The sequence below is a fragment of the Nymphaea colorata genome, chromosome 4 (assembly GCF_008831285.2).
Source record: "Nymphaea colorata isolate Beijing-Zhang1983 chromosome 4, ASM883128v2, whole genome shotgun sequence".
In the NCBI taxonomy this organism is placed as follows: domain Eukaryota; kingdom Viridiplantae; phylum Streptophyta; class Magnoliopsida; order Nymphaeales; family Nymphaeaceae; genus Nymphaea; species Nymphaea colorata.
In genome coordinates this window covers 11,667,235-11,737,426 of record NC_045141.1, presented here as the reverse complement: position 1 = coordinate 11,737,426, position 70,192 = coordinate 11,667,235, and the positions used below count along the sequence as shown (strand labels likewise).

At 36.7% G+C, this 70,192-nt stretch overlaps 7 protein-coding genes across 15 annotated transcripts in view; 5 read left to right on the top strand and 2 right to left on the bottom strand.

Annotated features, from left to right (window-relative positions):
* Positions 1-1,177, bottom strand: part of LOC116252679 (probable phospholipid hydroperoxide glutathione peroxidase) — a 4,192-nt gene extending 3,015 nt beyond the window's left edge. For all 3 annotated transcript variants that reach the window (XR_004172266.2, XR_004172267.2, XM_031627112.2), the window contains exons 1-4: positions 732-1,177; positions 527-603; positions 361-422; positions 1-61 (exon numbers count right to left, since the gene is read on the bottom strand). The exon at positions 1-61 is cut by the window's left edge and continues 58 nt beyond it. Coding sequence is in view for 1 of the 3 variants with exons in the window: in XM_031627112.2 (XP_031482972.1) it covers positions 1-61; positions 361-422; positions 527-603; positions 732-995 (464 nt within the window). In the remaining 2 variants the exon portion in view is untranslated. The remainder of the gene's footprint in view (positions 62-360; positions 423-526; positions 604-731) is intronic.
* A 2,524-nt stretch (positions 1,178-3,701) lies between these two features.
* LOC116252680 (uncharacterized) lies at positions 3,702-6,883 on the top strand. The gene is made up of 4 exons (XM_031627114.2): positions 3,702-3,961; positions 4,096-4,210; positions 4,361-4,423; positions 6,655-6,883. Exons 1-4 carry the CDS (start codon positions 3,877-3,879, stop codon positions 6,755-6,757), a joined length of 366 nt encoding a protein of 121 aa, XP_031482974.1. The 5' UTR covers positions 3,702-3,876; the 3' UTR covers positions 6,758-6,883.
* Positions 6,884-9,822: 2,939 nt separating this feature from the next.
* Positions 9,823-14,909, top strand: LOC116253495 (chorismate mutase 2). The gene is made up of 5 exons (XM_031628326.2): positions 9,823-10,237; positions 13,487-13,573; positions 13,645-13,788; positions 13,902-13,994; positions 14,412-14,909. The coding sequence occupies exons 1-5, from the start codon at positions 10,049-10,051 to the stop codon at positions 14,640-14,642; spliced, it is 744 nt and encodes a 247-aa protein (XP_031484186.1). The 5' UTR covers positions 9,823-10,048; the 3' UTR covers positions 14,643-14,909.
* Positions 14,910-16,685: 1,776 nt separating this feature from the next.
* On the bottom strand, positions 16,686-22,774 carry LOC116252359 (probable purine permease 5). Of its 3 annotated transcripts, none has more exons than XM_031626562.2 (2): positions 22,626-22,774; positions 16,686-18,048 (listed from the first exon to the last, which is right to left on the bottom strand). In XM_031626562.2, the coding sequence occupies exon 2, from the start codon at positions 18,023-18,025 to the stop codon at positions 16,937-16,939; it is 1,089 nt and encodes a 362-aa protein (XP_031482422.1). In that variant the 5' UTR covers positions 18,026-18,048; positions 22,626-22,774; the 3' UTR covers positions 16,686-16,936. The 3 variants fall into 3 exon arrangements, with proteins under 3 accessions (XP_031482422.1, XP_031482421.1, XP_031482420.1); XM_031626561.2 differs by lacking the exon at positions 22,626-22,774 and adding an exon at positions 18,143-18,401 and having other exon boundaries at positions 16,690-18,048; XM_031626560.2 differs by having other exon boundaries at positions 16,691-18,048; positions 22,607-22,774.
* A 22,167-nt stretch (positions 22,775-44,941) lies between these two features.
* LOC116252420 (squalene monooxygenase SE1-like) lies at positions 44,942-52,641 on the top strand. 2 transcript variants are annotated; one of them, XM_031626666.1, is made up of 9 exons: positions 44,942-45,328; positions 45,465-45,548; positions 47,295-47,406; positions 47,575-47,749; positions 49,070-49,238; positions 49,713-49,931; positions 50,167-50,442; positions 50,709-50,987; positions 52,291-52,641. In XM_031626666.1, the coding sequence occupies exons 1-9, from the start codon at positions 44,957-44,959 to the stop codon at positions 52,393-52,395; spliced, it is 1,791 nt and encodes a 596-aa protein (XP_031482526.1). In that variant the 5' UTR covers positions 44,942-44,956; the 3' UTR covers positions 52,396-52,641. The 2 variants fall into 2 exon arrangements, with proteins under 2 accessions (XP_031482526.1, XP_031482525.1); XM_031626665.2 differs by having other exon boundaries at positions 44,981-45,548.
* A 6,505-nt stretch (positions 52,642-59,146) lies between these two features.
* LOC116252469 (uncharacterized) lies at positions 59,147-62,459 on the top strand. Of its 3 annotated transcripts, XR_004172216.2 has the most exons (4): positions 59,147-59,798; positions 60,078-60,131; positions 60,319-60,367; positions 61,950-62,459. XR_004172216.2 is itself a non-coding variant. In XM_031626748.2 (2 exons), exon 1 carries the CDS (start codon positions 59,280-59,282, stop codon positions 59,787-59,789), a length of 510 nt encoding a protein of 169 aa, XP_031482608.1. In that variant the 5' UTR covers positions 59,147-59,279; the 3' UTR covers positions 59,790-59,798; positions 61,950-62,459. The 3 variants fall into 3 exon arrangements, 1 of the variants encoding a protein (XP_031482608.1); XR_004172215.2 differs by lacking the exon at positions 60,319-60,367 and having other exon boundaries at positions 59,148-59,798; XM_031626748.2 differs by lacking the exons at positions 60,078-60,131; positions 60,319-60,367.
* Positions 62,460-64,996: 2,537 nt separating this feature from the next.
* Positions 64,997-69,270, top strand: LOC116252468 (probable CCR4-associated factor 1 homolog 7). 2 transcript variants are annotated; one of them, XM_050077347.1, is made up of 3 exons: positions 64,997-66,357; positions 67,551-67,858; positions 67,980-69,270. In XM_050077347.1, the coding sequence occupies exon 1, from the start codon at positions 65,470-65,472 to the stop codon at positions 66,283-66,285; it is 816 nt and encodes a 271-aa protein (XP_049933304.1). In that variant the 5' UTR covers positions 64,997-65,469; the 3' UTR covers positions 66,286-66,357; positions 67,551-67,858; positions 67,980-69,270. The 2 variants fall into 2 exon arrangements, with proteins under 2 accessions (XP_049933304.1, XP_031482607.1); XM_031626747.2 differs by lacking the exons at positions 67,551-67,858; positions 67,980-69,270 and adding an exon at positions 66,910-67,475.
* The last annotated feature ends 922 nt before the right edge of the window (positions 69,271-70,192 follow it).

The window sequence follows — 70,192 nt, the reverse complement described above, 5'->3', positions numbered from 1 at the left end:
GGATTTGTGCCAGGTTCTTGCCCACCAAACTGGTTGCAAGGGAAGGCTAGAATTTCAAAACCTGTAAAAAGAATGCATGAGTTGTTATCAGTGACAGCAGATATCCATCATGTTCGCATCCAGTGGAAGATAATGGACCAATCTGCACTGGAAGTTGATTAATTTCTTGATTATTTTCCAAGTAAATAATGAAATACCAGTAGCAAGCGTTAGTAAAATATTTATCCTGGTCATCTCGCATAATCAGTTAATGTCCTTTCATAGTGTAACTCCACTGGGCATATTTCTTTTCCCTGCTGACCATAAGGCTTAACGCTTAAAAAAGAAGTTGGCATGACAGACAATAAATAGGGGACTCACCTTGGGACTTATACTTCTCATAGAGGTGACTAAGCTCTGTGTAATTGGCATTAGTTAAACCACTGAAAAGGAGGAGAAAAAAAGAAGACGCCGACAAGTCAATATCCAATATCACGAAAGGAGAAGAGATAAGAAACAGAATCCAACAATGAGAGCGGATTGGTACCATCGAGAAGCAACATTAACTACCAAAAGCACCTTTCCCTTGAACTTGCTCAATGACATGTCCTTCCCATCGATATCCTGAACTTCAGACAACAGAAACCGACAAATGTTTGAGAAAAGAACAGCCAAGAAACGCACAGAACAAAGCCAAATTGGGAAATGAAAAGAAATTTCACCAATCGCAAAGAAAAGGGAGAAATGAAGACCTTCACGGCGAAATCGTGGATGCTTTTCCCTGAGACAGAAGCGGCGGAGTAAGCCACGCCAGGAGACAGTTTCCCACGCCTTCCCCGGCGGCGCACACTAAGAGAAGCGGCAGTGGGGATGTTAAAGAGGAGGGAGCTGCTCCTCCTCCAGGACGGAGCAAATGGGAAGTTGGGGAGGTGAGCAGAATAAGCAGCAGTGGCGGTCGTGGTGGTCTTGTTGAAAGAGAAGAGAGAAGAAGGAGAGAACACGGCACGCATCGCCATCGAATTCGGCTGGTTTGTCCAGCAGAAGAAGAATCTGGGCGGCCGGAGAGTCTCCGAGTCGAGGTGTCTGGCAGCGGTGGAGCAAGATCCGAACAACAGACGAGTCGTCTTGTCAAAAGAAGCTACAGTACAGCGTCACTCTCACATGTAAGATGGACTGATGGAGTCGAGTCGTGCTCTGGATTTAAAGCGCCATCTGCAGATTTAGGTGGACATGAAAACGTCATGTTCCTTGAATGGTTACTCGCCACGTATAACCTTTTGGAACGCAAAGCAAAGTCCAGAAAAAAGAAAAATGAACAAGGAAAAAAAGCTCAACCATCAAACGGGCCTACCATTTTAAAATTTGCATTTATCTTTGTCGTGGTGATTGGGTCGGCCCGACGGACTCAAGTTCTGAACTTAGATCTAAGTTCAGTTCGGTTAAAATAAAAAAATAATATAAAAAAAACAATAATTTAACATAAAGTATATTTTTAATAATAAAATATATATCATTATTTTAACCCCATGCCCAACCCTAAAACTATCAGACCCAAGAACCATTATGGCCCAAAGTTGAGATTTGATTCCTAATAATTGGCGGTGAGCCTGGTTTTGTGATCCAAAACGGGGTAAAGAGAGAGTTCCTTCATGAATTCTTACCCAAAAATTCGAATAAGTGACTGCATTTAAATTTGGTGTTACTAATGAATTTTGAAAATAAATACTTTGATGTTAGATTAACAACTTTAATTATAAAAATTGTTCTTGTAAGCTTGTTAAGCTATAGTAAAAAATATACATATTAATATAAAGTTCTCAGCTTTGGTTCTTTGAAATGCACTATTTGGCAACACCCATTAAATAGACTAGTTCAGCTGCAACTACTGAGGCCTAGCCTAGCTATGGACGAATTCATCAAATGAATCACGTTGGACTAAAGGGTCATTGAATCAAATGTAAATTTAGTTTTTTTTTTTTTTTAAATTCCCTGATGGTCATAGCTTAGTTGGTTACGCTGGTGAGAGTCTGGTCTTCAATTTGATTTTTATGGATACTACAAAAGGTATTAATGTAACACTCTAGTTGATGAGTGTACTAAGGGTCCACCTAGGTCGCTAAGCTTGATGAGTGTACTAAGGGTCCACCTAGGTCGCTAAGCAACCTTGAACCCTGAGGTAGAAGAGGACTTTGGCCCCTCTTTAGGCAGCTTCCACTCACCTGATTATACGTAAATATTTGGGGTTATGTTCCATTCCTTTTGAAGGAATCCATCAAATGTGTCATTTGTAGGTCCACAAACAGCATGATATTGTTGACATGAATGGCAGCTGCAAGAATTCATGGTCATGAAGTTCTTACAACAAGGAAGGATATGGGCGCACCTTCTGTATGCAAGTGTAGTGCTTCAACCCCAATCTATGTTATTTGCTTCTTTAATTCCGATCTTAGTTGGCTGCCAAGTCACATTTTTGGAACACTATGGCACACAAATATAAAATACAAGTACAATGTCAAGTGCTATTATTGATAATTTGTCTTTTACTTTCTCGTTTAATAATGTGAAAAGTAATTCTTGTTATACATAAACTTGCTTTTGTGTGAACAATGTGATGTACATGCTTAACATGTGTGGACTTAATGTAGACTTTACATGTATAGACTTAATATACGTGGACAAGTTTTTTTCTATTCAAATCAAGTGTTAGATTAAGGCCTAAGTAGTTAGAGACACTAACACTGTTTGGATGGATGGGAAGAAATGAATTGTAAACGATGTAATAAAAAGGAAAAAAGGGATAGAAAATGATGAGGGAAAGGAAAAAAAAATAAAGAGAATGAACAGTTTGGAGAGAAAGGAAAAAATATGAAAGGATTTGAGTTAGTTTATAATAATGCGTATATCAGTAGTCCTAATATATATATATATATCTTTGGATTTTCAAAGTTACCCAACCATCTAATCAGACCATCTACCTCTCTCTCACACACACACACATCATGAATATATATACATATATATATATATATATATATATATATATATATATATATATATATTTTTGCCCTAGTCAATTTTCAACTAAAATTTGATTTAGTAGCTCTTTTTACCAAATTATTTTCCTTATTAATTGCAATAATTTGATTGTATAGTTTTCTCAAATAATTTGATGAACATCTTTCTATGACAAATTTGCGGTTTTAAACTAGAATTAATTTTACAACTCTCTCTTTCTTTCCTGAATAATCTTCTTTATGAACTGTCATAAACAAATTTTGTTGTTTCATTTTCAGCAAAACAAGCAGCCGAATTGTCACTGTAGTTATTAGAAGAAAGATTTTGATTTTGGAGAAGCACGTTTCAAAAACCAAGCTCGGTTGTTGCTTCCAAAAGGATGAAAACTTGGAGGAAACTCGTTTCTCCTTTGAGGGTAACTCAAGTGTTTTCACACGAGAAGTTTGTTTTCCAAACAATTTATTTTCCTTACTTAGTTGTTTTCTTTGATAATGTTCCATCATTTTCTCTTGTTTTTGTCTATGCATTTTCGTGCTTTCTTTGTAAGACAATTATATTGTTCATTATAAATATAAGCTCATTTACGTAAGCAACCCTTTATCCTTTTTCTTCTTTGTTGTCAATTGTATATTTCTAAATTTGTTAAACAATTTACATTCCACGCGCAATCGGTGATCAGAATGTTGTGAGCAGTGGGGATTGCTCGGTTATGGTTTCCGACTACAAAAATCGGGCTCAACAATACCTGGATCTGAAACTGAATCCGACCCGTCAACTTGCTTTTGGTCTGCTTCACCTGATTGCCGTAGTTAGGGTTTCTCCCTCTTCTTCTTCTTCCTCTTCCTGGTAGATAGATCGACGCTTGGTCACGAGAAGCAGAAGATGGGAGGAAAGTGTCCTCACAGGAAGGTGAAGACGCGGAGATTTTCTCACAAATCCGCTCGTCGTTCGAAGTTCCTCCTGAAAGATATCCTTTTCGCTCCTTGCATTTTTGCTCTCTTTATTGGTCTCATTTAGTTCCCCTTTCTCTCTTTTCCCTTTTTTTATTTTATTTTATTGTGTATGCGTTTATCTTCTGCTTGACTTAACCTTCGATTGCACGCGACGATGCGGTGTATGAAGAGCTCCAGAAGGTGAGTGAAAAGGGTATGGAGGCGCCTCGTCCACAGGACGAGGACCTTCCCGGAATGGGCCAATTCTACTGTTTGCATTGCGAGTGAGTGCGGTGGCTTATCCTTTTCTCCTATTCTGTTGTTTGTGGCTTTTGTTATTTTTTTTCTTGCTCCATGTCTACAAAGGATTAATTCGGGTTCCTCGTTCGCTTATCCCTTTGGTTTTGTTTTTTATTGATTGCAACGAAAATCAGCCGGTATTTTGCTAATTCAAGTGTGAGGGACGAGCACTTTCGAACCAAACGTCACAAGAAACGGTAGGCGCTTCTTTTGCTTCCTTTGAAATTTTGATGCAATTGGCAGTTGTTTGGTTTACCTGTGAATTAGCGGAACCACCGCAAGTGTTTGTTCCTTAGTATCCTTACTGGTATTGGATTTTTTCCTGTGTTACTCTTTATTCTTGGAAAGGATCAAGCAAGTCTTTGAACATCATTCCGCACATTTGACGGTAGGTGTCATTTAGTTAAGCCTTCTATATATTTATTCGAGCTTTTTCGTAGTTTTCAGCACAAGATCTTTACCCAAATTATTCCGTTGGTAGTGGTTTTCGATTCCTTGTTTTTGGTGGTAAAGTAAAAAACAAAAATGCTTTCCTGTTGGCGAGCAATAGTCAACCGAGAAACTAGCAATCCTTATGTGGGTTCCCGATTTTCTGGTCTGAAAGAGCTAAATTTGTGTGCTATTTTGCTTGATGGAGGCGGGGGCGGTGCAAATGAAGAACAGTAATTTAAGATTTCTTGGTTACGGTTTGGTATAATGAATTCAATCGAAGGATTGGGGCTAAATTTTCATTTAGTGTTTGCATCACCTGTCATATTGTATCATTGGTTCGATATCATGCATTAGAATAGGATGAGATATGTGACTATATCAACAAATGTTTCCTTTATTATAGATATACAGTCATCTTATCATATAACATAAGAGATAACAACAAGGCATTTGATGTATACCTTGCACTTTTTCAATGAAGTGATTTATTTGTTCTTTGATTTTCATAGTGGAGAACATCCATATGTGTAGTTAGTAGTTTATACTTTATATCATATAACATAAGAGATAACAACAATGCATTAGATGTACACCTTGCACTTTTTCAATGAATTGAATTTTTTGTTCTTTAATTTTCATAATGGAGAACATCCATGTGTAGTTAGGAATTTAATCCATGTAAAATAATAAGAGCACTTGGAAACATATGAGAACCAGCTCTCTAAAAGGACCGGACAAGCATGGAAAAAAAAAAGATGTTCATGCTAATTAGGAAAAAGTTCCCCAATAGATGGTGTACGTATGAGGGCCTGGTAATGCATGCTTTTCTACCTTATAGCTGTAAGTACCTCTCATGGGATATTGTTCCTTAGAAAGTGTATCTTCAATGACTGTTTTCTTATTGCAAGACATTTATTAAGAGATTACTTCAGAATGAACATTGCTCCATTTTCATACAAGGGCATTTGTTTGTTTGCCATTTTTCTGGAAAGGACTTTGTCCATTGAGCAACTGACAGGGTTAATGAAGCTTCAACATGCAATCATGTTAGAAGTCGTCAAATGCACCTAATATTTTACTAACCACTTGCAGAAAAATCAGTTTGTCCTGTAGCAATTTTTATGTGGCCTCCTTGTGAATCCTTATGAAGTCTCTAACAATGATGTATGGTATATCTTTGTTGTTCTTCAATGCCACGATTTCCTATTTTTCTTATTTCCATTGTAGTCTGAGATCTCTTATAATTCTCCATGCTTATATGCAAAACCTGGTTATTGACTCCAAAAGTTGTTTAAATTGATGTTTGTGAAAAGCTAATTATTTATGTTTGGAACTTTGGACTTTGGAGATTGAAGAGCATTTTCTTATTTCCATTTTAGTCTCGGATATCTCATAGTTCTCCACATTTATATGCAACAACTGGTCATTGTCTCCAAATGATGCTGAAATTGATACCAATAGAAGCTTATGATGTCTATTTGGAGATTGAAGACTGACTATTCATTAGTACCATTTTATCCCTACGTACCAAGTAGTTTTTTTCTTTATTCGGATGTATTTGTCATGCTTTGTCATCCTTGTAGGTAAGTTATCGATGATGAAGAAAAAATGAAATGTAGTAATATTCTCGGTTTTGATTGTTCAATTCTGCTGCATGATATGTGTATTTTTTATGGCACTTCAAAATTGGCATCAAAGTTAGTATGCTTTTTGTCACTAGCTTAGAAACTTGAATAGTCTAATGCCTCGGGCTGCTATTTGCATGGTTGTACACATGGACAATCTTTTGCCTGTAGACTTTCCATTTCATACTTGCAAATAGATTTTGCTTGTTTGCTGTTTAATCATTCCATAGTCTTTTGAATGTTGTTAATATCTGTGATTCTGTATGACAAGATACGAATGCCTGGTCAATCTGTGCAGCTGTGCATGCAGCATCGGTTAATCAATTGCAATGCCTTGTCTAAAATGTGTGGAACTTATTTGCTCATGGCAGGTTGAAGCAAATGGCGGGCCCTGCACCACATACCCAACTGGATGCAGAGTTAGCCGCTGGTATGGGCATGCCTGACAATGGTCCAAAGCTCATGTCCATGTGATTGAATTGAGTTTTGCTATGAAAAGTGTGAATTAATGTAGTCAATTTTGGATTGGCATTTCTAGAATTTGTTGGACAATTGATAGCTAATATAAATAGGAAACGTGAAATGGGCTTTTGGTATTTAGATGTATACTAGCTAAGAGGACATCCAGATAAATATGGTAGGGGAAAGAGTGAAGTGCTGTGGAGACTTTTTCCTTTCGAAGTAGTGGAAGGATGTCAGGTGCATGTTGTGAGGAAATGATATGGCGGATCCTTTACGAAGTGCTTCAACTGTGGGCTTCTGATGATTACGAAGGCAATCCTGCATTGCTTTTCTTCCGGTAGCTCAATTCTCATCTTGTTGCTTTCGAGTGAGCGAGAGGATCATCCCACCACCGCTCGAAGTGAGGCCCGAAGACCCCCTTATTCCCGCTGCCTTTGAGGTCCTGAACTGCGTTGGTGTCAGTGAATTCTCATCTTGTTGTTACAAATTTTAAATCAATAGCAAATTTATCAGTGAAATACATAACTGTAAGGTTAACTGTAAGGTTATGAAAAGGCAGACCCATTTATCATCGATCTACAAAGAAAGGACTCCGCAGGCTAATGGAGAGAGTGGAGAGCAATGCAATTTTGCCGAGTCAGGACCCAACTTTGCTGTCAAAACGATTACCAGATCACATTTCTCTCTCTTGAGCACCTTCCCCAGGCAGAAATGTATGATTTTCCTGGCAGAAGTTACGGTTTTCGTAGGAAACAAGGTGAAATAAGTACTGCTTAAGGAATTTTCACTTGGTTGGGGGCTGGATTTGAGCTAGCTTGAGTATGCAAACTCTGATGTTAAGCAAAATGACAGAAAATAGCCTAAATGCCCTTCTATTATTTTGAAGTTTAAGCATGAGCATATGGATGATATTGGAAGGCATAACATGATTTAACTTGATACTCTTTAACAAGTTCAGGCAAAGTTAGAAATCCATAATTTAAACAATAAAGTGACGCCAACAACTGAGGTTGTGGTAAAAAATGGCTGCTTCTAGAAATGAATTTCTCACTGGAATCAGTGCTGGTAGGCAGCTGGTCGCTGTGTGTCAAATGGAACATCTTATTCAGTACCGCTTCTAATTCATGGTTAGAATATGGTTAGAAGGGAACAGTTTGAAACAAAGTGGCTCTTGTATTGGCAGGATGGATTAAATTGTAAACAAAAAAGATAGAATAGGGATTGCCCGTAATTATAAAAAACGAACTGTCTTTTGTAATGTAATTTTTCTAATATGGCTGCACTTTGCATAGAAACTGTCAAACGAGGGTTTGAGATGAAGTTCCGTTAACTTTCAAAAACGTTTACTGAATTTTTTTTTTCAATATGACCTACTTGAAAAGTAGGAAAACACAAATTTCGTGTTTTTTGATGTTTTCTTCTATAAATAGATTATATTCTTGTTCTTTTAGCACATTTTCTACTTTTCAAGTATGGTCTTCGTTAGGAAACATTAAAAGGCAATCCTTTCTTTCTGCAACGATGGGCAAAACGTAAGCTTAAAGTAGAAGATCTCTCGAAGAACTAGTAGAGAAAATTGTATAATCAGTCATCCACCTTTTGGTTAGTTTATAAATACCCCCTTAACATGTGGACATCTATATTTTCACTGCTTGATAAAATATTTCTCTATGTACTGCTTTGCTAGGGCAGCACATGAGCTGAGTCAAGCTGAGTTGGGCCAGCTCAAGCTTAACTCAACTCAGAAAACTCGAGTTTGAACTCGATTTGGACTCGAGTCGAGCTCGATAGAACAAGCCCGAAATCAAAATTTTATTGTTGAGAACACTATTGCGAGGAATGTGGTGGAAGTTGTGAGATGACATGTTGAAATGGTGATAAAATAACAGAGAGAGGGTGAGCTTGCTTACCAAGTTAAATTCTCGTGTCTTTTTATTCTTTTTGAAGTTTTGAACAGATGATGAGAGGCTGCATTAGTTTTTCTTTTTGTTTCTTCCCCATTTGCTGTTTCAAAGATTTTGAACATGAGATAGTTTCATACATCGAGAGATGAAGAGTAGAGATTCAAACCTTGCGGTGAAAGTATATCATTTTTCTTATTCCTATGTGCAATATGTATTTTCTTTAAAGAAGATAAGGAGAAAGAACAGAGTGAATGAATGTTGTTAGCAGAAACCAGACCACTTAGGTAAGAGACAAAAACCAGACCTATTAAAATTAATTCTTAAAAAATATATATATTTTACACTCTAACCTTATAAAGCTGACCTTTCTGAGTAGCTGCAGATCTATCTTTCACATGTTTATTGTTGATCATAAGTTTGCTGATAGAAACTGCATTAGCTTCATAAAGCCAGTTCTAATTCTAGTCGGCAACATGTTCACAAAGAAGTAAAAAACGTGATCAGAACTACAACAAAAGGGAGAATTGCAGGAACAAGCACCGGAATTTCAACCTTTTGTTGGTAGTTGCAAGTGCAGAAATTTTTATGAGCATCGGATTGTCACTCTGTTATTTCATAACACGGTAGATACCCGAGTCTTCAGAACTCTGTTATTTCAATAGCAGAATGCCTTTATTCTCAAGTAAACTTGGAACTGGGTATTGCAGAAATTAGCTAGATTGAACTGTAAGACAAACTTTTCCCATCCCTCTTTCTTTTCAACCCTCCATAAAAAACGAAGAAAAACTTTTTCATAAACCAGTACAAATCTTATCAGCTCGTACTCGTACTGCATGCAGAGAGAGAGAGAGAGAGAGAGAGAGAGAGAGAGAGAGAGAGAGAGAAAAATGAAAATATATAACAAAATGTGAAGACAAGAGGTCTAAACAAGAGAGAGAAATCTATCCGTCTATGTAGACGAGTGCCAACAACGATGATTTTGCGTTTCTGTCGCTAACCCATTACAATTGACCAACAGAAGTTAATAAAAGCCGTTACTTATGAATTACTTTGCAAGAATGGCCGGTCGAAGTAAAGTTTTATTATTTGACAATGTTTTTGTATTATGGACAATTGTTAGTTGTAAATTGATTATGCACCCCAATTTAGGCTCCGACCTAGGCTGAGATGGCATCTATGGCGGCTTCACCTATCACGAAGTCACGGCATCGTCTTTCCTGTGTCGTAGAAGAGAGGTGTGTCTGCTACGTCACCCATCGCCCAAATTATTTTGGGTGCTTTTACCGCTCCACGCCACCTTGACAGCCTCAATTCTGCAACAACCTTCCAATCATACCGCACCGGGGGAGGGAGGAGAGAGGGAGAGAGAGAGAGAGTGAAACTTCTGATCGGCACTGCAATGGCGGCCGGAGCGTTGAGCCTGGAGAGCGTAAGGGAGTCTCTGGTTCGTCAGGAAGACACGATTGTGTTCAGCCTCATAGAGAGGGCACAGCATCCCCTCAACTCCCCAGCCTACGATGCCACCCCTGGTCTCGATGGCTCTCTTGTCGAAGTCCTCGTCAAGGAAACAGAGGTTCTTCATGCCAAGGTGAAACACCACCACCACAATTGCCACCACCTAATTGTTTCCCAAATGGCTGGAGATCCATTTTCCTCTCTCCCTCCCTCTATCTCTCTCTGTCTCTCGAAACTCGAAAGCATGCAAGGTGATGCCTATTTATCTTTCATAGTCTGCTTCACTTGTTAGGCGTCCTTAACTTTCTTTTCCATGGGATTAGTTCAGAGTGGATTTTGTTGGTCGATTGAACTTTCATAGCTAAGTATCCTTGATTTGTTCGACATGAATTTTCCTGTGATTTGACTGGCTTCCGTGCTCTTATATTCATGGTAGTGCGAAAATGGGGCGGCTTTTATTTGATAGCTCATACCAATGAGCACATTTTCCGTGTCCATTGCGTCAGTTAGCTCGCACGCAAATGCAGCAACGAGTCTATCTGCCACAAATATTTTTCTCTTTGGCCGTAAACGCAGAAATTGATCCTATTTTACCGGCTACTGCACAAACATTAGCCTTTGGTGGTTCTCTTCTAATTTTCACTTCCATTAGTTTCTTATAATGCAGGATCAATCGTTTCCTGTGAGCAGCTTTCAGACATTTACTTTCGCTAATCCTGACATTTAGAAATTTGCTCCACCTATCACTAACTAGACTAACATTAACCTTGGAATAAGTAACAAGGACTGTGTCCAAGTGAAGGCTGGTGCCAGTAGAACCAAGGCACAATGCTGGTCATTCACGAAATGGACTTCAAAGCAAACAGTTGTTAACTTCAACCAAGAGAAAGTATGTAGAGCTATGGTGCCCTAACTCTTGGGAATCAAAGATTGAAATATATAAGATGCATCTGTCAAGACGGTTTATCTCTTAGTTTTGAAATTCTGTAAATGGTTTTAGAGTTGTCCAATGTATTGAGCTAATCAAGGAGCACTCCATGATAATAGTCAAGGTTATAAGGTAGATCAGCATCCCAATGATGTCAAAGACAATGTTGATGTGATTAAGATTTCCATCTTCATGCCTCTCAAGTGTTTTTCATGGAAATTGTGATCTGAACTTCAAAGCTTTAGTAAATTATCGTAGAAAAAGACAGGGTCTGTTATGTTCTGGTTGTTAAATAACAACGTCTGTAAGTAGAAGAAATAAGCGTCTACGGTTATGCACTACTTTGCAGTAAATTTTTTCTTTTTCTTCGAAGGATTTTGCAATAAATTTTGCAAGCAAGAAATTTCAGTTCTCTTGAAGCACCACTTATGCTAGACTTATACAGACATGTAGGCCGGATACACAAGTCTGGAGAGAAGCCAGTTTTGTACATAACATGGCATATCAGATGATAGATTCTGATGCGTAACTTTTAAGAAAGCCATGCACAACAGCTCTGTTTTTCGGTATAACTTGTCATATGCTTCAGCATCTTACATCATGGTAAACACAGGTTGTATCCTACGTTAGACCTTCAAATTACTTATGATAAAAGTTCCATTTTCTATCTTAAAGTTGCATAAATTCCTTAAGGCTGACTATTAAATTATCAAGAAAGACCTTCTTATACATTTAAGGTTAAAAAGGACTGATTTCAACCAACAAAATTAAAGGTTTCATGGTTTTTCATATAAGAGCTTATACCTATCGTCCAAAATAAAAGAATGCCATTTTTGTGGCCATTAAGTTGTTTCAAGACATAAAGGAGTAAATCATGAGCAATAAATCTTATTTATTTGGTAGCATTTTAAGTATGGAGATGATTTAAGTGGTCAATTTTAAATTTAATTATTTCTAATGGAAAATGTGCATGTTGTAGGTAGCATATACTTGTCATTATGTGATGCGTATGCATTTCATGTTTTTTATAAAGAGCACTTTTCCTATTTTTTGTATTTGTCCTGATTTTTTAATTCTTTTGTGTGTTTTAGGTAAAAAAGAAATAAATTTGTGGTATTAAAGTTACTTTACATATCTGAGTTCAGGCCAGGTGATACAGGTCAAATTATGTGTTCTACAATGAGAGAAATAGAGTGAGCAAAGAAAAAACTAGTGGCATTTTCTGGTGAAACAGAGGATCTATATTACCAAGTTTTTTCCAGCAAATGGTCATGCCTGTGGCCTCAAGGCGCATAGCATAGCTGGTCAGGCTAGGGCTTTGTAAAGAGGCAGGTCTCTAGTTCAATTCTTGTGGGTGCTATGTTTTTATCTCTTAAGTGATGGGGCATGGTACCAAAATTGAAGGTGCACCGTGGCCATTGGTAACACCGACACAGCCACGACCCCAGAGGCAGGGGGAATGAGGGGACCTTTGGGCCTCTTTTCTAGGTGATGGGTTGTTAACCTCTCACTCACCCAAAAATGGTCATTATTGTGTTGTATAGTCCATCTCGTTATTACTCTTGGCTTCTATGGCTGTCTATACATAAAGGCTCCTTCTCTACCCTTGCCTTATGTCACCTAACAGTGTCGACCTTTCCCTATTCGATTCATGTGGGTAAGACAAACCTCTTTCTATCCTCTCTTTACAAAAGGTTAAAAATGACACCAAGAGAAAGTTCTTCGTAACCCATGACAGGTGCATTAAGGTTTTCATATTCATTGTCAAGTCCACATTACAGGCTAACGAGAGAACTTATGTAGATTTGTTTATTTTTTGTCTGAGTTACAGAAATTTTCTTGATTTACTGTGCCTTTTCTCCCACCAACCATTCTATCCAGCTTATCATACTTTCTTGTTGCCCTGATAATAATGAGAATCTCCATGGTTTAGTATAAATTGTTGAAAATGGCTGGTATCACATGTTATAAGCTTCAAATTTGACGCTGCTATGAGGTGTATTCAGCTGTTTCTGTGTTGGCTAAATATCTTATGGGTGAAAACAAGAGGGTAGCATCTCTCTTATCAGTTGTGATACAGTTTTAAGAGGGTTGTGTCAACCCTGCTTCAGACCGGCTAAAGAGTTCATGAAACTGATCTCTGTTTCTCATGCAACTTTCTATAGTAGATTGTTGTTTAAGGAAGCTCTCTCTCTCTCTCTCCCTCTCTCCCCCCTCACTCACACTGTCAGACACATATACAGACACATGCACACACACCCAGCCACCCACCCAGCCATACACACATACAGACGTGTTCACATGCATACTGACCCACAAGCACAAAAACAAACACATATACTCTGGTTTTAGATTTGAATGCCTGATGTTGGTGAGATTACTGAAAATAACTATGACTATGTTACATTGATTTGGAAATGGACATGATCTAAGAGGTTTAACATCCCTTGGCAGCTTGGAAGATACAAATATGAGGAGGAAAATGCCTTCTTCCCTGATGACATGCCACAGCCATTAATAACTTATAACAACCATCCACAGGTTAACTATTTCATTGAATTTGTTCTTCACATTAGGTTCATGAGTTGAAATAGGTCTTGTATCAATTGCAGGTGCTACATCCTGCAGCTGCCAAGATAAACATAAATAACACTATATGGAAGATATATTTTGATAAACTACTTCCACTCATTACAGCGAATGGTGATGATGGCAATGTTGTATCCACCTGCTCATGTGATCTCTCTTGTTTACAGGTGAATATTCAATAACAACTGTCCATGATTTCATCTGCATCTAGCTTTTTTTAGACACCTTCTTTTCAGCTGCAGGGATTAAGGCACTCTTAAGTTCTTAACCATGTCTGCAGGCATTGTCTAAAAGGATTCATTATGGAAAGTTTGTGGCAGAGGTTAAATACCAGGATGCACCACAGGACTATGAGCCTGCTATTCGTGCCCAGGTATAAATTTTCATTTCAAACTCTTAACTAAGTTGAGAAAAATGATTTTTCTCGAAATTTTTGACCTCTTTGAATGCTCTGCCCATTTTAGATTGCTGTAGCAAATGTTGAAAATTTTAAAAATATTTAAAATGTCTACATTTTATTGGCTGATTTTAAAGTTCTAATATTTGTTTATACTTGTCAATATCATGGTGAATATGAACTACAGTTCATTTGTATATAAGACAGATGGTTTTGCAATAGCCTTATGTATCACAGCATTTCTACTATTTGTTTAGTGAATATGTTGCCACAAAAATATGAGAGACATAGAAAGTTTTAATTTCTTGCGAAATAATTGCTTTCATTATCTTGCCATGTGAAGCATATCACTATGTGTCACGGCATAGGGTTACACTTCTTGCTTTCTTTCAGGATAGAGATGCTTTGATGAGATTGTTGACTTTTGAGAAAGTGGAAGAGATGGTAAAAAAAAGGGTGGCAAACAAGGCGAAGGTGTTTGGACAGGAAATCATCAGTGACTCTACAGAGGGAACTGGTAAGCAAAAGATTGATCCATCTGTGGCGTCTCTGATATACGAAGAATGGGTGATGCCTTTGACCAAACTTGTTGAAGTGGAGTACCTCCTTCGACGCCTTGACTGAAGCAACAGTTTCTTATTTTCAATCCAATTGACAAGTAGTTCTTGTTATAAATATGGGTATTAATAGAGAGGATACTTTATCTTAATAACCATGTGACATCCACCAATAATGTCTTCATCAGATTGTATCATCTCTCTCTCTCTCCCTCTCTCTCTCGTTGTCAGCTACATGCATGTTGGTTTCTGTCCTTTGTTGTTGGGATGGCTAAATCAATTTATATATGTGCTGCTGGAAAAGCTTAATAAATATCAACTTTTCATCTGCCAATCAGCATGAACGTATTAAGCCCTCATGTACCCAGGCCAAAGCATCTCTAGCCATGCATTTGGTTCTTTTGAATGTTGTAAAGTACACAAGTAACATGTATTGATCAGACAAATGGTTAGATACGTAAAGTGATAGTGTAGAACATTGTAAAATTATTATTTAAAAAATTTAAAATATGAAAAACAGAAAAAATATAAAATCACAAAGAATAAGAAATACCATTAACTATAAAAAAATTTTGAGAAAATTTCATTCATAAGCATAACAAAGTAACAAACAGCCATTACTTTCACACCATGATCTCCTCATTTAATTTAAAGTTTCAAACATCAACAAATAAACTTGTTCAGTACAAAATATGAATGTGAAATTATCATTCATCACCATCATCATGTTCAATTTCTCCTTCAAATTCTATGTCATCCACAATGTATATAGGGTCACTAACACATCTATTTGTGCTTCAAGTTGATTCATTCTACATCTTCCTTTGAAACACCAGCAAGTTTTTCTTTGACCCATGCATCTAATGCATTAAAGTAAAACAAAGTGCTCCAAAGTTATGAGATTAGACCTCCTAAAATGTCTAAGGCTTGGGGGTGTAGGGGATTTAAACAAAACATAAAAAAATGGTCTCAGACCTCTTTGTCCACGAAGGATCTAACATGTGATGTGCCCTATACCTAAGCCTGGGCACCGGGCCGGGTACCCGGCCCAACTTGGGCCTGGGCCCGGGCCCTGGAATTGGGTGTCTAGGCGGCCCAGTTAGGCCACACTAAGCCTGATTCGACCTAATAACTTATATTTTTTATTATGATTAATTATGTATATATATATATATTATTTTATATTAAAAATATTATTTTTTAATGTTAATTGGGCCAGTCTGGGGCGGGCCGGGCCGAGCGCGGTTTCTGAGCAGTCAGGCCAGGCCTGGGCTGCTGTTATGGGCTGTGGCCTGGCCCTAGCCAGACTCCTTATCGGGCCGAGCCAGCCGATGCCCAGCCTTACTTGTACCATATGATATGGGACTATATATATAGTAAGATATGGCCTTTACGGATGCATTAAATCTTGAAACTAAGTTGAATGGTCAATTCTATCATTTTTACTAAAAGTTGCATTATGCATAACATGTATAATACACAATGTTATATATAGTACTGGTTCTTTCGAAGGTTCCAATTTGGTCACAAGTTTAATTTGTTTCTGGATCTGAACAGGTTAGCAAAATTTGGTGACCGACTAGGAAGATTAGAAGTTATCTCACTAACATCAACTGCTGGTAATTTGATTTCAATTGTTGGATGGTAAAATCCCTTTTTCTGATAGGTCTTACAGTTTCCAGCACTTGGCACCAAAGACTTATGCAGCACTTTTGATATAAATCTCTATCAACTAAATGTTCAGTTGGTTATTTTTGAAGAAAATAGCATTATAACAATGATCAGTATCCCCTTGCAAATTAAAAGTGAAAGCTTTTTTGGGTTAACAATCTTATGCAGAATAGTGCAGAAGATTAGATATGGAACTCAAGTTGGTGGTTTTAGCACATGTACCGCAGGGGCAACTGTTCTTGCTCAATCAATTTGAGTATAGATGGCACAAAATTGTAGGTTTCCTCCAATCAGTTTGAAAGCTATGTCACAAAATTATATGACTTTATCTCATATATATATATATGAGATAAGGTCACTAAACTATTGAGCTATGACCCATTTAACAACACAAAGTCAAGCCAAAGAAAAGTCTAATGTGCATAGCTTGATGGCACTTGTCAAAGCTGGCAATTACTTTTGGTGAGGCGGAGCAGCATCAGCACCTGGTGTGGGTGCGACAGGTGAAGCAACCTTCTTAAAGAACGTTTAAAGGGTCTGTATTACGTAGTTTGGAAATACGATGCTGTATCTTGTTTCAGAATTTTTATTTTACCGTCTTCAGCACGTTATGGTTTAAATGTAATACACTATGACTGAAAGTCAGAGACAAAATGAAGATAATAAGATTGAACCATGCCTTGACACACATTAAACTGATTGCAGATCTTGGTTGTGACTTTGAGGTGATTTCCTAGCAGAAGAAAACCCATATATATAAGAGGCAAATCCCCAGACTGTTAACACTATTGCTAGGATCTTGAAACTACTCATGGGGTCATGAAATAGTGCTACTGCAGCCAAGCTGGTTAGAGGCACCCTAACTGCATTGAGCACACCAGCCATAACTGTGGATGCCAGGTAAAGTATAGCAGTACTTCCTGCAACACCCAACTGAAAAGTAATAGCTCCCCACAAAAGAACCATGTAGTATGCCAGTTGTCCATCCTTAAAACTGCTAGCTTCCAACCTCATTGTCTTAAAGTCCTTGTTCACGGCGGCGCCAATGGTGGTGAATACAAAGGCTAACAACGAAACAATGGTCTGCTGCTCTAGAACGACATGAAAAGACCTCCTTCCCAATATCTTCATAAATAATAGCTCTGAGAGTGCAAATATCAAACCGTGCAGGGCGGACCCCAATATGTCCCATATAAAGCCCACTGCATACTGCTTGTTGGTTACACCAGGCAATCTGTCAGAGCTGGAATCGAGACCAATGAGAACTGTACCGGCAGTAATGATAACTATTGCATTGATAGCAGAAGAATTAAGTTTGTTCCCCACAAGGGCGTATCCAAAAATTGCAGAAAAAACAAGAGAAGAGGATGCAATAAGAGAAGCAGTTGATGCAGGAAGAAAAGCGTATGCCCATGCAAACATGAGGTTATCAGCAGCACTAAGAAGACCCAGCAATACGTAAGCAAAGCAAAGTTTGGCCGTTAAACGGGTGGGTGATATCCCATTTAAGAAGTACCAAGTCACCAAGAGGAGGGCAGTTAAAGGCCAGCCAGCCACTGCAACCCAGGATATTATCCACTTGCTTTTGCCGCCATTCGCAAAGTAAAGGCGACTGAGGAGGGAAGATGCAGGGAACGCCACAAGCATTGCAGCACCACTTAGAAACAGCAGTGCCCGCTCCGTCCATGGTCTTCTATTGAAAGTTCGCCAAAGCCTGGATTTCAGCTCAATGATTGTGGACATCATCGTCACTGAAAACTCCACTGAATCTGAATTCATGCTAACAAATCCGAATCCAATAACTGCATAAATGACATGAACGAGAGAATATACAGAATGTTATTGAAAAAAGAATATGAACTGGAAGGTATATGCAAGCAAGCCAAACGAAAAAACCTAGTGAGAGGTTCTGTTGAATGTGAATGCGATCTGAAGGGAATGGAACCCAAGGTTGATAGAAGCCCAGCCAGTCGACCAATAAAAACCGTTGAATAGTTTTAAAAAATACCCTGCTCGTCAATCACTTATTGATAGTTGTCTAATGCTTCATCTTTTCAGAAGAATAAGCGGCTGAATGCTTCATTTGATATTTATAATAGTTTAAGACAAGATTCAATTCATTTATTGGACAAACAATATCTTCCCCGTATGCCCAGCTGGGCAGTTATTAGGCTTAGTGGGTTAACTCTTTTATAGTTTTTGTTGTAACAGTCTTGTAAAGGCTGTAACTGATTCACGAAATTTGTAGCAGACCTCATAACAGATGTGCCGGCTCTCCCACGTCTTATGGGTCGTGGGTCTGTTTCATGGCCACAACTCTACATGGTGCACATACCTGCATCCAAATAGTGTTGGTGTAGTCCTCTGTAGTTAAAAAGTAGTGGCACATGCACATCGAGAGTACTAGAACCAGTTTACGGAGAAGATAAAACAAGTTGAATTTGAGGTGTTCAAACTCACTCGTGTATGTGAGAAGAGAAGGTTTAATTACGACTTCTGGAGCTGAATCCTCAAGAAGAAGAATGGTTTCTGTAATAGTAGTTGCCTTTCATGGTTAATATACTTTCTAGTTGTTTAGAGCCCTTTAGAATTGCAAATCTTGGTGGGCAAGAGAGGAGTAACAGGAGATTTTTGCAACAAGGGACCGCTGGAGAGTCGTTGTTCTGCTTGCTTATCAGGGGCAAAGGTTACCGTGGGATTAGGATCTTTAAAAGGAAGAGAAATATAATTTCATTGAAGTGGAAGAGGAATTTTTTGAGATTCTGAGACGGTTAAATATATGGTGGTAACGCAAGTAGCATCAGGATTTCAGAAAACATTTGTTATTAAGTAGTGTTTGAGAATTATTTCTCAAAGAGAACATTTGTACTCCAGTTGCTTGAACTTTCGCTCATCTTTTGGAGTTGTATTTGACAATTGGATTGAATGTATGCAATCTCCCATGTCAAGAAACTTAAAAATCGACGTAAAACGTGTTCTCTCGATGTATATTGTCGTATTTGGTAGAAGTTTTAAGATGAACAGGCAGTTTTTTGGCTTTTAAAATCTAATCTAAGACAACAACAGAACAAGATTCTTGTTGAAGCTTGTAAATTTAAACATCAAGATGACATCTATATGATTAGATTTGTGAAAATTGATCAAAAACAGAAGGTTTTGAATCTCTTTTTCCTTAGAAATATTGCTCGTCATTTATCTATTTCTATCAGCTTTCGTATGTAAGAAGACGTCTGTCGACTCAAGGATGACAGATGATGGTTGTCCAAAAAGCTAAAGATTACTAGTAAATGTTATACATGGTAAAGACAGCCGAAAACAAGTTGGTCATCGAGTGTTATCTTCTTGGCTTAGAGATGATTTGCGGCTTCATTTCATTTGTCATGTTCTCCTCTACAAATCCTTCCCTGCTTTTTATTTAAGTGAATCGAATCAATTTTCGAATTAATTGATGCTCAAAAAGTGAAAAAAAAATGACAATTATGTCAAAAAATGTAGGAGGGTGTAGCCTAAATCTGTGGACCATGCTTTTGCTGATGTGGTAAAAATTCGAGTGAACGTAAAGATCTTAGATCAGATCACATATTCAAATTTGAAATCCTCATTTTAGTCATTTATTTGAAATAGGGAGGGTAAAATTTTGATTTTGAATCCATGGATCTCAGATTTTAAAGATCTAAACCTCAAACTAGAAAACAACTAAACCAACGCCTCCAAGAGAAGGACATATAAGAAGTTTAAAACGCCATGAGTACCATACGTCGAACTGTGGTAAAAGTAAACAGTCATTTTGGTCTTAAAATCTTAATCACACAGGTCCGTGTGATCTGCCATAGGTACAGTGACATGGGTAAGTGGGTACGTTGGTATGAAAATATTCAATTTTTTTTTTTAAGTTTTGATTTGTTATCTTCTATTTTTTTCTCTTCCACCTAGATATGTTTTCCCTTCATTTTTCGAGAACTTTTATGGATTGTTTTGTATATAATACATATATTTATGTACACACTGTCATATTTGTACATAAATTTTCTAAAACCATCATACACATACCTACCTCGCGCTATTCATACCCGTACCCATTTTTTAAAATCACGATGTTCATACCTGCCTCGCCGTATCCATACCATACGTGTACCCATGTACCGTAGCTTAAAATTTTAAAGGACAAAAGGAGATCTGGATGTGGAAAATTTGGTGAGGAAGAGTCTGCCAACACATGCAACGTGTGGGTGTGTAAGATGAAACGTAGAACTTTCTATATTATTTTTAAAACATTTTATATTATATCTCAGGAGAACTTCAATGCCAACATTGTGATTTTTCCCAGTAAAAAAGAAAAAACAAATCCAACACCAAGTCTACGTTTGAATAATAAAAAACAATCCACTGTGCCCCATTTTCAAATGAAACAAGAAAACAAGTGCGTGAGCAAAACTGCACATTACGTAAAGAAAACAGCAACGTGTCGGACCACTCACTTGAACCTCAATCGGGTTGGTCGTCGCCTATTAAAAAAGAAAAAGATCCAGTTGTTAACTAGATTTGGATCCACATACGGTTTAGGTTTTGTTCCAATCCTAATTCAACTGGAGTTCAGAAGTGTTTGCTAAGCACATGAAGGACGCTATATTTGTCTTCAGGTGCATAGTCTGGTCCACTCAATTCTTAGTTCTATTTCGCAGTGGGACACTCTATCCGATAGGTGTACCATGAATTCATTCATGGATCTGGAAACAGTCTTAAATCTCAAAGGAGTGGAAGGGTTTCAACCCTTTCTCAGGCGGCTTCCGAAGATGCTATGCTTGTGTTAGTTGAAAATCTGAAAACAGATCCAACTTTTTGCAAACTCAAGTCTTGGTGGTATAAAAAAACCGCGCTTGAGTTTGGCTTGCCTGTTTTCTGTATGATCTACGCAAAAAGAGAAAAAGGTGAGAAAACTTCAGCTGTTTTTGCCTCGGATTTGTTTGTTTTTTTTTTTTTTTCTTACTTCTGGTTCTGGATTTTCAACTGGTCTGGTCCAAATTGGATCGAGGCTTGAAGGATCTAGACGATCGGATTCGAGCGGTGGTCCGAGACACGGATCTGATGTTTTCGCACAAAAAAGGTTCGGGTTTGGGACTTGCACACCTGCACAGTTAGTTTTTTATGAATCTGTTCCAGGTTGGAATAGATGAGTACTCCAATTGGAGACATATTCATAAAACATATTCATATGTCATTGTTTCTGTTGTCAAATGCCCTGAGTAAAACAAAAGGTTAAATTTGCTCAAATTTCGATAATGACTAGGGGTAAACAAGAGAGCCGAGCAACTCGAGCTCAAACTTGGCTCCAAATCGAGTTCGAATCGGCTGTTTTAGTATACAAGCCGAGCTCAAGCTCATATTTCGACTCGTCTTTTTAGTCGAGCCAAGTTCAAGTTCACTGAACTCGAACTCTTAAGCTTGACTTGGCTCGAGTAAAAGTCGAATAGCAAAATGCAATTACTACTTATTTCGTTTCTTTGGTTTTAAGTTTCATTTATGGACATGTGTTATCTCTCCTTCCTTTCTTTGTTTTTGTCCAAATGAGAGAAATCGAAGGCTTCTTCTCTGCTGCCGATCAGCCAACGCCCCAAGGTGCTAGGGTTTTAGAAGTCCTCACTCACTCAATGAGGGTTGAGCGAGTGAGGGTTTCTCCTTGCTACCCTCGCTAGGCTTCTCGGTTTCTTGGAAACCCATAGTTCGTTCGAACGAGTGAGGGTTTCTTTAATTCAAGTGCAGTAAAATAAAATAACAACTAATATTTTTTTGAAGTGAATCTACCAAACTAATATATTTTTTGAAGCGAAGCAAGGCTTACGGTATCCTCCCCATCTCAAGAGACACGAGAAAAAGGGGTCGAACGGCCCACCATCAGTAAGTATTATTCAGTGGCCTCATTGGCTACTAAGCACGCGGCGGCGGCGGCGGCGGCGGCGGCGGCGGCCATTCCCCTCCCTCCTTGGGAAGAAGCCTGGGGCGCTTATTCACGCAGGTGAAATTCAAGGGATAGGGATTGCCGGCGGCCATGGAAGCAACACTGCCGTCTCGTTTACCGTGCTGTACTAATGGATTGTCCGGTGAGGAAGTGGGAGAGATTAGAGAAAGTGAGGGGTGAAATATATCCTCTGTTTTGCTTTTTTCCTGGTTAAGGGTTGAGATTCCTAAATGTGAGGAAGATCACGCAGTTCGGGACTCGACCTAGGGCTCAGCCTACAGAGAGAAAGAGCAGTGTGGAGGATCGGAGGCGGCGTAAACGATTTGTGCATCAAAAATTGCAATGATGAATCAAGAGATGAACAAATAAGAGAGAAATAAGAGAGAGAGAGAGAGGAAGAGAACCTCGGCTGGCAGAGCTCACCGATCGCTCCTCTTTCCGCCTCTCTTGCTCTTCCCACCTGTTGAGCTAACCTATTACTCTTCTCGGCCCAGGAGATTCCCCTCTTTCGCTTGGCTTTTGAAGTGGAGGAGAACTTGAGAATCGACTCCACTGGTGCACTCCAACGTGGATTCAACGTGCAACGGATCTACCATTGAAATTTTTTTAATGGTTGGTTCAATCATAGTTTCAAAATTTTTGCTAGAAATTGAAATATCATTTTTAAAAATTTTAATATAAATTTCTTAAAATTTAAATCGATACGATAGCATATTTTTCATGTGTTGAAGAATTAAAAAAAATATAACTTTCACACGTTTTCCATCTTTTCCTTCCTTGTCAACGACGTTTGTTTGATCTTCTTGTCACCAACCCTGAACCCGCTTTGTCACATATTTTCTGACTTTAGTGTTCCAAATGGTTTATTTAACTTGTTCAAATTAAATTGGTGATCCATTTGATAGGGCAGGGGACCAATCTTCGTTTTAAATTATTATTAGGACGTCAACTCTCTATTTTATAATAAAAAAAAAGGATATATCCATACAACTTAGTATAAAAAAACTTAGTATCAAAATACATTAGGAAAAATAGGAAGACTTCAGTCCTCAATCGAACTGATTTTTATGATATTGCTGTCAAAGACTATTATCTGTTCTTGCCTTTTTAAGTTAACAATAAAATCATTTTTATAAATTTCAACTATGGTGTCGGCAGCTACACGTTTTCTAATTACTTTACGAGACGGTGCCGAGAAAAGGGCCGCCTTATATTTGTAATGTAAAGTAGAAAATGCCACCGCCCCAAATAGTTTTACTGTTAACGGAGGCCAGTAGAATCTATAACTTTGTTACACGTGTTTAGTAACAAGGGTCGGCCCCGAGACTTCGAAAATTTGAAACTTATTAAAAAATTGATTTGACTCACCTAACAACTTTTAAAAAACCTATTAGCCCAATGTTTGATTCGTTGGCAAAGTCAAATTTTTTTAATTAAAAACATCGGATTAAAGTTTTAAATTTTGATACCGACAAAAATATTATTTTTCAAAATTTTTATATAAAATAAATAAAAAATTTAAAATTTATATGTAATTGAAAAAAAAATTAACATAAGGCCTGCAGCTGTCACCTTCATTTATTTTTTTAAATTTACATATAATTATAAAAGTGCATAGAAATTTTAAAAATTATAATTTACTCTATATCAAAATCTATAACTTTGTTGCACGTGTTTGGTAACTGGGGTCGGCCCTCCAGACTTTGTAAATTTGAAACTTATTAAAAATTTTCAAAAAGTTGATTTCGACCACCTAACAACTTTTAAAAAATCTATTAGCCCAATATATGAACCATTTATTTGTCACATGGGTCTCAAAAGAGGTGAAGTCAAAATTTTTTTATTATAAATGTCAAATTAAAGTTTTAAAATTTTAATATGGATAAAAATAACATTTTTCAAAAATTTTATATAAGATAAATACAAAGTTTTAAAATTTATATGTAATTAAAAAAAATTAATGTGGGGCCAAGGCCAGGGCCATGCACTCCCCCTTAGCTTCGTCCATCCTTCATTTATTTTTTAAAATTTACATATAATTATAAACATCCATAGAAATTTTAAAATTTTATATTTTTAATTTATATCAAAATCTACAAATTGTAGTTAGACTTTTTTAGTGAAAAATTTATAGCCCTACCTTTGCTCTAAGCTTGAGCTTGGGCTCGGCCCAACAACTTGAAACTCGAGGTTAGTCTCAGCTCAGCCCAACCTGATAAAAAACTAATTTTTGAACATAAAATAAAAAATTTTAATATAAAATATATATTTAATATAAAAAATCAGATATGAAAAAAATATATATTTGATTAAGAAATCATATAAGATTTGAATTTAAGAAATGACATCCTATTGGATTCAGGTTTAGATATATGAAGATATCCAATCATATTCAGATCGGATTTACTTTTAAATAAATATTATATATCCAATACTCTTACATTTGGAAAATGAGTTGAATTCGGTTCAAACTTTTGATTCAGGTTTGGATGTGAATGTAAAAATCAGATCCAGTTCATATTCAAATTGAAAAATCGGATTTCAGATTCGGATTCATATATGGCTTCTGCATTTACATTTGAATATGAATTCAAATCCGAATCAGTGTCTTGGAGATCAGTGAGAATGCAAGCCAAGATTGTTCGATTGTGTTGCAAGTAAGTAGCTTCTTCTCGAGGTAAGTTGTAACATACCAAAGAATTTGCTCACCAAATTAAGTCATGGAGCCCATCTTAGATAGGACATGTATGCATGTCTTCTTTATAGTAATTACCTGCAAAACTCCTTGTTGATGGGAACCAACAGTCGGTAATACGACGCTTGTTGATGGGAAGTTACAGTCGGTAAAAAAATGCTATCCACGACTCTTGTAGTCAGACAGTCACTGACGATGGTAAAGCCATCGGTGGTTCAGTATGTTATAAGCTTCACTATGTCCAGTCATTACTAACAATAGACAGGCGTCAGTAAAGTGTTTTTGCTACTATACAATGCAATTGGCACTATACAGCACTGATGGTTGAAAAAAAACGTCAGTGAACCCTACCATCAGCGACGATCAGTTTGATGTTTTTTTTACCATCAATAGAAGTGATTACTGACGGTAAAAACCGTCAGAGTGGAAAGAATATGTTGGGGTGACAAAAAATGTATGATAAGAAGATAAACCACTTCACCCTTAGCTCAATCAATCCAAATCTAGTTTATCAAGGGCAACGGCGGAGTTAGGAATTTTGGGCTGCGGAACACTAATTAAAAACCTTCAAATTCTAAGGGGCACTGCCCCACGATATATAAGTAGACAAAGTTTTTTAGGTTCCACTATAGAAACAATGACTTTTTGTCTCGTCTAAGACATTTGATAAAATTGGAATAATACCGAGAAAAACACAAAGACCTTTTATGAGGCTGGTGCGGGTAACTACGGACACCTGCCTATATGTGGCTTCGCCACTGCTCAAGGGGACCTCAACATGCTCAAGGGGACCTCAACATGCTTGTGTCTTGGCCCAAATATCAAATGTCAAAGTTCAGAGCAGGGGAGGAGCCAAGGTAGGGTTTTCATGGGCCCTATTTTTTAAAATTTACATGTAAATAAAAAAAAAATCACATATTGGATATAAAAATTTTACAAAATGATATTTCGACCCTAGTTAAAATAAAAAAATGTTAATTCGGTCTGTCTCATGAAAAATTTCTAGCTTGGCCTCTGGTCCAGAGTCTAGAATATGCTTGATGGACAAACTAAAGAAGGGCAAGCTCAGTAGTGGACAAGGTATGATAAAGATATCAGTGAAAACAAGACGATGGGTTCATTCAGAAAAGGAGAGCCCAAGGGCTGCAAGAATGAAAGGTACTTTCATTTAAAGAAATTACACCAGCGCAAGCTTGATACTGCTATTGTCATGATTTATTCATGATTAGGGATTTCAATGTAACAGATTTAGTTGACGGAACGGATCTGAAATAATCGGATATGGTAAAAAAATTAATATCTAATTAAGAAATCGGGTCGGATTTGAATTTAAGAATGACAATCGATGGAATTTGAATTCATATATATATATAAATATCTTATTGGATTTGGATATGGATTCGGATCAGATATATTTTTTAAAAATATCCTATATCTAATGCTATTATAATTCGAAAATTAGCAAAATTCTGTTCAAAATTCAGCATCAGGTTCATATAAGAATACAAAAATTAGATCCAGATTGTAAAATCGGATTTCGGATATGTGACTTTTCTTTATTCACATTTCAAATCCGATCCATCATATTAGTATTCATTATCATAATCACAAATATCATTTTTTACTTTTTAAATAATGAGGTCTTCCTAAGGTATAATACAATAAACTTACAAAAAAAAAGAGAAAAATACGGTAGATTTAAAAAAAAAAATTAAAAACCTTAAAAATTAAAAAAGAAAACAGAAAATAAATGAGAAACTATAAGAGAACATAGCAAATAAGTAGATAAACAATAATTAAAAAATAAAAAATGGAAACAAGCAATTTGAGACTAAAAACGTCAAAAATGCCTATACTGAAAAAAAAAAAAGCATGCTTTTATCACGATTTTTTTGTTTTCGGTTATTTTAAAAAATGGTGTCTTTTGTCCTTTTTTTTCTGCTAACTTACCTTTACAGTTGTTTTCGAAAAAACTTGTTTTTTGTGACTATAGGTCAAACCCACTCTATAAGAACAGGCCATTGGACGATTTCAGTCTGTCGGCACCAATACTTGTTATTGAGGGGGGAAGGAAAAATTTGATGGCAAAGGCCAAAATAAAAATTTTCAAATTTTTTATATATACTAAACTAAATCTTTTTAGATTTTTACATATAAATTTTCAAAGTTTTGGCTTCTCACACCGCTATAAGCCTGCACTAGAATGCAATTTTCTCACTTCCTTGCGCTGCTTATTTATTTGCTTTATATAGATATACTCTATATCAATTTAGCACTTAAGGGGGCCTTTGATATACTCAGAATCATGGAATTTTATTAGAATCAAAATGCTCAATTTTTAAGAAATTGAAATTATTAAACAAACGAGCTATTTCGTTTGAGGAATTTTGATTGTAGAATTTTCATTATTAAATCAAAATTCCAAGCAGAGTCAATGCCATGCCTTATACTAAACAAGCCATGGCCATGATAAAAATTTCGATTAAATTAAATTGAAAGAGAACCAAATCCAACTGCTATTGCATATTTTGGAAGAAGAAAATGGCGGTTTCACGATAATAGATTACCCACCAACGCATCGTCTCTTATGATTTTTTATGTTAATTATTTTGTCTTAAAACTAATCGAAATTGTATCAACCACATTTTAACTTACAAAAACGATGTTTTTCGTATTTGTGTATGTTCAGTACGGGTCAAGGTATTGCAAAAGAAAAGCCTATACCGGTGGTTTCTTTCACCGCAATACACAGAAGACAAGTGCGTGTTGTACCATTTTTTCATTGAATTATGTGTAATATCAATTGATAACCTATACATCCCTAAGAAAAACTTTTGAAATTATCTTTACAATATTTGGTTAATTAATATAGATCGTTGTTATAATGTTGCCATCAAAAACATATTCAATATGGAAAGGCATTTCAAAATTTTCGTACTTAAGATGGTCGAAATCAACGTCGAATCTTTCTGCCGGCCATTCACATGATCTTCGCTTCTGAAATTCGGCGGTTATTCAATATTGCTGGCCGTGTGATTAGTTTGTTGGAAAGTTGTTCCTTTCGTTATTAATTAAGATTGATCGATCACCTTACATAATAGCTCACATACTTCCAATTTAATTTAAATCAATTGCAGTTGAAAAGCTAGTTTCTTTTATATATATATATATATATATATATATATATATATATATATATATATATATAGAGAGAGAGAGAGAGAGAGGGGGTAGGGGAGGAGGGCTACCAATATCAATATCCGAAGAAGGCCCTCAAGGTATAGGCTGGATTTAGTGATTGGAGGTGCCGCCCTCACCATGCTTTAACTTGCGCTTCGAAACAGTGACTGTGGCTGCCTGCCAGCCCCTACCCGATCCCATTGTACAACATTGTACACATGAAAGTGAATTGGATTCAGTATGACTAGTTTTTGAGCTAAGATTGCAAATCTACATGCTCAATCAAAGTCCATATCCAGTCATGAATTCAAATGTCGTGATTCATTTACTCAATCGTACTAATCATAGATAGGTAGGTCTAAATAATAAAAGAAACCCATGGCATAAACATTTCAGTAGATACAATTGGAGCTTGATATCCAACAATCTGTGAAAAACAAAAACATTGCAATAGAAACATCACCAACAAGGCAACAAAATCTCACTTCTAACTTTTCCTTTTTCTTTTTAATAAGTTTTCGTTTTAGATATTAAGTTCATTCATCTTTTCTGCTTTTAGAGAAATCATGTTTGCCTTTATAAACTAGAAAATAGATGATCCTCACAGATAATGTGTTACTAGTCAAAACAAATCAAGCCATTCAGCAAAAAAAAAATTTGCTCTTTTTGTGTTCTAAATTAATGTTTGAATGTACCTCTATGGCCATTCATAATCCTAATTAGTTCAAATCCCGCTAAATAGAGCTTCCAATTATCATTATAATGCCACATTAGTGCTAATTTTCACTTTTTTTCAAATTCATCCCCGAGGAAGTTGGTGCATTGGACCGAACGAAGGCTGGTAGGTGGTCAATCTCCATTTTAAACCCTTCGAATATCAACTTCATATGCTGCAAAAAGAATGACACTGATATACAAGTGAAAAATAGCGGAGATGTCACCCAATGCATTGAACTGGGGGGAAGTAAGGTGCGAAAAACGCTACAATCACCATCCATAGTTGTCGCCATATTAACTTTGAAGTGAATGTGGAAGTTTAACAAGATAAATCACCAAAAAAAAAAAAGTGAAGACAATTAAACTATATTCCATTAGTATTCATTCTTCTGTGCCATAGATTTATTATGTGTCATCATCTTTCCTTTTAAACCTCTCTCTCATCATCATCATCATATATGGGAAAGTTGGCAAAAACCTAACCATTTGGGTGAGGGACAGAAACCAAACTCATTAAAGTTAAACTAATTAAAGTTTTTTTCTGTAATCTAACCTTACAGATATGGTTTTAAGAGTAACTTGGTGAGAAATGCATATTAATTTAGTCATTTTTTACTTCAATAATGCTTTTTTCGTAATTGGAAAATAGTGGACTCTTATAACATCAAAAACTTAATAGTAGAAAATATCAAAACTTTTTACAAAAATAAGTTGAAATAAAACATTGTTTATATAAAATTAACGCTTATATACACATTAGGAGGTTCACATTTTTGTTTAAAATAATTCATGAAATTCTGGAAGCAATTAAGAGCTAAACATAAATATTAGCGCCTGGCGTTTTATTGATAGCAAATCCCCTGCATGGAAATTTGTGTTTTTTTAAGGTACAAATTAGCAGGACACTAATACAATTTTGATGTCAATGCTATGTTTATCAAGTTTGTGTCCATTATAGAAACCTTTGAGCAAGTTTGAGGCATGTATATTATTAGAAACTAATATGAACATGCACTTCTTTTCTACTCAAAAACAAATTTGAGGTCATTCTTGCTTAACATAAAACTCAATTTTGGCACATAATGATTATCATTAGAAACCCTTGAGCAACTTTGAGGCATGTATATTATTAGAAACTCAATTTTGGCATTATTTTTGTTATTTTCGAATTTGAGTGCATTATAAGCATGAATATTATCACAAATTCAAGCTCATGTGCTTTGAGGAATAACCTACCACCACTAATTTTAAAATATAGGTGGACATCAAACTTGGTATCCGACATATATAAAGTTGATGGTCATGCCCGACTCGATAACTAAGTGGGCTGGCTTTAAAATATCGTTTTTTTTTTTAATGAAACTTTTGATGGATTGGTGTGGACAGCCCATGTATCTACGCCATTACATTACAAAATCAAACTTGAAAATGACATTTAATTGTAATAAAGAGCAGAGCCAAGCCGGGAGGCCGAACATGAACTAAAATATAATTTTTCAAAGTTTTCATAAATTAATTAAATTTTTTTAAAAATTGCACGTAATTGTTCTTGAAATTTTGAGGGGCTCCTTGGCTCGGCCCTTTCAAGGGTGGGCTGCCAACTCGAAGCAGAATGACTCCCCTAAGATTTTAAAGAATAAAAATTTGCTTGATAAAATTTAAAAAATAAAATATTTTTTAGCCCTTATATAAATTTTGAAAAAAAAAATGCCGTCAGCCTCTGCGACAGTCTGTCCTTGGACCATGGACCATTTGGGACAGACCAGTTGCCGTCCAAGACAAAAACTCTAAGGGCCTGTTTGGTTGAAAGGAAAGGGAGGGAAAGGAAGAGATTGAGCAATTCCTCCTGTGTTTGGTTGGCTAATTAGAAATGAGGGAAAGGAATGGAAAGAGAGAAAGTCTGTTTGGATGGGAGGGAAGGGAAAGGAAAGGAAAGGAAATGATTGTATAGTGTAAATTCAATCTCTCTCAAATCCGACAGATTGGGAGGGAAAAAAAAAGGAGTAAGTACAAAAGTGTTGACTGCCCACAATACCCCTCCACGTTTTTTTTTTTCTCTGCCTTCCAACCTTTTGACTATTGAGGGTATTATTATAAATTATATCGTTTCCTTTTCATTTCATTCATTTTTATCCAAACAATCTTTTATAATCATATCTTTCCATTCCCTTCCCTTTCTCTTCCTTTCCCTTTCCTTTTCATTCCTTTTCCTCCCTTTCCCTCCATCCCTCCATCATTTTCCCTCCCTTTCCCTCCAACCAAACAAGGCCCCCCATTCATTATAATTATTATTATAAAAACAGTCTGGACGGCGGGCGGGAGAATGGTGGCCGTGAGATTTTTGGGTTTTCCTTTTAATTTTCCGGCCGAACCTGTCATGTCCGTCGAATCAATGGCCTCTTCCCCATTCACTCAAGACCCAGAGGGGCACCTTTCGATGATGCAGCTCAGTGTGAAGGCAACGTTACCAATCTGTTTCAGAGGCATGACAGGGATAACATTCAATGGAAATCATAGCTTGGCATGGAGTTCGACGTACGTACCACGCAACCAAAGATTCTTGTCGGAGTTTCATCTTAATTGTCCAAATGGAACTCCATCCATGTCTAAAAGTTTGGATTTTGTAATTTTATAAATTGTGGAACCCCTTTTGTGCTAGAGAAATGAATAAATAAATAATGCTTTTCTTTTTTGTTTTCGAAACTCTATTACTAGGGCGTCAAATTAAAGTTTTTAAATATTAATTAGGACCAAAATATCAATTTTTCAAAATTTTTTATATAAAACAAGTAATTTTTTAATTTTTATATAAAACAAGTAATATGTAATTTTAAAAAAAAAATTGACTTAGGGTCATAGCGGTCCTTGGTTATGCCCCTAGGTGTAATGATCATTCTCTGCTCAGAAGTCGAACCATAATTTCAAAATTTTAACAAGTTCTAAAATATAATTTTTTAAAATTTTTATATGGATAATTGAAAATTTTTAACAGTTGCATACATTTTTTTTTTTGAAATTTTGAGGGCCCCCCTGAAGCTGAGTACGAGTTATTTAGAACCTATCACATCAAATGGAGGTGGGACTACAATAATTGGTATCAAAGTCGGGTAGTTACGCAAAAAGCACAAGTAAATTATTTCAAAATCTCCTCATTAATACCACATGTGCCTTGAGCTCCCAAAATTAATATTTTCTTTAGGTAGCCAAATCATTGAGCACTCTAAGGACCACTAAAGTCCAATATAAGTCACGTTGAGAATTATTGAGGAAAGTGATGGTGATTGACACACGAGAAAGATCACTCAACTCCAAGGAGGAAATCTTGGAGATAAAAGGTAGAAACCACAAAAGTCATTGGTATCTCAATTGTAATCCTACAGAAATATGGAGAAATTGTTACTTATATGATCTTTTTAAGACGTCGTTTGATTGTTGTTTCACAGAACGTTCTGTCCACCACACTGCTGTCATGTTCATTCTGTGAGCGATGTTCTCACGGTTTCTTGAGAAACGATCATAAGACCACAGCCCCTTTGTCTAGTGTTTGGTTTTTGCTTTGGTTCATTTGACTCTTTTGTACGTTATGTTCTCTTGTTTGATGACAAAAAGTTTGCTTATTACGTCGTCTATTCTATTGCTTTTATCGATATAGCAAAAACAATTTATTCAAATGGATTGTTCTATTAAAAAAGCATCATTAATGTTAAATGTCCAAAATGCAAAATCTCGTCTACAAACTTTCTCTAGCCACATGTTGGCGTACAAATCATTGCTTATCATGTTAACTAATTATTGATTTCAATCTGATTGCATTGTAACAAACAGTTTATACTCTTTGAATACCTGTATTAGTGAATTAGTGACACTGAATTAGTGAATACCTGGATGAGGAGAGTGAGAAAGACATACTTATTACCCTCCATTTTAGGTAAAATCTTCCAACAAATGCTCTTGCTTTTATTTGTCAACCTTACTTTTGCAACCTCATTTAGTTTAGTAGATGCATTTACATCCTACAAGTTTAATTTCTTCTCAAGTAATGGCAGGATTCTATGTTTGGTTTTTAGGTGTTGAGTTTAATTCTTCTTTCATAGCATCATCTAATATGTACACTATTTGTTATTAATGGCTTTTCTAAATATTAGTGGATCCTCATTACTATCTAGTAAACCAACATATTCATACAAATACATCACATAATCACGTAAAATAGCAAGTCTCCTTATCCTCGCGGGTCTTTGAATGGGTCGATGTTCATGTTCAATTTGAGGTTGTATACATTGTTCTTACTCTCCATCATTTATACATTTGGTTTAATTTTAAATTTTTTATATTATTCACTAAAGAGATTTCTATATTTTCATACAATGCATGATAAAAAGAAATCTACGTGTTTTTTCGTTAGATATGTGATATGAATTTTACATTTCTACAAATGTGAAGTTTTGTAATGCATTAAATCCAGTTGAACTATTTTATAAGAATTTAGTTTTATCTATATTCAATGACTTGTGGTGAGTGAGATAGATAGTAAAATCTATATTTTTTTTCATTTTTCTAAGTAAGTAACTGGTTGTTTTATGATCAAAGACTTTTGGGTAACACTTCGTAATTTGGTTTATGTTGAATAACACCATATGGGTATTTATAAGGGAGAAGACTTTCTATTTGTCCATAATCATATGAACTTTAAATATATTTTTTGTAAGAATCTTATTCAAAAAACGCTATTCTAAGAACTTCACCCTTACATTGTTATAGGAAATACAGAGTAGTTTAACACTATTATCATGGTTTTCTTAAGCATGCAATTTCTTTGTTTAGGCACATGCAAGGTACAATATACCTTCTTAGTTCTGAAACGCACTAATGGTCCTCCACTTTGCCCTCATCTCAATAGATCTTATGTAATACTTGCCACATACATAAGACCAAACTATCTTGATAAGGTCACTAGTCCATTTCTCTATTTCTTTCTTACTAAAAATTTGACAAACATCATATTTCTAAAAAAATAATGAAAAATACAAAAATTATGAATAATCATCAACTAATGGTGACAAAATACTTCTCACCCACATAATAGGAGGTAAAAGATGTATGTATAATGTTTCACTGTTTTGCCCTTATACAACACATAAACGGATAACTATATGTGAAATTTATAGATCCTAAGATTTCTTCATTCACAAGTTTCTTGATCATTTTTTTGAGATGTGCACTATAGTGCCAAAACATATAGGAGTCATAACTCATGATGCTACAATTGTTATCTTCACTCTATAAACAAAAGAGAATACCTCCTAATTTTGGATTGTATTCGATTTATACAAGTTATCACACATGAAAGCAAAACTAATTTCAACCAAGTTTTTATATATGAATAATTTTGAACCTTTGAAACTTTAAGTTTTTTATACATAAATGATTCCGTTGTGAAGCTGAAGTCGATCTCAAAGCAAGATTCTACTAAAAGGGCATACTTTACAGCTAACACTTTCACCGTTGGATCATTGGCAACGGGTCTTCTCTCCATGCATCAATCAAACCTCTCCGGCGATCAAAGTTGGAGGAAGAGCTGCGGAGCTCCGCCAATGTTGACACTATAAGCAATTCAGACCAGAAACCCTTTTCTTTCTCCTCCTTTCTGTAAAGGGAAAGCAATGGCTGGACCGGGCCAGCGGCAGACATAAGATGTGAATTGAATTCTATCTTCGTCAATCATCAAAAGTAGCTGATTTGGTTGGTATTGAATTGTAGTGGAACCAGAAATTTTGGCTGAAGGGGCATTAATTCAAAACTCTTTTGCCTTAGAGAGGCGGCACTGCTAAAATAAAGGTATTTTATGGGGCTGGTGCGGGCAATTGCCGACACCACATGTGTTTCCACCACTGGTATAGCAATTCTCAGAAGCACCTCAGAAGACAAACTTTAGTTGAGTCACTTTCAGATTACTTGCTGAGAACCTGGAAGGAGATCATGAACTGGCTTGCTCTTACACGGATGGTGGTAGTTAGCAGGCTCCCTTTTATTAGATGCTCTGCATTGAACGTGACTGTTCTTTCGAAGGAAGATGCAGTCTAAGATATACAGCAAAGGGACAAGAATGGTCCACACAGCACGATCCTGGTCTGAGCAAGTCATGGTGAATGAAATGAAGAAGAAGACTCTGCAGTTAGTTATTGAAACAGGCAGGAGGGGTTGTTGTATAAGTCTTTGATATGAAATGAAGAAGAAGACTCTGCAGTTAGTTATCGAAACAGGCAGGAGGGGTTGTTGTCTAAGTCTTTGATAGGAGTTACAGTAGAAGGAGGAGTTCAATTATAGTTTCCTCGATCAATTAAAGAGATGAATGTTAAAATAATGGACAATAGACCTCCAAGGGGGAAGGCTAGCTGCTTTTGTGAAATCTCCTTGTGGTGGAAGTTTGCATGAACAAAATCCAGATAAATTATTCAAGGTTTGCTTTTTTAATCTTGAAATTTGGGTATTTGAATCGGACCGAACTGTTTTTAATATCCGATTAAGATATCAGATTCAATTATAATTTAAGAAACGACATATGATTGGATTCAATTTGGATTTGGATATACATAAAAATCCGATTCAATTCACATTTGGATGGAGTTCAATTTTAAATAAATATAGTATATTTAATGCTCTTACATTTTGGAATCAGTTAGATTCCATTCAAAAGTTCAGATTTGGATTGTAAAATCAGGTTTTGGATTCTGAATCACATATGAACTTTTTGGGTGCATATTTGATTTTGATTTGGAAACCAAATATGTGGATATCTGAAAAATTAAAGGGATATCAGATTCGAATCTTATCCGTTACCGTCCCTAAATCCGGATAACATTTGTTTCAGTCACCAAAGAGGCACTAGGACCGCATGCACCGCACATTATGCTGCAGTAAGTAGTACAAATTTTGTCGATTCTTATTCATATTTACATTACGAGGCCCACTGCATGTGTCATGCATGCACATTAAAAGGACAGCGTTCTTGCATTTATTAGTGTCATTAATGGCTCCCGATCTTTCACCACATTACGCTCATGATGCTGAAATGAAGAGGACGGGACCGTCAGTGAATGTTAGTTTTCTTTGTTTGTTTCTAAGCGCCGTGCATTTTCCAGAAGTTGTCACATTTATTCATGTGTCAACGTTGTAGCTAGCCTTCTTTTTTATTTCTTCTTTCTCTTTAGAGTTTTCTACGAAATAATGCACGCCATGCATGAGAACCATGTAATTGAAAACAACGAGTCTAGTTTTTATGTCGTTCTGCAAATTAGCGTTTTATCTTTTGAACCACTCTGCATGTCACTTCTTTTGCTAAAAAGTTGTTAAAGTTACTTAGATAATTGTAGGATGGAAGGTTGTAGCCGTGCACGATACCGGTCTTCGTTTGATTCCTGTGAATGCTATTTCCCTAAACATTGTAGCGTGAGTCATAGTACGGAGTTGAATGTGCTTTGTCCTCGTTAGGGGCGCCAAGGGAGGGCACGTAAGGACCCTCGTCCCCCTCAAAAAATAAAAAATAAAAATTTATATGTAAATTTTAAAAAATTTTACTTGTCATATATAAAAAATTTGAAAAATGATATTTCGTAGCCCCTTCAAAACTCAAGTTGAATCATACTATATATAAAGTTTTTTGAAAATGGAATCAGCTTTTTGCCTCGTAAAAAAATGCGAACTAAGGAAGTTCATGATTTTTATCTTGATTCCCACCATTTTACACAAAATAGCATTTCCGTAGTTAGATTTATGAAGAATGACACAACTTTGAGGACTGCTTCGGGAATTGTTCTAAGTGTTAAGGTATACATCGCAAAAAGATATGGAGTTAGGGAGCCTTTTGCCATACATGAAGCATGAGCCCTTCCCGGAACTCCCAAAAAGGATATATACAATGAAAAATTCAAAAGCACGTTTGTTTTTCAAACTCTAAGTGCTTTGATGAGTCAACATGACTAAAATATTTGTCCTTTCTTCGTGTTGGCCTTTTTCCTTTTTCGAACTTTCAGTTCCTTTTCTTTTTTCAACTTATTTTTTCAACAAGATTCAAACACCTTTTGCAGTATTATTCGTTCCTTGGTCGCAAAGCAAGAAAAAGTAGAGTTGATAAGCTTTTTTTTTTTTTTTTTTACCTTCAGGAGTGTATTTTATAGTTTCAAATCTAAGATCCGAAGACTTTCTCAAATTCTTTTTATGTAGTAGCACCTACATAGTAAATAAACACTAGATTTCTGATCTATAAAAAAAAGAAAGAAAGAGAATTTGAGATCTTCAGTAAGTAGCAAAAACTCATATTTAAGGTCCGATAAAAGGGGTCAAACATCAAATCTTTAAATATAAGATCCTCATATTTCAAATTACCTCATACCTTATATCCAAAGTACACAAACGCCCCTTCATTATATTGTGGTTTAATTTTGTTCTTTGAGGATGACCAACCCTACTTTGAGGGTCATTTCAAGTTGTTTGACACTAGCAACAGATTGATACTATCCAACCAATCTGTTTTAAAAATTTATACATGAAACACTATGTTACATGGTTTTACGAATCTACCCAAATTTTAGAGCGAATTCAGTGAATAATAACAATATGCTATTGGTGCCAACTGTCTCTTAGGAACAATTGCCAATTTTTTCTTTTTACAAACTAGTAAAAGAAAATTTGACAATATCAAAACCTTTTGACATTAGGAACAACAAGTGGATGTTCCACAAATCTGCCTCAAAATTTGGAGTACACTCATAAAACAGTAGTATTTTATGAATCTACCTCAATTGTATGATAGATTCATGAATACTTACAAGATCGATCCTAATGCCAAACAGCCTCTAAACGTTTTTTCATCATTAGTAAATTTTATGTATTATTATTGGAGCTAAGAAGACAACACTGGGTCTACAAAAAGATAGAAAAAGTGAGTCTAATAAATTCTGAAGGAGAGACGTCTAGCTAAGTGCATATATTACTAGGTCCAAGTCATAGATTGACCCAATGCGTGGAGAAGGGAAGGACATGGAGGTGACCTTTTAAATGTTGTTGGTACGTAGTAAGCATGCCAAATTAATACAAAAAATCATTTGATATGGGATACAATGGTAAATAGCAAGAGAGGGGAGCTACATGTCATGATTGTTTATGGGTGCAAAACTTTTAATACACGACACCTGCTACCCTTGACCCCTGCTACCTTTGACCCTCTTTTATGGGCACCTATCATGCACATGGACCTGTACACAATGCAAAGGTACACAAAAGATTTAACCAGCTTCAAAATGACATGTGACAGATGTAAACAAAGGAGAATAGTCATTTTGCTTTTTAAAAACTGTGCATTGTTAGGTATAGGAAAGTGCAGCAAACAAGGAACACGTGGAAACAGTCAGAGACATGGCCCTTTGGAAGCAATGTTTGGTCACTTCACCCCATTGGGCGGAAACATGACGTCCGTTCATTGGGTCCCAAAAACAAAAGAAATCTTGATCAACTTATTTTCTTTGGTTGAAATGATTAAAAGTGACATAGTAACACTCATAGCTCATACATTAATTGGACAGCTGACCGTGTTGGTAACCGTTGTATACATTAACTATAATGGGTAGTAGGCAAAAGAAGTCAAATTTAAGGGCAAAGTTAGGAATTTTTTGTTGTAAAGGCCTAATTATAGTTTCAAAGTATTAAAAAGGGTCAAAATACAAATTTTTCATAAAACTTTTTATATAGGTTACGCTACTTATTTTTTAAATTTACAATGAAATTTTTTTAGTTTTCAAAAAATGTCAGCAAGGGCCATGGCTGGTTATATATATATATATATATATATATATATATATATATATATATATATATATATATATATATATATATATATATATATATATATATGCCAGTTTTTTTTAATTAATCAAAACGCATCACACTCACATAACGCACTACGCAAGTTATTTGTTATGAACTAAAAATATCTAAAATACCGTCATCTTAAGAGGTTTTACCATTTTTCTTGAAAGCCTTGATATATATATATATATATATATATATATATATATATATATATATATATATATATATATGTCTGCTTTTTATAATTAATCAAAACACTTCACTCTCACATAACGCTCGTGCAAGTTATTTGTATGAACTAAAAATATCTAAAACACAGTTGTTGGTTAAACGCCAGATTCCCCTTGAGTAGGAGCCAAATGGTTTACCATAGGAAATTACGAAAATGCCCCTCTAATTATAAAGTGAGAAAATGAAAATACAGCCGCCGTGTTAGCAACCTACAGGACCTTAAAACACGTATTAATAAAAAGAAACGTGTTAAATACGTGAAAAATAAGTCAGTCTTATAACACGGCAATTAGACGCGGCTTTTTAAAAAAAAAACAAAAAATAAAAAAAAAGTGAAAAGATGTGTATTGTATGCTGTTTTTTTGCGTATTTTTTTATTAATTTTTATTTTATTAATTTTGATAATTTATTAAATGTTTTAAATTTTTAAAAAATTTACCGAGGTTTTTCCAATATATTCTCGAGATATACAACTTTGTTATATTATACCTGAGAAATATGTCTCTATATAATACTCGTACACAATATATGTGACAATGATGGAAACCGATCTGTGAAACATGTTGCTATATCAAATCAGCACCTTCTATGATTTCTTTGGTCCATCAAACGTGCCTTCAATTGTCTTTGAATCATTTTTGGGGCTTTAGTTTAGAAACTTAAGAGAAGAAACAAAACTGCAATGTCTTGTTTGGATAGAGGGAAAGTGAATAAAAGGGAGGGAAAAAATAACCAGTGTTTGGTTAGCTAAATTAAGATGAAAAGAAATGAAAGAAAAAATAAAAAGGCTTGTTTGGTTATCTAAATTAAGATTAAAGGAAACGAAAGAAAAATTAAATAGCTTGTTTGCTAGTGCGCTCGACCAATATTCTCAAAATTGATTTTGCTTAATGATTCAGCGATTGAATCGAACAACAAATCCAAGCTATTGAGAGAGCCAAAGTTTCCGCCCAACCAATCTTGTAGAGGTTGTTTGTTGGTGAACCATTTTGTGAATGTTTTATAAATTTGATAATCTTTGAGATAAATTCGTAGAACAGTAGAATTAGGTATTCAAGAATCTGCACCAACCTTTATGACAAATTCATTGTATGTTCACAAAGTGTTCTATCTGTTAAATAACTCTTTAAGATGCATGACATGTTTTTAGTACCTCAAAATGTCTTTTAAATTTACAAAGCAGCAATGTGAAAAAACTGAGCAAAAATAAAAAAAATTCGAAAAATATTAAGAAAGAATTAGTTTAAATTGTAATAAAAGAAAATTTGACAATATCAAAACCTTTTGACATTAGGAACAACAAGTGGATGTTCCACAAATCTGCCTCAAAATTTGGAGTACACTCATAAAACAGTAGTATTTTATGAATCTACCTCAATTGTATGATAGATTCATGACTTACAAGATCGATCCTAATGCCAAACAGCCTCTAAATGTTCTTTTATCATTAGAAAAATTTTATGTATTACTATTGGAGCTAAGAAGACAACACTGGGTCTACAAAAAGATAGAAAACAAGTGAGTCTAATAAATTCTGAAGGAGAGACGTCTAGTTAAGTGCATATATTACTAGGTCCAAGTCACAGATTGACCCAATGCGTGGAGAGGGAAAGGACACGGAGGTGACCTTTCAAATGTTGTTGGTAGGTAGTAAGCATGCCAAATTAATACAAAAAATCATTTGATATGGGGCACAATGGTAAATAGCATGAGCTACGTGTCATGGCTGTGCATGGCGGAGGAGCTTTTAATACAACACCTGCTACCCTTGACCCTCTTTTATAGGTACCTGTCATACACATGGATTTCAAAATGACATGTGGCAGACGTAAACAAAGGAGAATGGTCATTTTACTTTTTAGGGAATTGTGCTTTGTGAAGTATAGGAAAGTGCAGCAAAGACATGGCCCTTTGGAAGCAAAGTTTGGTCACTTCCGATGGTCTCGTTCATTGGGCCCCGAAAACAAAAGAATTCTTGATCAACTTATTTTCTTTGGTTGAAATGATTAAAAGTGACATAGTAACACTGGTAGCTCATACATTAATTGGACAACTAACCGTGTTGGTAGCCGTTGTATACATTAACTATATGGGTAGTAGGCAAAAGAAGTCAAATTTAAGGGCAGAGTTAGGAATTTTTTGTTGTAAAGGCCAAATTATAGTTTCAAAGTATTAAAAAGGGTCGAAATACAATATATATATATGCCAGTTTTTTATAACTAATCAAAACGGTATCACACTAACATAACGCACGACGCAAGTTATTTGTATGAACTAACAATATCTAAAATACAGTTGTTGGTTAAACGCCAGATTCCCCTTGAGTAGGAGCCAAATGGTTTACCATAGAAAATTACGAAAATGACACTCTAATTATAAAGTGAGAAAATGAGAATACAGCTGCCATGTTAGCAACCTGGACGAAGAAATACCTCTCCGTATAATACCCGTACACTATATATGTGACAACGATGGAAACCGATCTCTGAAACATGTTGCTATATCAAATCAGCACCTTCTATGATTTCTTTGGTCCATCAAATGCGCCTTCAATTGTCTCCAGATCATTTTTTGGGCTTTAGTTTAGAAACTTAAGAGAAGAAACAAAACTTCAATGTCTTGTTTGGATAGATGGAAAGTGAATGAAAGAGAGGGAAAAAGTAATCAATCACGTGTTTGGTTAGCTAAATTAAGATGAAAAGAAATGAAAGAAAAAATAAAAAGGCTTGTTAGATTATCTAAATTAAGATTAAAGGAAACGAAAGAAAAATTAAATAGCTTGTTTGCTAGTGCGCTCGATCAATATTCTCAAAATTGATTTTGCTTAATGATTTAGCAATTGAATCGAACAACAAATCCAAGCTATTGAGAGAGCCAAAGTCCCCGCCCAACCAATCTTATAGAGGTTGTTTGGTAGTGAACCATTTTGTGAATGTTTTATAAATTTGCTCGTCTTTGAGATAAATTCATAGAACATTAGAATTAGGTATTCAACAATCTGTGCCAACCTTTATGACAGATTCATTATATGTTCACAAAGTGTTCTATCTGTTAAATAACTTTTTAAGATGCATGACCTGTTTTTAGTACCTCAAAAATGTCTTTTAAATTTACAAAGCAGCAATGTGAAAAACTGAGCAAAAATAAAAAATCAAAAAATATTAAGAAAGAATTAGTTTAAATTGTAATAATAACAATATCTTAAATAAATCCAAGATTTTGTGCTCAAACTGAGTTTTCACGGGCATCGAGAATGATCACCCTCCTAAAAAAAAGAAAGCACGTTATCCAACTTCGTTATCAATCACCTCAACTGGCCCAAGTTAGAACTTGGGATTAATGATTGACCAACATTTAAAATCCTTATGGTGGTTAATCCAGTCTAAACATCATTGGAAAAATAACTCTGATGATTAATATTCTAATAAGGTGATTTTGTTGCATATAATGCAATGGCATTGATCAAAAGTATTCTCTTATACAAGAACATATATATATATATATATATATATATATATATATATATAATAGATTATAATTTGTGGATTTTTTTATAGTTTGGCTGGAGAAATCTTCCAACTTCTCACAAAAAATTGTTTGATGTATTGCATTGGATAGTATGTTCAATCACATCATTCACCTATATGAGGCAATACATAAGGTGGTTGTGATTGGACCGAGTTCATCATAACAGGCAACTTGCAACAGTAAAAAATATCCTAACCAATTGTTCAATCACAATCACATCATATATAATGTGTGTGTGTATGAAAGGCCAGAAAGCTTTCAACTGTGAGACATCTAAATAGATAGCTAGTGTGTGTATGTGTGTCCCTTCAAGTTTTTATTCTATTAAACTATGTTCAGGAATCATGTCCCATGACAAAAAGATTTGTTCAGGCCGGACAGTATATATGGCGAATGCAAATCACTCGCCTCAATAATAATAATAAAAAAAAATGTTAACCGCTTAGGTCTCCATGGGTTGATCTTTATGAACGATATTAGACTTTAAAAAAAAAGAACTTTATATTGGTGGTCAAAAAGAAATATATTGAACTTAGAAAGAAAGAATATTGGATTAGTGGTAAAAAAAATATATTGAGCTTCATAAAGAAAGAATATTAGATTGGTGGTCAAATGAAAATTGTGAAGAGTATGAGATTAGAGAACTTTAGTCGAGATTCAACCTGGTTGCAAGTAGGATTGAAATCAGGAATTTTTTATGAGAAGGGTCGAATTATAGTTTCAAAATCTTGACAGGAACGTTAAGATATAATTTTTTAAAATTTTCATATAAAATAAATATTTTTTTAAATTTAGATATAAATTTTAAAAAATTGAGGGGGGCCCAGCTTCAGCCTTGCTTTCCTACCCTTGGCTCCATGTCTTACGGCATCCTTCTTGAAAGAGACTTATGATTGAAGCTCAGCCTTTATATGTGTATATTTTGACATTCGCAGTATCGTTTGGACTTAGATTTCATAAATCTACGACGACCAATGAATGAGTGGAGGAAAGCAGAGGAGATTATATACGTGCTTTTTGCATAAGGGGTGGTATCTTGCAGGAGGGTAAGGTAGATGCCATCCCATATATATGGTGAGGCATATAGAAATAGGTCTTATGAAAGTGTTAAAAATATTCAAACATATATAATTAAATAAAAAAATTTGAGTTGCAAATCGAACTTCATAAAAGTGAATTTATGTAAGATATCCGTTGGCTCATGACGTGCCATTGCATATCTTTGCATTTTTTTAATAAAATTGTATTCTTTTTTCGATGTTTTAATTAACAAAGCACAAACACTTAAGTTGAAAGGTATACAGTATACAGTATGCATACAGTATGCAGGTCTTTATAGAGTTCAATACCCTAAAAGTAAAAGAAATGGAAGGGTTATTAAATAAGGTAACCTCCGGTTCACTGAAAACAAAAACTATTGGACATCTTATTTCACATAAAAATATTTCTAAACAAATTTGTTTCGGTTTTAATGCCAATGGCACTAGAAGCCAAAGCTCTTCATATTTTCAACGTTAAGGATTGTATCAAAGGCTTAAAGTCATGGGGGGGAGATAGAATTTTTTGGTCAATTTAAAGTTTTTAAATCTTGACACGTTTCAAAATATCATTTTTCAAAATTGTTGTATAAAACAAGTGAAATTTCTTAAAATTTACATATAAATTAAAAAAAAATTTTGAAGTGAAGCCAGGGCGGGCCATCCTTGGCTCCACCCCTTCCTAAAGTGGAGGTGGTATACTTTCATTTAGCCTGAAAAAGTAACATTTATGAATAAAACTGGTGACCGTTCTCCCACCATTTAATCATACTTCAAGTGTATTAGTAAGTAAGAAAAATCAAACGTTAACGTATTATTTAATTGTGTCCAAAACTTTTATAAGATTTCATTTAGGATTTCTATTAAGTAAGTAACAAGTGAGCAAGAGTTGGAGGGAGGGGAAAAGGTGGGGAAGGAAACAACCCCAAGAAACGAAAGCAACTCAATTTTCCTTCCTCCTGTCAGTGTTTGGAGTTGTTTTCAGATTTAAATAAAACACAATACACTTTTTCATTAAAATGTTAGGTACGCGTCATTTGCGCTTAATAGTAATATTAAGATAGAAATCGAATTGATGACTAAACTTTCGTGGAATAAAGTAATGTGTATCAAACAAGTAAGAATGCCACAAATAAACTATAAACTTATGGCCGAACTTTTAGCGACTGATGAAGGCAGTTAATACGTACTTTAAGTGACGCAATCGGAGAGCGAGGGGAAAGGTAGAGGATGCAAAATCTGGGGTTGCATTGCATTGCATTGCAGCAGGTGGGAGGGGAGAGGACAATAGCCCCAAAAGATTTCACCGCAAACAGCCATGCATCACGTGAATGAGAGGTTTCCCGCACCAGCGGAGCCCACTCTGGTCCAAAAAATCCAAAAAATTCCACGCGGCATTCGCGCAGCCTCTTAAACTGCCAGTTGCCTATCGCCTTCACCGTCGATCACAATGGAAGCGACGCCACCCCGTCTCCACACACCCGAAACCCCAGGAAGCCATGGGGGACTCGACGGCTATAAAGAGGAGAGAGAAAACGAGCCAGAGAAGAGAAGAGGGACTCCGTCTTCTTCATCGACCTCGTCGTCACCTCTTTCATCCTCCTCCCTTCTCTGGCTTTTGCATTCTGACCTGTCTCCGCCTTCCTTGTTGGGTCTTCTGTTTCCTTTGTTGCACGAGTAGTCGAGGACCGGATCTCTCCCTCCGTGTCTCGTTCTTTATTTCGTTCTCTCTCTCGGTGGGCTTGGTTGTCCTTTCCGTTTCCGTCTGCAGGGAGCTGGTCCTCCTCCTCCTTTCTTCTCTTCCGAGGAGAAGAAGAAGAAGAAGAAGAGAGAGAGGGAGAGAGAGGGAGAGGAGGAAAAATGTACGTGGGGTACGTGCTTTGGCTGTGGTTGGCGTCGCTGGCGACGTTCGCATTCCTGTCGAGGGGGTGGAGGAGAACCGAAGCGCAGAGGAAGAGGGGGAAGGAGGGAGACGAGAATGTGGGGAGTCGGCATCTTGGAGGGCAGAGGGAAGGAGCGGAAGGCCGCCCGGACGTCATCATCGTCGGCGCCGGAGTCGCCGGCTCCGCCCTCGCCTACGCCCTCGGCAAGGTGAGTCATCCTGCAGTTTTCTCTCCTCTTGCATGTGTGCTTTCTTTTCTCCTTCTTTCGCTCCCAACAAGGACGACGGTTCTTCGGGGTTGTCCTGTCCTCTGTCTGCAATCTCATGGCGGCTTCCTTAGGGTCGAGGAGCAGTGGTTTCTGCGTTGCAAGGAAAGCGCTTGAGCTTACGTCCGCGTCGTGTCTGGTTATGCGACACCTTTCGTTCGCAATACGAGATGGGATATCCCGTGTCCCTTTTCTTGTGACGTGGGGTTACTTCAGCCGGTCATTTTCGTGTGGGAGCTGTCACGAGTTGTCGAGAGCCATTAATGAAAATGGAAGCCCGCACCCAAAGGATTTGCGTTTTGGTCAATTGCGTGCTTCGATGAAATTGTTTTTCCTTAAAAGCTACCTGGTTCGGTGGTGGATTTCCTTCGGGGATTCCTCCTCCTTCATCGTAGTTGGAAACGATCTCTGTCCCTCTGCGGTTTATGCATGATTCTTTGATTTTACAGCTTTTTACGATAAGCCCGAGTGTGGTAAATATGATTTGATCTCGTTGGAGGCGAAGGTGGCCATTAGTGAAGAGGTGGTTATTTACGTCTGCCTTCATCTTCTAATGGGATGGCCTTCGACTTACCCATTGCGCGAGTTTCACACCGAACATTGACAAAACTGGTATTATCGTGTGGCTATGTTCAAACGCCCTTGGGATCTTCATGCTCAGCGAATGATTTAGTGGGCAGGTTAGCCCGTGCAGGAATATGCATTGAGAGTCTGGCCAACGTGCTTTGGTCGACCTTGAAGATGGGTGTGAGATCATGAGGAGCAGCTTGGTTGGAGCGATAATAAGTTAGCGAGAGATTGCTGTTTGGAAAAATGAAAAGAGTCATGGAAAATGATGAACTTTTGAAGGATAGGGACACCACAGATAGAATATCTAAGACATAACATGATATCGCCATTTTACAGGAAGGTTTTAAGAGAGGAGAGAAGAATTGAGAAAAAACCAATAAACAGATGGGCAGGAGGTGCAGAAGTTTCACACCATGCTTTGGGATATTGATACTTAGCACGAATGCTCCAGAAATATGCCTTCTCTGTCTCATAAATTGGCCTTGCAGAGTGTTGGTTTCCTGCTTAAAGAAAAAGATATTGATGCTGACAGTTTTTCTTGGAGCTTGGGCCGTGGGGGTTGATCAACGATGGTCACTTTGAAAGTTTGGCGAAACATGTTGAATCGCTTTGAACGTTTGGTGAAACGTGTTGAGGCAGAAATTAGAACTAATAAAGTTATTAACTTCCAATCTTCTGTCATTAGGAGATCATGTTAAGTGATTTTCCTATGCTTGTTGCATTTCCAGCACGGAATGAAATACTATTTGTTTTGAAATCAGTCCCAATTAAGGAGTTTGTGGAGGGACTTGTTATATATAATGATACAAAAAGATCCCTTATATAAAAATACCAGGTGCCAAGCAGCTGACACACGTTCCTAATGAGTAGGACTGCTCCTTCTTTTCTTTTGCAGTTAATCATTGCATTTCTAGCACTTAAAAGAAGTATAAATCATTCTCAAGTAAAGGTGCTTTTGTTAAAATTTCCTCTTATATTAATATCAAGTTCTTTGCATGTTGCTAATGAATCAATTTGGTCTTCCTTGTCGGTAGTTGCTTGTAACATATGGTTCTGAATGATTTGTCTGAAACGTTACTGAATCACTAGTCATGTTTAGATTTGTGTTGCCTATGGCAGGATGGTCGACGTGTACATTTGATCGAAAGAGATCTAACGGAGCCAGACAGAATTGTTGGGGAACTTCTGCAGCCTGGCGGCTACCTGAAATTGGTTGAGCTTGGTCTTGATGGTCTGGCCTGATATTTTTAGCATAAATTGAACCTGTTCATCTTTGTAAACATACAACACATCGGTTGTGTTATTAACTGTTTCATTTGAGCTGCATTATTATGATTCTCTTGGTTAAAATTATTCATCATGGCTTCTTTTTTTTGCCTTTTTGTGTTATGTTTTGCAGATTGTGTGGAACAAATAGATGCTCAACAGGTATTTGGATATGCACTTTTCAAAGATGGAAAGGATACTAAAGTATCGTATCCTTTGGAAAAGTATGATTCAAGTGTGTCAGGAAGAAGCTTTCACAATGGGCGCTTCATTCAACGGATGCGAGAGAAAGCTTCCTCCCTTCCTAAGTACACTATTCTATCCATAAGTAGCTCATGCTTTGCAATTTGCTTGTTTTTTCCCCCTTCCATGTTGCACGTGCCTTTATGTTCTTGTCTTGCTAGATTATGAGTGGGTGCACATGAACCGATAAATGACTTCTTGTTCTTGTTTATGCTAAGACCCTAAAAGTTTCCAGGTTGAAAGTTAACCCAAGCAGTGGACTGAGAATCATTCAGGTGGTCACAAGTTGTATTAATTTGCAGATGTGATAACATGTCATGTTACCTGTTCTTGCATAGAGTCAGTCGTGGTTTTTCCTTGGGAACTGCAAGTTGTTCATTCACCAAACATGATTGATAGTTAATTAATTGGAATTTACCTTATATATACAAAGTACAAACTATGAACTGCACCAGTAAGAAGCTGACTGACATGCAGAAGGATACAAACATGTAGGCATAACTTACCATAGTTCAAGTCTTACTGCTAGCGGCTCATTAAATTATCACTCAGGAAGGAGGATATTTGGGTTCTTTGAGTACAAATTCCTAGGAAACCTTTTCTTTTCCACTGACTTCATGTTTGTCCAAGAGAGCACTTTATTCAGAATGTCTTCCTGTTTATTTGAATGGTAGTTATCAAGGTTGACAGCAGAAATTTTCTCTTTATATAAGATTTTCATAGAGACGCATGGAGGTCCTTAGTTCTAATTCACTTGGCAAATGCATAATAAATAAATATCATGGTATTGTGAGAAATAAAACTTGAAAATTCTCTTGCTTGAATCGAGCTTCATCCTAGAAACATCCTTGTAAACATATCCTAAATTCATTATTTTAGTGCCATAGTTAAGCCTTCTTATCCAAGGACTAAGGCTCCCATTTCTTCCACTTGAACTTGCTTTGGGGAAGCCTAATGTGTTAAATCAATTTTCATTCGTATCATTTTTTATGGTTGTATTTTGTTATGAGTCTTTGGTTGAACATTTCATTGGAAAGTTCTCAGTTAGTCAATGGTTTCAATATTTTTAATTTCTTCTGCATGCACATTTACAATCTAAGCTCATAAAAGCACAAGCAAACTATGTTATAAAGGAAAACCGTTACAAGAAATTGAAGGCCTGTTTTTGTCACATTTTTTTCCTGTGTTTGTGTGGTCCTGTGTTAGTAAATCTGGTAGTAAACATTATAAATGAAGTGTCTACAATATAAAGTGAGTTTTGTTTCTGTACTCCTGCTACCAGTTTTCCTGAGCCACTAATCTTTCTAGCCTATAAGGATATATTTTAGATATTTCTTATGTTATCATTTGTTTTTGTCTATGACATCCTTCCATTTTTTTTCTAGCGTCCGGTTGGAACAAGGAAGTGTGACCGCACTTATTGAAGATTGTGGAATAATAAAAGGTGTCAAATATAAATCCATGAATGGTGATGAAGTCGAGGCATATGCACCACTTACAGTTGTGTGTGATGGCTGCTTTTCAAACTTAAGGCGTTCGCTTTGCTATCCTAAGGTAATTGAATTTTTTATGGCATCTGTATTACTCCGTTGCTGTGAGTGCTGCATGCTTCGTGGCATTTCTTCGACTATAATTGTGTTTGCATACTTTCAATCTTGTTCTTAAGTTCTTCTGAGCAGGGGAGATTTCACATCCAGAAAATGAACTTTTCTTAAGTAAAATCTTGTAAAAATCATAGAACATAAATAAAAAGTAAAAAATCGAATACTAAGAATGGAATACTATAGAAAATGTGAAAATTTTGTTTTGATATTGTGATATGTTAAAAACACTTGACCTTTTGTACATTATCATAATTTTATTGTTCTTTTATCTTCCCATGATAAAGTCACTGAGAGCTTCAGAATGTTTTTAGTATTTCTGACTGTCATACCATTGAAGGCTATCTATCAAACATTATATACTCCCCACATTTTAGTTGTTATCCTTTGATTCTATTCCAATGTAACTAAATTTTTAATTCAATAGGTGGATGCACCTTCTTGTTTTGTTGGTCTTGTTCTGGAGAACTGCGAGCTTCCATACCCAAATCATGGACATGTTGTTTTAGCAGATCCTTCCCCCATTCTATTCTATCCCATCAGTGGAAATGAGGTTCGATGCTTGGTTGACGTACCTGGTCAGAAGGTACCCTCCATAGCTAATGGAGAAATGGCAAAATATTTGAGAACCTTCGTGGCACCTCAGGTATAAGGGTTACCTTGTATCTTTCCATTTATCTACTCCAGTTTATTGATTTGTAGTTTGTACTAGCTTTTACAACAAATACTGCAGAAGACAGGACTAGTTCTTTCACTATTTTACAATCTCTGAAGTTGAATTCTTCATATTAATGTCCGTGTCATCTAATAGTAATTTTTTTATTGTAAAACGTATTAATTGTTATTTGGGCTAACTTCTAGTTTTTTGTGTGCTTCTTCAGATACCAAACCAGTTGCGTGATGCTTTCCTCTCTGCCATTGATAAAGGGAAAATTAAAACAATGCCTAACAGGAGTATGCCGGCATGTCCTTCTCCTACACCGGGGGCTCTTCTTATGGGAGATGCTTTTAACATGCGTCATCCTTTAACTGGTGGGGGAATGACCGTTGCACTATCTGATGTTGTTCTTATCTCAAATCTTCTAAAGCCTCTCCGTGATCTGGGTGATTCTCCATCACTTTGCAAGTACCTGGAGTCCTTTTACACCTTACGAAAAGTAAGCAGTTCAACAGAATAAGATGTTGATCTATAAATGAGAAATTAAAGCAAATTGAAATATTTGGTCTAGTGTACTCTGTTGTTGTCTGCTTATTTAACTTACTTCAGCAATAGCTATGGACGGACATCCCCTATCCCCTTCATTCTGAGTGTGCTTGCTTGTAATTTGTTGCTGTCTCAGTGGTGCTACTACTGGCTTTGACTACTTCAATCATATAACCTCTTTTACCTCAACTCTTATTTTTTTATTCTTCTATCTCGCAGCCAGTTGCATCAACAATAAACACTTTAGCAGATGCACTCTATAAAGTGTTCTGTGCATCGCCTGATTTAGCAATGAAAGAAATGCGTCAAGCCTGTTTTGACTATTTGAGCCTTGGAGGAGCCTGCTCATCAGGACCAGTTGCCCTGTTATCTGGCTTAAATCCACGTCCTTTAAGCCTCGTTCTTCACTTTTTTGCTGTTGCTATCTATGGTGTTGGGCGTCTTTTAACGCCATTTCCATCTCCCAGACGGCTGTGGATTGGAGCTCGACTCATATTAGTAAGCAAATGATTTTCATCTGCAGTCTTCTGAATAAGAATAAAGATACAGTTATTGTTTCTGGTTTTTTATTATGATCTTAGATGTTCCGTAATGAACTCATTTAATCTTCTCTATTAGATTGCATTTTTATTCATTGCATGGTATTCATCTTCTGCTCAAGCACTTTTGTGCTTGAAAATGCATTAGATTGGTTGTCTTCCTGGCCTTCATTGATTTCTTTTAACCTGCTATAGTTAACTTGGTCATTTAGGTATGCATAAGCAAGCCTTCTATCAGAGAGGCCATACTAGCTTCACTTGATCAGCTTATTCTGAGGGACCTAAAATCAACTATATTCAAGTGCCTGGATGGAAGTCAAGCTTTAGTTCTGGTTCTAGTGCTACTCAGTCCTATTTCCCGTCAGTTGTTCTCCAGAAATTACTAGTTTGTCTTGCCTACAACCTAGGGAAGCTGTTTATTGTCATCAATTTTTGCCTCTTTGTACATTCATTTTCAGCCAATGTTGTATTTCCTAGTTTTGTTTTCCTGGAATGAGGACAGTTGAGTTTACATAATTATTGCGGTCAGCAGTCTTGTGCTCCCTGAGGATGCTGTTGCTTCATTAATTAAACATATTGCTTTCTGTGCAAGGAAAGAAATAAATAATATGTCCAGATGCATTGGGCATTTAGTGAGTGGTTGAGGGCCATCTGGAGAAACCTGAATACCTTCTGGATGGAGCTGGTTGGTTTGATCATGTGATCATAACCAAGAGAAGATAACTGAAGGGACTCATGTTTGAATCCCATCAAGTTAATACTCGCCAACTTCCTTGCAGGAAAAATTGTGGAGATAATTATCAGCTACTGGTCTCAAGCTAGTCAGGCTTATCTTTAGGTTAACTCGATCTGTACATTACTTTTTTGGTTATTCTGACCCTCTTTCTTATACAGGCAGGTCTTCTGTATTCGTTGTAATGTACTTTGTGTGTGTGTGTGTGTGTGTGTGTTTTCTTTTCTGTGGGGAAGAATCATACGACTGATTCAATTGTTTATTCTACTACCATGTTAATTCCTCAATACGTTTGATGGCGATGTCTTCAGTAGAATGTGTACCTAAAGTTTATATTCCTTGAAGAGAAGTAAAGATAATCATGTGTACATGCAGCGGAACAGCCACCGTTGGCGGCTTCATGAAGCCTGGCCCTTATGCTAGTAGAGTCCATATGTACTTCTTGATTTGTTCTGCGACTCTTTTGTAGACAAATTATTTTGCTGGAGGGGTTATCTGAAGTCTGACTACTTGAGAAAATGTTGTGCAGGGAGCAAGCGGCATCATATTTCCTATCATAAAAGCTGAAGGTTTCAGGCAGATGTTCTTTCCAAACACTGTCTTGGCGTATTACAGAAGCCCCCCAGCTAGTTGAATTCCAGTTCGAGCAAACTTTGTCGCTACACGAGCAGAATGAAGTTGTTAATGTTTAGCTAATGCTTCCACGTTTGGCATGTCCTTGTCCTTGTATGCAGAGTTGTTCTCATGTTTTTTCTCCTTGTAATGGTCCAGGGTAACCACTATATGGAACACTCCAGGCAATATTCTGTTTTCACCGTGTCAAGTGTACACTGCTAATATGACTCAATCCTTGAAATGTAGAATGTGTTCTTTGTCCTTATTTTTTAGCTTTTACCTTTTCTAAGTGACGAGCCAAGGCCGCACCTTCTGACAAGGATTCAATGTGTTTATAGTGCTCTTTTCTGTTGTACATGTCGCAGTTTTGACCATTAAATGGAATTGCACTTGTGATGCAGCTTCTGGCATCTCATTGTTGCAATGTACCCCATCAATAGAGAGCCTACCAAAGTTTTTGCTTTCTTTTCTCCTGTAGTAAAACCCTTCAAAGAAGTAGCAAAGTACAATTTTTGAAAATTTTTAGATGTTTGTGCTGTCCTTCCTTGAACAATAAAATGGATTTCCAGTCAGATAACAGCATTTTTTCTGTTCTATTCCCCATGTTAATTTTTTGTGAATCAAAGTTCCATTTCATGGCTCAACCGAGTATAAATAAGTTTGAGTAGTAAAGGCATCATTCATCAAGGAAGGATTTAACCAAGTTCCAACACCATTTTATCTCAAATAAGAACTATGCTGGGATGGAATCTTGTCCTATTGAATGTCCATATGAGAAACCCAATCAAATCTCATCATATGCATGGTCAGGCATCATAAGCTGGAACGATCAAGGCTAATCCTAAGTTGTATGATTCTCCACTCTGTTTTTATAGTAAACATTCTTTGTTCAAAAGCCTTAGCCATCACTCTTGCTCAAGAATCTGACCCACAAATTACATGGAAGCTCTTCAAAATAAAGGACGTAAAGAAACCATAGTGTTAGAATGACATGATTTTAATTGAAACTAGACATGGGCGTTCATTTTCGCACAAAATGCCAAGCATGTTGTAGGATGTAAATGAGTGTGTAAAACGAAAGAAAGAACATATGAAACTTTAGAATGCCAGAAAACATGTTTAGTTGCCAACTGATACAATAAAAGGGAAGGGGTGGACTACACAAAAGCGTTTAGTCATTTTGTGATACATTCCGAGTTTCGCTGACTTGGATGAAGTCAGCCTCACTCCTTCCTTTTAGTCGTGATGGAAATTAGCAAAGTCCCCAGCGTCACGTCACGTCATGAGCAAAACCCTCTTCACAAGAGGGCTTTGCTCTGACATGACCTTCAGAAGCTTCAGCAATTTGAAGTTGCGAATGCTTTCGACAGGTTTGAACAAAAAATGAACAATACATTAAATAGATGTGTAAATTTTTTTTCTTCTTCTTGAGTAGTTGGCATAAAAGGTCGAGTAAGCAGCCCCTTGGGTTTGATAGCTTACAATTTCCACATCAAATTTGTATGTAGTAAAAAGCTTTATATAGCCTAGAACAGGCAACAAGAGCTTTTTGCATGGCTCAACTCTTTTGTTTTAAACACACTTCTCTCTTTTTTGTTCAGAAAAGGCAAATCATTACGTGTTTTGGTTTATGTTGTTGATGTCAATCTTATAGGAAATTTAACTGAAAATATTTTGAAACTTATTTCTAGGTCTCTCCCTATGTTTGCTATTTAAGACATAGGAAAGCTTCATTACCTTCTAAGCATTAAAACCGGGCACCACAAAGAAGGCTAAGTTCTCTTACAACAAAAATATATATTGAACCTCGAAGTAACAAATATGGTTGTCACAAGGACCATTAGACAATAGTTGCTTTTTTTGGTTTGATTGTTCAATCCAGATTAGGCATTCATGATTCCACTGTATATTGAAGCATAGTGGGAAAACTACAATGTATCACTATGACTGGGCTAGTTTTTTCATTTGCAGTGAAGAATGTTTGTCAATACTTGCATAGACCTAAGATAAGTAGTGGAGCATGAAAGATATATTCTAAAATATTTAAAAAATACTATTAACTACAGATTTTTTACTGATTCAAATGTTTTGATATTGCAACATACAATGATCTTGACTAGGCCAGACTTAAATGACAAACAATTGATTGGAGGATATGTAAATTTTGTTAGATGCATGCAATCTCGTATCATGGACCTCCAAGATTATTATGATTAAGTAGAAAATGAAAATACCAACCCATTGCCAATACTACAGTAAAAATTGCATAGGTCCGTTTTCTTCTTCAAGAGAATTTGGTATAATGTAAGAAAAAAAACTTGTTGTGTTATGAGAATAATGGCACCTCATATGTAGCATTCACATAGTTTATCATCTTCAACACAGACATATTTAGATCGACTTGCATTTTGAATGATAGAAGCTTGCAAAAGAGGAAATGACTATCAACTATATTTTTAACAATGATTAGGTTGTTGACACTCTTACCAAGCCTTTCATGAAGCAAATGACTAACACACTTAATCTCTTCAAGATCATCTATCCATGATGCAATAAGCTTACAAAGGATGTTAACCAAGGCATAATACGTCGCACAAGCTTTCTGCCGTTGATAATGCTCAAAAAAAGAAAAGGCAACATTCTAAAGATCATATTGTAAAAGTTCTTGACAAAGATGCAAGCCATCAAGTTACTATAATCATGGATGAGTACAAAAGATAAAAGGATGAAAACAAAAGATCAAATATTGAAAATAACAACAAGAAGGAGATTGTTGAAGATAAAACACAATTATTGCGAAAGATCAAGTTGATATTGTTGATAATCACATATTGTTCACATCCTTATCAAAGAAAAAGACTTAACTATTTATGCATATCATATATATGTGTTATAAAGTAGAGGTAGTTGACATCAATAAACATACACACATACACATGTGTGCTTGTGTGTATACTGCTCAAAGCATGAAAATATGATGTTCTTCTTGCATCTTCTTCCATATTTTAATCTTTTAGTGGGAGAAAAGTTACACGTTAAGAGATTTTTGAAGTCCTTAGTCATGGGGAATCAAACCAGTGGAAGGAAATGTTGAAGGACCCGAAGCTAAAATAGAAACATAAGGAAAAGATGCAATTGTTTTCATGAGCTAGGCCCTAATGGGGCGAGTACAAAATAAAAAATAACGTGAAAGAAAATTTGTATAATTTTGATGATATGATAATGAACTATGTGAATTAAAATAGGAATTTAAAGTTTTTTTTTTCAGTCATCATGGCATACGCTTCTAAAGTATCTTTTGGCTAACAGAATGCTTACATATTGTTTCATGAACGTACTCTAAAAACTTGAGTAGATTCATGAATTGCTAAAGCTAATGTTCCTAGAATGGGTCCTATTTTTTGGGGCAGCTTCATAGAACAATATTTAACCATTCCATAAACCTAACAACTCCTGATGGACACTAAAAGGATAAACCACTAGATTATCCTTTCAATTTTGACACTAATGTATAATGCTGAATTTTGAATAAACTGTTAGAGATTTGTCAAACCTTAGCTTACCTATACAAAAGAGATTACATGGTTCTAAGAAGTATTAATATGTTTCGAGCTATTATGCATTCAAGTTGAATGCTTTTATTTTAAATGTGATTGTTCATAAAATTGGTTCCATAGAAGTGATGACTATGGATGTTTTTTGTGAACCATCAAATTAACTTGCTTGATGATTTCCAAGCATTAGTTCATACAATAACACCAGCTAGGTGGGCTTGGTAACCTATGTTCATCTATGTTTAATACTTGAGCACTAAAAGCATATTCTCTTCACTAATAGAGTTCTCCATACAATATTATGCACTCTCACATTCTGATCGAGAAAATAGCATCATCCTTTCCCAACACAATACCAGGGTATAGTAGTCAAACAACCAATACATATCCAAACTAGTATAAAAAAGATCTATATCTAAGATAATAGGATGTAATTTGCTAGAAAAGTCTAGTGAAGTTTAGATATCTTTATAACTAGCAAGTACTAAATATAAACAAACTTAATCCTGAAAGTGAAGCTCATTTGTAAGATAAATTTGAATAATTTTGGGAGGCATAGACAAATTATTCTTAAAAAAAAAATGAACCAGTAGTTAAATTGAACATGAGCTAAACAAAGTTGGTTGGAGTCAACAAACCATATTCCAAGTGGTGAACTTAAGAATACTATTACATGAATATATAAGCCTAATTTTTTCATCTAGCAAGCCCTTATCACCTTTTGAATAAACACACACACACACACACACACACACATATATATATATATATATATATATATATATATATATATATATATATATATAAGTTTTGCTAATGACTTTCACAAGACAACCTATCACAAAGAAGTTTCTTATATCAATCGAAGACATTTTCCTTAACATTACTCTAATATAGGTCGATAAGTCTATTGTTACAACAATTGCATGATAGCTCGTTGAATCTCTTCCTATAAATAGTACCCATGGGCATCTTGATTTCCTTGTGAGTGACTAGAAGGCCAGCTCCAATCTCCATTGGAAGTCTGCCCAAGGCTTGATCTCGACCCAATAGATTGCAAAAATAATGAATACTAGTTTCAAATATCTTTTCTATCTCCATTATTGTTCTATTCTCATGTAAGGTCACACCAATTCAATTTTTTCTCTGTCTGCCCTTAACCATGGAGTGGAAGAACTTGGTGTTCCATTATTTTTAAGCAACTCACAGTGTTTTCTATGGTAGTAGTTCATAAAATTTATCAAGTAGGAATCTGTAGCACAAGCCCTCTAAGCTTCGGGTTGGGCAATGTGGCATCATCATTCATGCCAATTGTTGGGTCAGGTCCAGCCACAAAAGAGGACCCGACCCTCACCTCTTTAGTGAAGACAATCTATCACCAAAAAAAAAAAAAACTCCATTCTAAAATGAGCTCAACTCATAAAGTAGATTTGGTCATAAAGATGTAAAACATCATTTTGTAATGTCTCACTAGGCAACATACACATTATTACCTTTAAAAGTCATTTACATAATCATACATCATAGCTCACATTCTACTCAAGTGATAACATTATATCTCAATGTATCTGGTTGATGAATAGCATATTGGGCAAAACATTAGGTTGAACTATAACATATTCGTGTATAACCATCTAACATAACACCCCACTTTCGCTGGATAACATAGAAACAAATACAAAACTCAAATAAACAATGTAAAGTATAAATCGACCTGCCCTATATAATATCTTTTAAACAAAAGTATCTTATGTACCTACTGATACTTCCTATACAACCACATGCCATACCACATAATATCTAGCATGTTCTAAAAGCACATTATTTCAATTTTACATGTGGCAAGTTTTCATTTAAAAATTCACTTGCAACATGCACACAAACACATAGGCTAATTCCGCATCATTTTTCTCTCTTTAAATCCCTTCTCCTATGATGGCTATCAATATCTCTCTTGTCAAATTCTTGTTCTCACTGGTTCATTCTTCATTTCTTCCAGAATCAACAATATAAATTCTCTTCTCTACCAAGATTCTCAATTTTGCAAAGTTTCAAGTCTATGAACAACATGCTTTTCCAAGAAGCTTTGGTTCCGAATGCACACAAATACTACTCTCAGCCACTTAACTATATGACTTTAAGATAAATAGCCCTCAAACACTAATGTCTTTTAGCCCAAACTCAAAACCAACGTTTGAATTGCATTAAGATAACTTGATAAATAATATCTCTGTAATTCAACTTGTGTATCAATCTACTATGCAGGACCTCATTATGCCATAACTACCAAAAAATCCACCTAGAACTCATATGAGTTGCACTAGGTGGGTAAGCCTACTTTATAACAACTCCAGGTTGCACTGAATTAGATTCCCCTTGCAAAAGTTGCAAATGCATTTAACATATTATGGTTAAGAGAGCTTATGCATTAAAGATTTCAATGTTTATGTATTAAAGACTTCAATGTTAATTTTTACAGAAATTTGGGCATTTTGACCTCGTTTTCCTAAAAACGGCTGGCAGCAATGGCGCACTTCGGCAATAAGATTGAATTTCCCAAAAATGGTAGGTGGCAATGGCACACATTGGGCAGCCTAAGATATGCAATATGTATGTAATGTATATAGTTCATAAAATACATAAATTAAATAAATAAGAATTGAGCGGAGTGCAACTAGGCGGCAAGACAGCTTACACTCAAGAGATTCAAGGTTTGAATGTCATCGTTGTTATTATATTTTAGTGTGTTACTCCTTTGAACTACAAATAGTAGCAAACTTGACACTATAATTAAAAGATATACTCTAGATCCACAAGAAACAAGCCAAAACCTTGAAAGTAAAAGATATGACCATGGAGTAAAATAGTTTCTCCTCAATAAACATTGAAAATTAAAAATAAAAGTAAATATGAATTGGTTGCCTAGTGATAACACGTATAAAGTAAAACATACAGAAGTATTTTTTAAAGGCAACAAAGTGCTTTTTGTCATTCACCTTTTACAAAAGTAACTTTGCCAACAGCAATTTCATAACGATTAACAACGTTAATCAAACGATAATTAGTTTACAAAGACTTTATATTCAGATTTATATACTTGAAGAATGTGAAAATTTTGATTTTTAAGGCCCTTTACAAACGGAACTTTGGTTGAAATGTTGAAAAATCCGCAAGTTCCAAGTCTCTCGTTTCATAGGGGTTTACTTCGTGTAAAGAAAACGAAAATTTATTCAAGCATGGGACAAATTTGTGATCGAACCCTAGCAAGGCATCTGCGGAAGGCGTCCCTCTTTCTTTTCCGAAGAAGAACAGAAGAAGCAGAAGAAGGAGAAGCAGCAGCTTGGCATAGATGATGATAGTCAGGAGACCAGCCTCCTCACCGCTCCTCCGTACGGCTCTCTTCGACCGAATCCGGCATCTCCCTTTCTCTTCCGAGCCGGCCACGGAGACCCAGTCTCAGAAGCTCGAGCGCATTGCCGACGAGCTCATCAGCCTCACCAAGCTCGAGCGCTACGACTACACCATCCTCTTCCGCCACAAACTAGGGTTCCAGAAATACGGTCCTGTCGGCGCCGGCCTATCAACTTCTCTCTCATCTGCCAGCGCGGGCTCTGCGGCGTCGCCGGAGGCGAAGCCCGCCGACAAGACCGCCTTCGACATCAAGCTCGAGAAGTTCGACGCAGCGGCGAAGATCAAGATCATCAAGGAGGTGAGATCATTCACGGATTTGGGGCTCAAGGAGGCCAAGGATCTGGTGGAGAAGGCACCTGTCGTGCTTAAGAAGGGAGTGACGAAGGAGGAAGCGGAGCCGATCGTTGCGAAGCTCAAGGAGTTGGGAGCCGCCGTCATCCTAGAGTGAAGTTGATTGGTATGAAGCAATAATACTAATTGCTGTAACTTTTTTCCCAAATGCTAAGAAAGCGATCCGAAGGAATAACAGTTGATGGACTAGGTTGAATATTATTCCGTGATTCAATTCTCTTTCTGTCTGGTTATCATTCTATTGCATTAGATAGCGCAAGTTTATGACGCGCTTGTGCAATGTTTGTATTTCCTGTAAAGTCTCTGCGTTTTGCAAGAGTTTTAATCGTTGAAGCTACCATATCTCTTCTAACTGGTGAGCACACTCTATTTTGGTTTTCAATAGGGCTTTTGAGTACCATCGGGAATTGGATTGGGGTGCCCGATTATAGTGCCAGAGGTAAGATTTATTTTTATTTTTGGACAGTCATTTGAAACATCACATCGTGTTTCTTAATTTTAATTGGAAATTAACTAGCTAAAAACTGTTAAAATGAATTTGTTGTGAACATTAGTTTATCAGAACCTAAGCCATAGCTGCCGGAAACCCTTTCTCCTCGCTAGCTAATATGTTTCAGTGGGTTTAGGCGTTTCAGAAGTAACCGGTAGCTACTTCGATGAATGTGGTGTTCACAGGTAAACCTTGCTGTACAATCATTTACTCTTTCTCATTGTATTTGAGTCCTGGTGTGCCGGAACTTGTTTCTTTTGTAAAACAGATGATTCCTTGCCAGGAGTCTGAAAAAGTTGCCTTACTGTCATGTTATAATGGAAGAAATTAAAAAATTAAACATATTTCGGTAAGTTCAGAATACTGATCATGTACATTTTCATGGTTTCGTGGCAGTATTTTCGATTTTTTTTAGGTTCTTATTATTTTTCTGTTAGCCCTTAGTTTGTTTTGTCATTCAGAAGAAAATTACCAAAAGTAATATCTCTCTTCTGTTCTCTATATCTTTTCCTCAAATTTTAGGCTTTGTGATCTCGTACCAAAAATATTAAAAGAATATTTATATATTAACAAAAGAAAATACGAAAAGGAAAAGATCACGATATTTTGAAAAAAAAAGCAATATGATTTTTTTTTTTTTTTTTTTTTTACTTTGGAAAGCTCTTTGGTAATGGTACAGGGGAAGGATATGTGCTACATCTTGTGGTTGTGGGGGGACAAGTAATAATGGAGAGGATGGAAGGGGGGAAAGGGGAGGGTTACCATGTTGTTGGATACTGTGACAACTGACAAACATGATATCAGAGATTAAGGTGCTTCAGAACTCAATGTGCCTGGTGTTGTTGTTGTTGAAACTTCTGAATGGGCTTCTTAAATGGGAAAAAGAGGAGTCCAGTGGATGAAGTTATATCCAAGAGTGGCATGAGAATTGAGGCCAAGATGGAAACAATCATATGGTCTTCTAAAGCAATAACATATACAAACAGAACACAAAATGGTTTGCAGCAAAACTTGCTTAACATGATCGATGACATTGACTAGCTTTTAATATCCTTGGAAACCTTGTCAAGGTTCGTTTGCAAGCCTAGTTGTTCTTTACTTGCAAACGTCTAATTTTATGATTGTAACAACTGAAAGGTCAGCCATTTTTCCTTTCCTAAACCTTGCTTTACTGGTTTATAAAGTGCACATGGATCTTAGAAAGTTGGTCAAACTCATGCTATGTTCTATTCATTAAGTCACCACTTTAGCCTTGTCAGCATGTGTCAAAGTAGGTCCGCTTTAGAAGTATCTATCTGATCATTACTGAATTCAAGTAATATCTGATTGTCAACTTTTTGAGTTGGAAGTACCGAACTAGTATATCAAAGTGGTGCCTGTGCAAGTTTTGCATGTTGAGAAAAAAAAAAACTAATTACTTGAACATGCATAGTCACCTTTTGTTAGTTTGCTGTGGAATGTTCATAAGACTTTCGTTGTCCATGTTCAATTGATTATATTGTATGTTGTTATGTCACGACCACCCAAAAAGAGCAGAAAAGTCAGGTTTTCACTGTGATTTTTTTTCTAGATTTCTCCTGAGTAGTGCAATTTCACATTTAGACACCAGCATTTTAACTTTTTAAATTTAACTTCACATCATATTTTATTTTCAAAGAATGTGCGCTCGGATTTTCCTTGTTTAGAATCACTGTGTTGGTATCGTAAAATTAAATGCATTTCACTGGTTTGTAGCATTTGTATATCAATCATTTGTTTATGTTGCAGATTCAACACTGTGGAGAAACGGCAAGGAATTTTAAAACAACCACTATCTAGCCTTGGTAATATGAATATTTCGTATTCCTGAGGTGTTGTTGGGGGATCCACTTCCCAGTACCACAAAGAAAGCCAAACCCTTATGTTTTTTAATACTTGTGAGGTGTTGTTGGAGGATCAACTTCCTAGTACCACGAAGAAAGCAAACCCCTTCTGTTTTTCACCTCTTCCAGGATGATGTTCTGATGTGCTCCTGTATTTATCCCTACACTTCCAGGGTGAAAGGAAAGGAATCTTGAAATAAGTAACTTTTAGGATACCATAATGAAGGGCATCCGTGATGCTCTCAAAGATTAATTCCTTTATTTTCAATGTTCTCTCGATTAACAGTTTAGGCCACCTGAGCCTGTTGGTAGACTTCAGCTTTTTCAGAATAGTGTTTTGATATTTTCCTGTAACTTATTCCTGCACTGCTTCTGAAAGAAAGAAGAATCCCCAAATGAATTACCATTGATGGGATGCTATGACTAAGGCTGATGAGATGCTAAGATTAACCGCTTTGTGTCTGCACTCTTCCAATGATGGCAGTTTACTTGGCTTAGCTAGTGCCATGTTTACTTTCCATCGTTAACTGTTAGATTTGCTCCCTTGTTATTCAGACTCTTGTCAAGCCAACATTCATCTCATCTGGGTCCCAGCCAGCATGTTGGTGTTATATGTGTGTGTATGTACACAATATTGTGGATTTGTAGGAAATAATTACAGAAACTAGAAAAACTTTAAACAGAACCCAAAATAACAATGGCATCTTATAACTTGGTCAGATACCAAATTTAAAGAAACTAATCCTGCATAACTTGTTCCTGGAGCCTCATTCTTTATGGGTAGACCATCAAGAGCGTTATTGCCAATGTACTTACGTAATTTAGGTGTGGACTGTTACCGAGGAGCAGCTCCTCTGTTTGTGTTTACGTTTGCATGAGTTTGCGATAATATTTTTAGTATGTGCTTCACCCAAGTGCGGGTGTTTCCGCAAACTAATCTTAGGGTGATTAACTCATAATGGACGCCTTCCTTATGAAGAGATCTCCTGTAATCGTGGGTGGATTATTTTGGAGAATTTTTTACCTCTAAAACAACCATAGGAATGCCATGAGCTGCAACTAGATTCCCCTGTCTTATCTCAATTGTGTGTTTCCAGTGTAACTTGTAGTCGAATTAAACAGTTAATCCTGCGTTTTAGTACTTGACTACTTCATGACTCTAACCAACTTAGAAGTTCATTTACCCAGTTTTCATTTATAGACACTTGGCTTGACTAATTTAGTTGTATCATACTTGCGTTTAGTTATCAACATATCATTTCCATGGCAGACCAATGTATAGAATACATGACCGGCTGGCAGCCATGCACTTAGGCCAGTGGCGATGGTAACGAGACTGCTTTGGGATGTAACTTATAAGGGAGCAAGCGCAAGGAGGATCACATGGTGAGAGATCAACCAAAGCAGGAAGCGAATGGTATTCTTTACATAAAAATGAAGCACTTTTATGAAAAGAGCAACTCCAACATTCATAAATAAATGTCCAATGCCTTCAGACTAATCTGGATCAAGTTGATAAAAAGGTGACACTCTTTGAGCCTGCAGCGTCTTCTTTGATGTCGTTCGAACACACATCACATTTTATGAGTTCAAAAAGGTAAACTGCCTAAGAGGTCATTATAATATGGTTTATACATCAAAGCAGCATATTTGATGTTGATTTTTAGGATTTTAAACATGAGATACATCCACACACTATGTTTTGCGAAAACTCAACTCCAAAATATGTTTGTAGACTAAGCACGGTAAAACATACATAATTGAAATAGCCAATATCTTTACATGGATAGTTTGATATGCTGTAGCAGTAGACTCAAAACCACATAAAGTTATGACCATTTTTGCTGAACATGGAATGGAAAAATATGAATTTGGCAAACTGAATCCAAAAGGAGGTTAATATTAGTGCCGTTAAGATCGATTGAAATCATCTCCCTTTCAATTTGCTTCAAAGGCCGATTATTGGCTGTTTTTTGCATGGATAGCCCAAATCGAAAAAGAATCAGGCGATTCGAGGCAATTCACTGATTTTCCCCCTCATGACGTAAAAAACAGGTGCCGAGAAAGGAGGAGAAGAAGGAAAGAGGAGCTTGGATTCCCCACAGAACATCTCTCGGTGGGGCTCACGTGGAGAACAACACGGCCGGAGCTCGGAGATGATCCAGTAGTGATCCTAATGGCCGCATCAGACGAAGAGAAGCGATCGTCATTGAAAAGAAATATGCCCAAATTGCATTACTGCCTCTTTGAACTTGGGGAGGTCAAGGTTTAGTGAAGCAATGTGGAAGAAAGAGAGAGAGAGAGAGAAAGAGTTAAGGCGAAGAAGAAAAAGGAGAAGGCAGCCATTGATTCTGACAAAAATAAAGGAAGGAGGTTCTGATCATGCTTACTTATGTCAAATTTTAAGTTGCACATGGATAGTCTCAAATAAATGTATGTCCACGTCTATCTTATCCCAATCCTTGAGGAATTCCCATCAAAAGTAAATATTTGGAAGACCTGTACTGAAGTTAAAAGCACTTGTCTGTGGATCGTGAGGCCACGGCAATTGCTTTTTTAATTATGAACAATTTTTAACTTTTATAGTTTTTTAAATTAGAAACACATAATTAGGCTTTTCAATTTGATTTAAAAATTGTTTTTGATAATAATACAGTTGAAGGCCCTTTGGCTGGTAAATGACTGGTGATAATTTCCAACTTCATTTATGGAGGTGATTGTAGGCATGGAGAAACAATAAATTAGAAATTACTTTAATTAGTGTCTAGTTCCAGTTTGAGCTATTAAGTAAATTAACTTTTTGTATTAAATCGACTTCAAATTCCTGGTAATAGTTAAATGGGTGAATATTGTGACTAATATTATTGATGAGTCACGTGTTTGGTTAGAACAAGTGCTCATCTTAGAAGGATAAAAACAACGGGCGCCACTTCCTCTTTCTTGCTGCACCAAACACCATTTCTGAAAAAGGAAAAAAAAAAATGGAAAATGGTTCAAAAATCTGCCAGTGGGAAGATAAAGTATATAGTCCTCAATCATCTCTTCCTTTCTCTCTCCCCCTCTTTCTCTTTTGTTTCCGTCTCAAAACTCCACCGCCATGATTCCGGTGGTTCCTTGTCGTAGGATCTAGGGTTTTCCTTGTGACCTTTCCGCTCTTTTTCTCCGCCACAGGATCTCTGGTTCTTCTAGGGTATCTTCGGGGAGTGGTAGGATTTCTAATCATTTTCTGATCTTGGGTTAGGGGTTAGGGTTTTCCATCTCGCTGAGATTGCGTCCTGATTCCTTTGTCCCCTCTTTGGATCTGCTTGCTTCTGTTTCCTTTTTTACTTGCGGTATTTGGGCGGACCTCTTTTCTCCTTTATCTGTTTTTGCTGTGTGTTCTTTCCATTTCCTAGGTGGGGGTTGGGGGGCTTTTGTGGTGGATTATGTCGATCCTTCCAAAAAATGATTCGATCCATATCCGCGAGGTCTGGGCGGATAATCTGGAGGATGAGTTCGCATTAATTAGGGAGATTGTTGATGACTATCCTTACATCGCCATGGACACAGAATTTCCCGGCATTGTTCTCCGTCCAGTGGGCAACTTCAAGACGAGCTCGGAATACCACTACAAGACCCTAAAAGCGAACGTTGACCTGCTCAAGCTGATCCAGTTGGGCCTTACCTTCTCCGACGACTCTGGCAACCTTCCGACCTGCGGCACCGATCGATTCTGCATCTGGCAGTTTAACTTCCGGGAGTTTAATGTAGCCGAGGACGTCTATGCCAACGATTCTATCGAGCTTCTCCGACAGAGCGGCATCGACTTCAAGAAGAACAATGACAAGGGGGTGGACGCGCAGAGGTTCGCGGAGCTTCTCATGTCATCTGGAATCGTTCTTAACGATTCTGTTCATTGGGTCACCTTCCACAGCGGGTATGATTTCGGGTACTTGCTCAAGCTCTTGACTTGTCAGAACCTGCCGGAGACGCAGGCGGGATTCTTCAACCTGATTAAGATGTATTTTCCGACCGTCTACGACATCAAACACTTGATGAAATTCTGTAACAGCCTCCACGGAGGACTCAACAAGCTTGCTGAATTGTTGGATGTGGAGAGAATCGGCATCTGCCATCAGGCGGGGTCCGATAGCCTGCTAACTTCATGTACGTTCAGGAAGCTGAAGGAGTCATTCTTTAATGGGTCGACCGAAAAATACGCTGGCGTATTGTACGGCTTGGGAGTAGAAAATGGGCATTGAGAAATGATAATAATGAGGCACGCGGAAAGGATATGCACAGAAAAAACCATGAAAAGAGAAAAACATAGTGTTGTAAGTGTTACTCATATTTGCAGTCATGAATCTCCATTCTATCTCCATTGTACACTTATGGAAATGAAAAGCAAGTTTGTCCCACTCTAGTTATGGAATTTTCCTTTTATTCCTTCTCTTCTTTATACCTGCAGTTTTTTGTATCCTCTCGTGCAAACTTTTAGTATGTCTATTTGTCTTTTAATTTTCAATTGATCTTCAAAGATTTAAGCGGGTCCAAGAGAAAATTTTGATTCTTTACAAGATGGTAGTACTTGCAGATTTTTAAGCTCATAGAAGAAAAACACTAATTGAACGCTAGTAATTAATTTCATTCTTTCATAATAGACGGGTGGTAGCCTAACTCCTGGCAAGCTTTTTATTGGAAGTTACCAGCAGATAGACAGGTGTTTATTGTGCACTATCCTGCAATAGTGAATAACTTGTGATAACTAGAGATTAGAACGAATAATTTCTCTATTGTTGGTGCAAACAATTTGTGATGTTCATTGAGTTATTCTTCTATGAAATTTGGACTTCTTTTCTCAAAATTGTGTATGTGGCGGCATGCAGATAGGATGGCTGTTCTTTTGCTGTTTTCCTTCCCTATGAGACCATTCATACCAGGTTGGTTTTTCTTGTTATTTTGTTCTGGATGCAAAATACGAAAACACCCAGTCTACCATCTGAAAGAATTGATCTGCTGGTTCTTCAGCTGTTTGGAGAAAGAGTACTGGTTAGATGAGCAGGGTATCTTAGACTCTTAGTATCTTTGGCATCCAGACACAGGACTGGCTGCTAAGTAGTATGTGCCCTTCTGTTTATACTACTGCATAACGTAAAGAATTATCAGCTGCTGATTACTGCACTGAGGTGATCTTGGAAACATTAAGAATCTCATCTGTCGTCATTTTATGGGAATGGAAGTTTTTCAATGGTGTAGAGGGTTAAGACGGCGTTGTAGTTTTCAGTGTGCCTGTTCTGTACTTGCATTGCTACAAAAAGCTGGAACTTCTGTAGGTAGGATTTAGGATATCTGGGCATTAGGACTGCCCCTAGTGCTATAGTTTTGGGCCGGAGGGTGCTTGTTGAGAATTTGTACGATGATAGCTGAAGGATTTAAGGGTTTGTGCTGCCTCACATGTTCTTTGTTTTTCTGCACAGAATGACAGCATGGGACATGTATGTGATTACCATGGTTGAATTTTGCGCAGAAAAATGGAAAGACAATTTGATCCTAGGTAGCTCATGTTGGCAACAGAGATGAGAAAAAGAGGAATGCATCGGCATGTTTTTTGGTACGGTTTCTTCTTTTCACCATTTTTGGTATGGTTTCCCCATTTCGCTTGCTTAGAAATATGGCTGGAAAGAATGGAGGCTTATTAATGATGGGTAGAAAGTGTGGCTGGAAAGAACTGGAAGCTTGTTTGTTGGTGTAGCAAATCAATACTGTTGATCGTCTTGATGTGGATGAAGTTTTTACTTCACGGCAGAACTAAGTAGCCATAAAATGATTGAACTAGTAAGTTGTTAAATGCCCAGCATAAATCCTTTTTTATTGCAAAACCCTGAGAAAGAATGGTAACGAAACTGTTCAGGGCTTGTTGCTGATGCTTTCCATCTTTGTGTTCCTTTATTTCCAGGGATGAAAATTATTAAAATGAATTCCTAGCTGTACAATTCACAGGCGCTAGTGAGGAAAGGAGGACATCTATTCGATGAGAAGCCCTGGAGGGCTCCCTTGGGATCTTCTTGACTGGCCAAAACTCAAGAGGGTGATTTGGTTCTGGAAGCAGCTTTTGCTTTCTTTGATAATGGTGGTGGACGGTGGACCTGGATTATTTTCAAAATTGTACATAAAATGAATGGATATACGTGGCAAAAGCAATAGCATTTGTAAATAACTTAGAATTTCATTAATGGGGTTGTGATTGTGGGCTGAGGCATTTAAACTGGGCAAGATGACCATAATATGTGTAAGATGTGGAAGTTAAGCAGTGGAGTACGCTCCGTAGGTGTTGATGTGATATGGCTTGGTTTGTGACGCATTGTGGGGTTTTGCTACAATGTTGGTGATGTATTTAGGCCGAACGAGGTCTGCTATGCACCTATAACCTGGGCATAAGCCACTGCGCAGTGGAAGCAAAATGCCTGCTTATATGGCAGTGGAAAGTGCTGCAAGCACGGCTGCAGACATGATGGAGCAGTTGGCCGGTCAGGCACAAACAGGTCATGTGGGGTGAGTCAGGTGAGCCTGTGAAGAAGGATGTTCAACGGGAGCGACTCCAACTCTTGCAAAATGATTTCACACTTCTCAGCAGCAACTTTACATGTCATCTCTTGGCAAAAGGGTCTTCAGCAACAGTGGGCAGAGTAGGTCATTTGAAGGATGGTGCTTAGGTAGGAGCTTGTGGCAGTTGAACATGTAGATGGACCGTGCTTTCAGTTAGAAAATGTGATGGCCTCACTAGCAGCAGCTTATATTCCATGAGCATTACTGCTAACGTGAGGTGGAATCAAGATCGGGTCACTTGCTAAATCGAACCACACATCTGCTTATGCATACTTGTTAGTTTACTGATGTACGTACAATAACAAACCCAGATGAGTGAACACAGATGAAGTGATTTTATTGCTGCGTAGGGTAGGTTACTGATGAGAGTAACAGTGGCAATGCATATAGAGGGCTCTTAGAATGGTGACTTGATCTCTACCCACATGAGGTGCGATCATGTGGCGTCCTTTTGCTCCATTCTCTTCATGAGGTGGATAAACAGAACAAGATGACAAGTCTCTTCTATTTTACTAGAAAATACTATCAGTCCCTCTTGCATATTAAAAATAAATGGTGAAGTGATGCTTTTTCTGACTTCACAGAAAATAGTTTTCTTGGGATAAATGAGAGAAAAGAAGTGCTATTGACCCTTATCTGCTTTTCTTGATTATCTATCTCTTAACTTTATTTCTCCAGTTCATGACTTATGGGGAGGAGCAAGAAGAGAGAGAAAGAGAGAGAGAGTCTCATATTCCACTTCTTTTCTTTTTCTTGAGAGTTATGTTCAAGTGTGTGCCTTTTCTTACTTTGTTCTGGGCTGTGTCTGTATAATTAGAAGGCAAACAGTTAATGGAAGCTTGAAGGCAAGCAGTTGGTATGGGCTGGAGTCATCTCTAGAAGGCACCAACGTTTTCTAGATTGGAAACACCAGCGGCTCTTGGGACCATGGGTGCATCACACAAAAATTGTGGAGTTTGAAACCTGAATCGATCACCAGTTTACATGGCGACTCACTGTGTGTTACAAACCTAGATTTTGAGTCAAACCAAGTTTTCTTGTACAGTTATGATGCTAAAACCAAGCCTCTAAATGGGTTTACTGTCATTTTAATAGCCATATGCAGTCAGCTACATTCTCCTTGAGTTCAAGGAACATCCTGAATCCGGAAAAAGTGAGAGTTCTCAAGTTTGTAAACGAGTCAAGTTGGAGTCGATGGAACTCGACTCGATTATCTTTCTTTTAAACGAAAACTTTTACCTGCATCTTGGAGAAACCTTATTTCCAAATTGAAAAAACAAAAAGCAAAACAGCTTGCCTTCTCTCTCTCTCTCTCTCTCCATTCTCCTCTCTCAGATCTCTCGCTCTCTCAATCTTGGCCCGTTTGTGGCTAGTCACCGACCCACCGTCTTTGCCTGCACGTGCAGGCAGCAGCAGGCTAGCAGCAACTGACCAACAGCTTTAGAAATCTATTGCTTTTCCGACACACTGATGTTTGTGGGCGGTCTTCAATGCAGCAAACCAACAAAAGGTTCCTCCTCCTCGCCAACAGGCAACTGCAACTGAAGGTCTCTTCCTCCGTGC

Coding starts and splice junctions, on each gene's coding strand:
- LOC116252359 (XM_031626562.2), bottom strand. CDS start 18,025: ATGAATTCAGATTCAGTGGAGTTTTCAGTGACGATGATGTCCACAATC.
- LOC116252469 (XM_031626748.2), top strand. CDS start 59,280: ATGATGATAGTCAGGAGACCAGCCTCCTCACCGCTCCTCCGTACGGCT.
- LOC116253495 (XM_031628326.2), top strand. CDS start 10,049: ATGGCGGCCGGAGCGTTGAGCCTGGAGAGCGTAAGGGAGTCTCTGGTT. Junction 13,574..13,644: donor CTTATAACAACCATCCACAG/GTTAACTATTTC, acceptor TATCAATTGCAG/GTGCTACATCCTGCAGCTGC. Junction 13,789..13,901: donor GTGATCTCTCTTGTTTACAG/GTGAATATTCAA, acceptor CCATGTCTGCAG/GCATTGTCTAAAAGGATTCA.
- LOC116252680 (XM_031627114.2), top strand. CDS start 3,877: ATGGGAGGAAAGTGTCCTCACAGGAAGGTGAAGACGCGGAGATTTTCT. Junction 4,211..4,360: donor TTCTACTGTTTGCATTGCGA/GTGAGTGCGGTG, acceptor AACGAAAATCAG/CCGGTATTTTGCTAATTCAA. Junction 4,424..6,654: donor ACCAAACGTCACAAGAAACG/GTAGGCGCTTCT, acceptor TGCTCATGGCAG/GTTGAAGCAAATGGCGGGCC.
- LOC116252420 (XM_031626666.1), top strand. CDS start 44,957: ATGGGGGACTCGACGGCTATAAAGAGGAGAGAGAAAACGAGCCAGAGA. Junction 47,750..49,069: donor AAAGCTTCCTCCCTTCCTAA/GTACACTATTCT, acceptor TTTTTTTTCTAG/CGTCCGGTTGGAACAAGGAA. Junction 50,443..50,708: donor CCTTTTACACCTTACGAAAA/GTAAGCAGTTCA, acceptor TCTATCTCGCAG/CCAGTTGCATCAACAATAAA.
- LOC116252468 (XM_050077347.1), top strand. CDS start 65,470: ATGTCGATCCTTCCAAAAAATGATTCGATCCATATCCGCGAGGTCTGG.